Source organism: Rattus norvegicus, chromosome 15 (genome assembly GCF_036323735.1).
Source record: "Rattus norvegicus strain BN/NHsdMcwi chromosome 15, GRCr8, whole genome shotgun sequence".
Lineage (NCBI taxonomy): Eukaryota > Metazoa > Chordata > Mammalia > Rodentia > Muridae > Rattus > Rattus norvegicus.
In genome coordinates, this window is record NC_086033.1 from 18,244,394 (window position 1) to 18,316,482 (window position 72,089).

The window sequence follows — 72,089 nt, forward strand, 5'->3', positions numbered from 1 at the left end:
GAAGACTGACAGAGCTCTCTAGCCTCTGCTTACTCTTACCTGTGTAGTCCTATTGGACAGTTTTCTTGATACAGACATGACTGTTTTAGCTTACTTCTCCATTAGAATCAACAACAAAAGGAGGGAGTTTTTATTTTGATGCATATGGAATGGTGTGGTTGAAGTCTTGAGCTATGCCATGATTCTTACATCTAACTCCAATCTCTACAGTGTATTACTTTTCTGACTTAAGGAGTGCTCATTACCTTATCTTTAGCCTTAGCTTCTAGAATAAGAATCAATGATCGCACTCTAATGATTGAACAGGCTAGTTATTAAACCTTAGTTCTGTTTTTGTTGTTTCTTATGTTTTAATTGGAGCATCTTTCCCATGGCATTCTGAATTTAGAGAGTATTAAAATTGCAGATATCATCAGTACAATATGCCCTAAGAGACAAGAAGACACACATCCTCTTATGAAGCAAACTAGAGAGCCTGGGTGAGTCATCAGGGACAGATGACTTAGGCTGTCATCTTATGCCATCTCACGGAAATGACATGTTAGATTGCTGTTTAGTTAGATTGCTTTCAGTAGGTGGGAGTCAGAATCTGCCCTCACTCCACCCCCCACCCCAGATAATCGAGATAACACATCTACTAAAGCTGGTGAAGCATGAACCAGCCCAGCATACCTCTTGTGCTGGTTAAGGCAGGGGTGAATATCTGATAAAATCAGACAATTCTTTAAGAAGAAATGAATATTGAGATGGCAGTGTCTTCTACCCTCACTACTCTCTGGGCTCAGTCACCTTAACTCATCTGTGGAAGCTATTAAAGCCCTTCAGGTCCCCTGACTGCTATCTTTATAGCAAAGCATCACAGACTCGATTCTTTAAAAAATAAAAGGCTCCCCCTCTCCCTGCGTATGTGACTTGTCATGACAGTGATAGAACAAGAATAACCTTGGCTGTCTGTCCTTGCCTTCCTTCTTTGAGACAAGATATCTTGTTGACCAAGTTGGCTGGCAAGATTATAGGAATTCTTCTGTCTCCGTCTCCTACCTTGCTGTGGAAGCACTGGAATTACAGATATGTGCTATTACACCCATCTTTATGTAGGCTCTGGGGCTGTAAACTCAAAGACTCTCAGATTTGCCCAGCAAGCACTTTATGGAGCCATTGTCACATCCCCACAGTGAAGGTTCTGGAAAGAAAGTTTTCTCTTTTCTGCAGGGCAAACAACTGAAACCAAGGCGCTCCCAGTTGTGATTCACACGGAGCACCTCTTTCTAGACAACAGTCTTCTCGGAGCTCTCACTAAGAGACCTGCTGGCCATCTTCTTATGAGACTATATCCCATCAGATAAAGATTGGGTTCGCATAGCCGCATTTGACAACAAGGTTCTCTACATGACTGTTTCTGATATGGAGCCGCACTGAGTAGTGTGGGTGTTAACATAGGAGGTGCAATTCAGTCTGTAGTGTGAACTTTGTAGAAATGTCATATCGGAATGCCAGCATAGGAATTCAGATGCTGAAAAGTTGCTGAGATGTTCTGTTGTTTTACCTTGAGTCCTCAAAGGACCACTCTCCCACAGACTATTTTTCTCTGGTCCCAGTCTTGATATCACAGTTTGAAGCTCTATTTTCCCATGTCATACTTCTAGCCAACTCCTGAGTAACCTTGTCAGTAAGTTCCACATATGAATTCTTGTAAACAAGAATCAGTTCGTTCTCATTTAGACCACCATCTGCTCCAACACAGTGCCAATCTAGAAGCCTCTGAAAAATCGATGCCCTTCCATGGGAGGGAGACAATTTTAAGCTGTGTTTCAATATTGTCTTAGTGAATTCATATGTTCTATTTAAGAACAGAACTCTTGCCCACGTTCTATGCTACCTCTGCCATGTTAATGCAGAGAGCCCAAAGAGTGATGTGCAATTTGGTGGGTTGAGGAAGGTCTCAGATGACTCTAATGATTAACAAGTTTCTTCAGGAAGCTTTGTCTTAAGCCTCTCACACACACACTAGACAGAGGAATAATGCTCATGAAAATAAATTACGAAGGCTAGAGTTTTCAGTCCAGAGAAAATAACAAGAATGTGTACGTATACCAGAGACTCACTGATGATACCCAGCTTTTTCTCTGCATCGTCCACAAACAATACAGAGCATGAGGTCACATACACAGAAGCAGTCCCTAATAGGGAAAGAAGTTTTAAAAGAGAGCAGTGTTCAGAACCTTTGAAAGAGTCCCAATATGTTTGCGGCTGTGTAAACAGACCTACTGACCTTTCAGAATGTTATGTAGTCCAAGGGCTAGAAGTAGAAAACCAGCTTTTCAGATGATATTTGAGTTTCTCTGGGTAAGACAGAAATGGCTCTTGTAGTCATTTATGACCTATTTACTGATCAAATTGCCCAGCTGGCTCCCTTAAGAAAAAAAAAAGGCATGGATGTGGGTTCTTCAATAAGCCAAGGAAACAATGGCCCTCACCCCATCTCCTTTACTCACCAACCTTGGGTGCAAGCAGATGCTTTAATGGTCAAATAGCCCTTCACCAGACAGAAGGGACCTAGTAGTTATTACTATACTGCGGTTCCTATGGGGATGTGGCCAGGCACTTACTGGAGCTTCACATGACCACAAGAAGAGGGGAAGTGAAAGATCGGGTCAGCGCATTCTTGTCAATCTCTCTAGGACATGCCAGGTCTCAGTACATCTCTGCTGGAGACTGAGACAAGGACTCATCATTAGAGTTGTAGCCGCCTCCCTCACTGTAGCCCAGAGCTTTGCCATGGTTCATTTACTATTGGATCTGATGCTTGCAGCCTATCTTGGTGCCTTCTGTCATCTCCATCATCCTCTAGCCTGGCAGGATACATGTATATTAGAGCCAGGGCTTATTATCCAGCACCCTTGTGCCTCTCCTATCTCATCTTTCTTTGTGGACAAGGCAGAATGCTGCCATTTAAGTCTCTGAGAAGAAAAGGAAGCAGAAGGCCTGGATGAGATTTGGGGGTTTCTGGCTATCTAGTAGCTGTAAATCAAGTTGAAACCTCGTGGGTATTCCTACTGGGTGAATAGTGTTCTCTGGGACCTCCAGGCAGAAAGGCATTGAGATGTTGATCCACAAAGCAGAGCTCAGGCAATCCCAGTCCTAGGAGAGTGTATCAGCTCCTTCTGACTGCAGCAGAGCTGAAGCATGTGGACAAACAACCTCTCACCCTGCATTTTCTCCTTAAAGGGAAGAAACACACTTGGCACTTCTTCCCTTATCCTCACCTTTCAAGGGAAGATAAAACTTCAGAGCTCTACAAACAATTTTACAAGTTATTTTGAGCCATGGTCTGATTCTTCCCGTCTAGTCTGAACCTCACCAAGAAACCATGTGAGAAAGGGGCTGGGGATTTAGCTCAGTGGTAGAGCGCTTACCTAGGAAGCGCAAGGCCCTGGGTTCGGTCCCCAGCTCCGAAAAAAAGAACCAAAAAAAAAAAAAAAAAAAAAAAAAAAAAAAAAAAGAAACCATGTGAGAAGAGGAGGAAAATAAGCGAGGTTGTTCCTTAGCATGAACTCAGACAATTCTGGGGTCCTGGACTGCTGAATGCTTCTGTGAATTCATTGGATCATGCTGGGGATCCTCTTTTGCTGTTGTAACATCCATGTCCCTCCTAGGAGTCAAGATGGGACTTCCTCAGTGAGTTCGGAAACTTAGTTCCCTGAATTACTCCCCAGAGTATCTAGATAATGCAGGCCTTTTGTGTGGCCTTGCCCTGCCTCTCACTAAGGCTTGAACTGAGAGCACAGAGAATCTCCCTTTGACCGTTGTTACCTCTGAGAGCTTCTCATGTTTCCTACTTGGCATTTAGTTTCTTTTTTTTTTTTTTTATTAACTTGAGTATTTCTTATATACATTTCGAATGTTATTCCCTTTCCCGGTTTCCAGGGCAAACATCCCCCTCCCCCCTCCCCTTCCTTATGGGTGTTCCCCTCCCAACCCTCCCCCCATTGCCGCCCTCCCCCCATAGACTAGTTCACTGGGGGTTCAGTCTTAGCAGGACCCAGGGCTTCCCTTCCACTGGTGCTCTTACTAGGATATTCATTGCTACATATGGGGTCAGAGTCCAGGTTCAGTCCATGTATAGTCTTTAGGTAGTGGCTTAGTCCCTGGAAGCTCTGGTTGCTTGACATTGTTGTACTTTTGGGGTCTCGAGCCCCTTCAAGCTCTTCCAGTTCTTTCTCTGATTCCTTCAACAGGGGACCTATTCTCAGTTCAGTGGTTTGCTGCTGGCATTCGCCTCTGTATTTGCTGTATTCTGGCTGTGTCTCTCAGGAGCGATCTACATCCGGCTCCTGTCGGTCTGCACTTCTTTGCTTCATCCATCTTGTCTAATTGGGTGGCTGTATATGTATGGGCCACATGTGGGGCAGGCTCTGAATGGGTGTTCCTTCAGTCTCTGTTTTAATCTTTGCCTCTCCCTTCCCTGCCAAGGGTATTCTTTTTCCTCATTTAAAGAAGGAGTGAAGCATTCACATTTTGATCATCTGTCTTGAGTTTCGTTTGTTCTAGGGATCTAGGGTAATTCAAGCATTTGGGCTAATAGCCACTTATCAATGAGTGCATACCATGTATGTCTTTCAGTGATTGGGTTAGCTCACTCAGGATGATATTTTCCAGTTCCAACCATTTGCCTACGAATTTCATAAACTCGTTGTTTTTGATAGCTGAGTAATATTCCATTGTGTAGATGTACCACATTTTCTGTATCCATTCCTCTGTTGAAGGGCATCTGGGTTCTTTCCACTTTCTGGCTATTATAAATAAGGCTGCGATGAACATAGTGGAGCACGTGTCTCTTTTATATGTTGAGGCATCTTTTGGGTATATGCCCAAGAGAGGTATAGCTGGATCCTCAGGCAGTTCAATGTCCAATTTTCTGAGGAACCTCCAGACTGATTTCCAGAATGGTTTTACCAGTCTGCAATCCCACCAACAATGGAGGAGTGTTCCTCTTTCTCCACATCCTCGCCAGCATCTGCTGTCACCTGAGTTTTTGATCTTAGCCATTCTCACTGGTGTGAGGTGAAATCTCAGGGTTGTTTTGATTTGCATTTCCCTTATGACTAAAGATGTTGAACATTTCTTTAGGTGTTTCTCAGCCATTCGGCATTCCTCAGCTGTGAATTCTTTGTTTAGCTCTGAACCCCATTTTTAATAGGGTTATTTGTTTCCCTGCGGTCTAACTTCTTGAGTTCTTTGTATATTTTGGATATAAGGCCTCTATCTGTTGTAGGATTGGTAAAGATCTTTTCCCAATCTGTTGGTTGCCGTTTTGTCCTAACCACAGTGTCCTTTGCCTTACAGAAGCTTTGCAGTTTTATGAGATCCCATTTGTCGATTCTTGATCTTAGAGCATAAGCCATTGGTGTTTTGTTCAGGAAATTTTTTCCAGTGCCTATGTGTTCCAGATGCTTCCCTAGTTTTTCTTCTATTAGTTTGAGTGTGTCTGGTTTGATGTGGAGGTCCTTGATCCACTTGGACTTAAGCTTTGTACAGGGTGATAAGCATGGATCGATCTGCATTCTTCTACATGTTGACCTCCAGTTGAACCAGCACCATTTGCTGAAAATGCTATCTTTTTTCCATTGGATGGTTTTGGCTCCTTTGTCAAAAATCAAGTGACCATAGGTGTGTGGGTTCATTTCTGGGTCTTCAATTCTATTCCATTGGTCTATCTGTCTGTCTCTGTACCAATACCATGCACTTTTTATCACTATTGCTCTGTAATACTACTTGAGTTCAGGGATAGTGATTCCCCCTGAAGTCCTTTTATTGTTGAGGATAGCTTTAGCTATCCTGGGTTTTTTGTTATTCCAGATGAATTTGCAAATTGTTCTGTCTAACTCTTTGAAGAATTGGATTGGTATTTTGATGGGGATTGCATTGAATCTGTAGATTGCTTTTGGTAAAATGGCCATTTTTACTATATTAATCCTGCCAATCCATGAGCATGGGAGATCTTTCCATCTTCTGAGGTCTTCTTCAATTTCTTTCCTCAGTGTCTTGAAGTTCTTATTGTACAGATCTTTTACTTGCTTGGTTAAAGTCACACCGAGGTACTTTATATTATTTGGGTCTATTATGAAGGGTGTCGTTTCCCTAATTTCTTTCTCGGCTTGTTTCTCTTTTGTATAGAGGAAGGCAACTGATTTATTTGAGTTAATTTTATACCCAGCCACTTTGCTGAAGTTGTTTATCAGCTTTAGTAGTTCTCTGGTGGAACTTTTGGGATCACTTAAATATACTATCATGTCATCTGCAAATAGTGATATTTTGACTTCTTCTTTTCCGATCTGTATCCCCTTGATCTCCTTTTGTTGTCTGATTGCTCTGGCTAGAACTTCAAGAACTATATTGAATAAGTAGGGAGAGAGTGGGCAGCCTTGTCTAGTCCCTGATTTTAGTGGGATTGCTTCAAGTTTCTCTCCATTTAGTTTAATGTTAGCAACTGGTTTGCTGTATATGGCTTTTACTATGTTTAGGTATGGGCCTTGAATTCCTATTCTTTCAAGGACTTTTATCATGAAGGGGTGTTGAATTTTGTCAAATGCTTTCTCAGCATCTAATGAAATGATCATGTGGTTCTGTTCTTTCAGTTTGTTTATATAATGGATCACGTTGATGGTTTTCCGCATATTAAACCATCCCTGCATGCCTGGGATGAAGCCTACTTGATCATGGTGGATGATTGTTTTGATGTGCTCTTGAATTCGGTTTGCCAGAATTTTATTGAGTATTTTTGCATCGATATTCATAAGGGAAATTGGTCTGAAGTTCTCTTTCTTTGTTGTGTCTTTGTGTGGTTTAGGTATAAGAGTAATTGTAGATTCGTAGAAGGAATTCGGTAGGGCTCCATCTGTTTCAATTTTGTGGAATAGTTTGGATAATATTGGTATGAGGTCTTCTATGAAGGTTTGATAGAATTCTGCACTAAACCCGTCTGGACCTGGGCTCTTTTTGTTTGGGAGACCTTTAATGACTGCTTCTATTTCCTTAGGAGTTATGGGGTTGTTTAACTGGTTTATCTGTTCCTGATTTAACTTTGATACCTGGTATCTGTCTAGGAAATTGTCCATTTCCTGAAAATTTTCAAATTTTGTTGAATATAGGTTTTTATAGTAAGATCTGATGATTTTTTGAATTTCCTCTGAATCTGTAGTTATGTCTCCCTTTTCATTTCTGATTTTGTTAATTTGGACGCACTCTCTGTGTCCTCTCGTTAGTCTGGCTAAGGGTTTATCTATTTGTTGATTTTCTCAAAGAACCAACTTTTGGTTCTGTTGATTCTTTCTATGGTCCTTTTTGTTTCTACTTGGTTGATTTCAGCTCTGAGTTTGATTATTTCCTGCCTTCTACTCCTCCTGGGTGTATTTGCTTCTTTTTGTTCTAGAGCTTTTAGGTGTGCTGTCAAGCTGCTGACATATGCTCTTTCCTGTTTCTTTCTGCAGGCTCTCAGCGCTATGAGTTTTCCTCTTAGCACAGCTTTCATTGTGTCCCATAAGTTTGGGTATGTTGTATCTTCATTTTCATTAAATTCTAAAAAGTTTTTAATTTCTTTCTTTATTTCTTCCTTGACCAGGTTATCATTGAGTAGAGCATTGTTCAATTTCCACGTATATGTGGGCATTCTTCCCTTACTGTTATTGAAGACCAGTTTTAGGCCGTGGTGGTCCGATAGCACGCATGGGATTATTTCTATCTTTCTGTACCTGTTGAGGCCCGTTTTTTGACCAATTATATGGTCAATTTTGGAGAAAGTACCATGAGGAGCTGAGAAGAAGGTATATCCTTTTGCTTTAGGATAGAATGTTCTATAAATATCCGTTAAGTCCATTTGGCTCATGACTTCTCTTAGTCTGTCGACATCACTGTTTAATTTCTGTTTCCATGATCTGTCCATTGATGAGAGTGGGGTGTTGAAATCTCCCACTATTATTGTGTGAGGTGCAATGTGTGTTTTGAGCTTTAGTAAGGTTTCTTTTACGTATGTAGGTGCCCTTGTATTTGGGGCATAGATATTTAGGATTGAGAGTTCATCTTGGTGGATTTTTCCTTTGATGAATATGAAGTGTCCTTCCTTATCTTTTTTGATTACTTTTAGTTGGAAATTGATTTTATTTGATATTAGAATGGCTACTCCAGCTTGCTTCTTCTGACCATTTGCTTGGAAAGTTGTTTTCCAGCCTTTCACTCTGAGGTAGTGTCTGTCTTTGTCTCTGAGGTGTGTTTCCTGTAGGCAGCAGAATGCAGGGTCCTCGTTGCGTATCCAGTTTGTTTTTCTATGTCTTTTTATTGGGGAGTTGAGGCCATTGATATTGAGAGATATTAAGGAATAGTGATTATTGTTTCCCTTTATATTCATATTTGGATGTGAGGTTATGTTTGTGTGCTTTCATTCTCTTTGTTTTGTTGCCAAGACGATTAGTTTCTTGCTTCTTCGAGGGTATAGCTTGCCTCCTTATGTTGGGCTTTACCATTTATTATCCTTTGTAGTGCTGGATTTGTAGAAAGATATTGTGTAAATTTGGTTTTGTCATGGAATATCTTGGTTTCTCCATCAATGTTAATTGAGAGTTTTGCTGGATACAGTAATCTGGGCTGGCATTTGTGTTCTCTTAGGGTCTGTATGACATCAGTCCAGGATCTTCTGGCCTTCATAGTTTCTGGCAAGAAGTCTGGTGTGATTCTGATAGGTCTCCCTTTATATGTTACTTGACCTTTTTCCCTTACTGCTTTTAATATTCTTTCTTTATTTTGTGCGTTTGGTGTTTTGACAATTATGTGACGGGAGGTGTTTCTTTTCTGGTCCAATCTATTTGGAGTTCTGTAGGCTTCTTGTATGCCTATGGGTATCTCTTTTTTTAGGTTAGGGAAGTTTTCTTCTATGATTTTGTTGAAGATATTTACTGGTCCTTTGAGCTGGGAGTCTTCACTCTCTTCTATGCCTATTATCCTTAGGTTTGATCTTCTCATTGAGTCCTGGATTTCCTGTATGTTTTGGACCAGTAGCTTTTTCTGCTTTACATTATCTTTGACAGTTGAGTCAATGATTTCTATGGAATCTTCTGCTCCTGAGATTCTCTCTTCCATCTCTTGTATTCTGTTGGTGAAGCTTGTATCTACAGCTCCTTGTCTCTTCTTTTGGTTTTCTATATCCAGGGTTGTTTCCATGTGTTCTTTCTTGATTGCTTCTATTTCCATTTTTAATTCCTTCAACTGTTTGATTGTGATTCTTTCAGGGATTTTTGTGTCTCCTCTCTATGGGCTTCTACTTGTTTATTTATGTTTTCCTGGAATTCTTTCAGGGATTTTTGCGATTCCTCTCTGTAGGCTTCTACTTGTTTATTAATGTTTTCCTGTGTTTCCCTAAGTGTGTTCATGTCTTTCTTGAAGTCCTCCAGCATCATGATCAAAAATGATTTTGGAACTAGATCTTGCTTTTCTGGTGTGTTTGGATATTCCATGTTTGTTTTGATGGGAGAATTGGGCTCCGATGGTGCCATGTAGTCTTGGTTTCTGTTGCTTGGGTTCCTGCGCTTGCCTCTCCCCGTCAGATTATCTCTAGTGTTACTTTGTTCTGCTATTTCTGACAGTGGCTAGACTGTCCTATAAGCCTTTGTGTCAGGAGTGCTGTAGACCTGTTTTCCTCTCTTTCAGTCAGTTATGGGGACAGAGTGTTCTGCTTTTGGGCGTGTAGTTTTTCCTCTCTACAGGTCTTCAGCCGTTCCTGTGGGCCTGTGTCTTGAGTTCACCAGGCAGCTTTCTTGCAGCAGAAAATTTGGTCTTACCTGTGGTCCTGAGGCTCAAGTTCGCTCGTGGGGTGCTGCCACGGGCTCTCTGCAGCGGCAGCAACCAGGAAGACCTGTGCCGCCCCTTCCGGGAGCTTCAGTGCACCAGGGTTCCAGATGGTCTTTGGCTTTTTCCTCTGGCGTCCGAGATGTGTGTGCAGGGAGCAGTCTCTTCTGGTTTCCCAGGCTTGTCTGCCTCTCTGAAGGTTTAGCTCTCCCTCCCACGGGATTTGGGTGCAGAGAACTGTTTATCCGGTCTGTTTCTATCAGGTTCTGGCGGTGTCTCAGGCAGGGGTCCTGCCGCTCCTGGGCCCTCCCCCACAGGAGCCCAGAGGCCTTATACAGTTTCCTCTTGGGCCAGGGATGTGGGCAGGGGTGGGCAGTGTTGGTGGTCTCTTCTGCTCTGCAGCCTCAGGAGTGCCCACCTGACCAGGCGGTTGGGTCTCTCTCTCACCGGGTCTGGGAGCAGAGAGCTGCTGCGGGCCGGGATCCGCGGGTGTGGGACTTCCGGTAAACACAGAACGTGCCCGGTCCTAGAGAAATTCTGCTTCCGTGTGTCCCAAGCTCACCAGGCAGCTTTCTTGCAGCAGAAAATTTGGTCTTACCTGTGGTCCTGAGGCTCAGGTTCGCTCGTGGGGTGCTCCCCAGGGGCTCTCTGCAGTGGCAGCAACCAGGAAGGCATTTAGTTTCTACTTGACTGGATTAAGAGTCACCTAGGAGGGGCTCCAGGTCTGACTCAGCAGTTAAGAGTTACCATTGCTATTACAGAGAACCCATGTTTGGTTCCTAACCTCCACATAGTGGTCAACAGTCATTCATAACTCCAAAGCCCAAGTTCTGGGGGAATCTGAAACATTGTTCTGACCCCTGTGAACACCAGTCACATGTATAGTGCACATACAAACACTCGAACAAAACACCAAGACACATAAAATAAAATAATCTTAACACAAAGAATCAACACAAAGACTGACAAGGCATACATGAGGGTGCAGTGAAAGGCATTTCTACAGAGGTTACTTGAGGAAGAGAGCAACCCCGAGTATGGGTAGATACATCCCATGGAACAAACAAAAGTATGGGCAGAGAAAGCAACACATATTCTAACATACCCTTTCTCCACTACCTGGTCCACTATAACTTAAGCTGTTCTGTCCCACCACACCTTCCCAACCATGATGGTGTCATACCTCTGCAACTGTGAGATCAAATTAAGCTGGTGTTTCTATGCTTGAAATGATGATCAGAGTATGATATCTGGAAAAATATCTATGAACGATAAGTAAAAAGAGACCAGTGGTAAGGTTATCACTGCATGCCACTGTGCCCAACTGGCATAATGTACTTAAAAGAGAAAAGACTTATTCAGTAAGATTCAGCTGCCTTTCATGGGCTTCTTGTGTCCACAACTTAATTTGACATCGATGACTTTCACAACAAGAGTAGAGATTTGTAACTGTTTTATGAAGCAATAGTGATTCTCAGTTCTCCAAAGTGCCACATTGACCCCCTTTGCTAGGGTTTGGACAGCAGTTCAGGCAAGCCAGTTGCACAGCTCTAGGGTTGGGGCATTTCTAACAAGTCACCACGAAACTTTCATATACACAGAGAGCTCCAGGAAGTTAAGATGACCCCACTTTGAAATGCGCATTGAGCTACTTGATGCCTTATTTCACTATTTAGTTAAAATAGCATGTCTGGAGAAAATATCTGTAATTTGCAATGTCAGTATAAAAAAATGACTGTAATTGTAACTTCCCCGAGTGGAACAACCTGTCACAAAAGAGATGTCAATATTCTTAAAAGCTTCAGTCCTTCACTGAGTGGGAAATAACTTAGAATATTTCTTGGGTTTGAATACTTTCCTCTATACTGTGTCTGCTTTACTTTTGTATGTCATGTGTATGTATGATATGTGTGCATGTATATGTGCATACATTCCTGCCTGAGTATGATATGTATGTGTGTATGTGTGTGTGTGTGTGTGTAAATCAAAGGACAATGTTAGGTGCCCTTCTATTGTGTCTAAGAGGCTAGCTGGTCAGAGAACTTCTAGCAATTCTACTATCTCTACCATCTAGAGTACCCAGACGTGTGCCATCTCGCTTTATTTGAGTTCTAGGGATTTAATCTCAGGACCGTACATTGTATAGCAATTGTTTTACCTATTAAGACATCCCCATGGCTTGAGTATTTATAGGTCTACTCACAGCTCTAGATGCTCCTTTTTGAATGTGTCTTCTGGAATGAATATTTGCTATTGCTTATTGACAAGGCAGAAGGAAGGTATGGGGTAATCATTTCTGACCAGTGATCAATAGGACAATCCTCTGATCTATTGCAGACTCCTTACAAGCAGAGGGAGGCTAGGGTGATTTTTCTCGGCTTCAATTCAATATAGCTATTGCAAATATGTAGGTACTAAATTAGAGGCGAATGGATGCCCTACGATGTACATCATGTATCACTCTTTGTGGAGTAAGCTCCATGGAGAAGATAGAGAAGTGGCTGCAAATCACTCCTCAACACTGTTGGCCAGATAAACTGCTGGCCCTGTGACAGCCAGAGACAGGCAATCACATTTGAGCTTGGCGGGTTGGTAAGTGGGGAGGAGAACTAGGAACTGGTATTTATGGCTGAGATCACCCCCAAAGTATAACTGACAAAGAGTATATAAAATTGCCCATTTATTCTTTCTGTCTGCCTTTTTTTTTTTTAAAGTATGCCCATGTCCTTGTAACAGCCAGGCCTGCAAAACACCTTCCTCTCAGTCCCACACTCTCCATGTTGGTTCTCCAATAGTAAGTGGACAGACATACTCTGTTTCATGCTTTAATCCTTGCCCCCCTCTTCACCAGGCCCTCAGGGGCACAAAGAACACACCACCTCTAGCTCTCCTTATAATAGACACACAGGGTGATCTGAAACACTTGTGTAGCATAACAGTACTTTATTTTACTTATTACTGTTTGCCTGTTTCTGACAGCAATCACTAGTCTTCAGGTGTTAGATGCTATTTATCACCCACAACATGCAGCTGCCTGTTCAGCTCCATTCATGATCCAAGAATGTCTAACCTAACAGACAGTAGTGAGGCTAATCAAGAACACACCTACAGTAGTCCTCTCTGCCAGATCACATGCCGGGCCCACCTTTCCTATACATTAGCTCTTTCCTTTCTGTCTTCATAGCCATGTGACATACATTTAGTCTTCTCTGCAGGAGCAGATGGAAAACTAGAGTCCCCGCTCATATGCCTGCCATCTTACTCTCTAAGCTAAGGTTCTGGATCTCTCATCAATGGATAAGTCCATTGTTAGGCACAGGAGAGCTATGAAGATGAACATATATATTTCATGGATGCATAATCTAAAACACAAAGAACTTACCAGCAGTAGTCAGAGAAAACTCTGTAAAATTATTAGTACTCTTTATCCTTCAGCATCTAGACATTTAAGTAGCAATTTCTGAGCATCCACTTAACTTTGAGGGTGAATCATGATCAAGTGCAATCTATCTTTGGGTTTTCTTTAGGCCTGGCATGACACCAAGAGCTGGTCAACAAATAGGTATCCCGTTAATTGAACAGGCTAAATGATATCCAAATATTCTATATAAGGACCTGGGTTTACACAGACACATTTTGAAAGCCAGAAAAGAGTCCTAAACCTCCACAATCCCAGTCTGAGCTTTCCTGGCATTCATTTGTAGTGAGGGATCTAAGTTAGGTCTTCGAAATTCCCCTTCATCCAATGATGGATATTAAATGAGCTTCCTTTAAACTACCAGAACTGCTATATGGTGAAGGTGTGGGGCTCTGTCTCACCTTTCTGAGGTACTTTCATAATTTCTAGAAGCATAGAGGTCAGTCTGTAGTACAGAAGGGTCCCTCCCTTCTCAGCTCAGGGTTCACACAATGGTATTTCAGTCTCTGAAGCTTAGTTTATAAACTGGAATGAACTTAGTTGAGCAATCATTGTTCATCAGCCAAGGTGCCCTGCACAGCACAGACTGCCTCATCTCTTCTTCTGAAGAGTCACTCGAGGGGAGGACAACACTGCTCTCAACAGCAGATGCCTGGACTCAAGTTCTCTTTCCATTCACCTACTGCCCCCATTCTCTGTCACAGTCCAATTCACAAAGCAAGCTCCAATTCAGGTGCTAGGCTCTCACACACATTCCTACAACATGAAACAACACTCATTTTGATCAGCAACCCACATATACATAAACACACTGTCCAAATACCAAAAACTAACGTTCAGCACAGTTAAATGGCTCCAAGGACTTCATTCTCAGGTCTTGTGAAGCTGGGGCTCTCGCTCCAAACATTTCAGGCTGTATTTCAATATATTGTTATGATTTTCTTTTTGATTTGATGATCTCATTTTAGAACCCCAAGTGGTCAAACTCAGTAGAGACACAGCAATATACACCAATGGTCTCTATGCCTAAGCAGAAAAACAGAAATGAGGGGCTCAGCTCAAGGTTGCATGGGTACCACAAGAGCAGGGTAGAAAAGGAAAACAGGCCCAGACTTGGCAATCTAAGTATTAATCTGGTAACAGTACCCTAACCTTTTTGTAAGTTACAAAAGACATCAAGGACTCCTGGAGTTATTTGAAACACACCCTGTGGGAAGCTGCATCTGCTAGAGTATATTCAGTCATGACAAGTTTTCTTTGGCTTTGGCTGGTTGAAATTTGGAAAATGTTGGAGCAGATCATCCCAGGAGTTTGCTGAACTATAAAATATTGGCCATGCAAGTATGAAGACCTAAGTTTAATCCCCAGAACCAACATTACAAATCCAGGCTGGGTGTTCCATGTTTGTAATCTCAGAGCTAGTCGGGCAGAGACAAGTGGATTCCCAGAAGCTTCTGGCTAGATAGTTTAGTTCAGTCATCAACCCCTGGGTCCTAGGGACAGATTCCTGTTTAAAAATGAAGGTAGATGACTCCTGAGGAAAACACTTGAGGTAGACCTCTGGCCTCCAAATGTACATCCACGTCCACATGAATGTATACCCATACGTACCTGACACAGAACACACACATTCACGAAGGAGACACACACACACACACTGGCATGGAGGTAGGAAAAATGAAATTTCTTTTATCTGGACAGATCTCTCAGGTCAAGATTGTAGGATGGTTTGTGTTAACTTAGGGCATCAAATTGGGCATGTGTTTCTTACAAACTGAGGTGGAGTGCAGTCCCCTAACACAGTCCCTCCCTATCCTATCTTGTCGTTTCTGTCTCTGTCTCTGTGACTGCCGCCACACCCGCTCCCCACATCTCCCCCTTCTTTATGTTTTTGGCAGAGAGAATGCCTGTCTTAGGTTGCCCCCTGCACCAATACCCCATCGGGAGACAAACAGCTTAGGTTTGATCCCTGTCCTAGGTTGGTGACACGCCCAGGGAATCTTACCCATAATTGACTACTTCTCTCGCATGCCAAGCCACACTTGAGAAGACTGTCCTGTCTCCACCGCTGCAAAAGCCTGTGTCATTAAGGCTTGAGTTCTGCACTGACGAAACTGTATATGGCACATACACCAAAAGCCCAGGACGCCAATAAGAATCAGGCATGGGGCAAGTCCGGCAAGTCCAGCCCATTCTTTCAGCCATGAGGCAACAGCGGTAATCTAATTGGCCAGTCCTCCAGCTAAGGACATGCTCTGTGTCGGCTTGAATCATCCTTTGTGGTGTGCTGCTATGGTTCTGGTCCACTGCCTTGCCGCCTGTAAGTCTGGAGCTTCAGCTGTTAGGAACCAGAGGCTGGTTAGCTTTGAGGCTGTGGAGGGCTCTTCGTGCTGCAGCAGACTTTGCAATCCAGTAGCTCTGGCTGACACCTTTAAACTTCCCCTTTCCCACCACTTCCACGGTGACCGTCCACTCGAGTGGAGTTGATATGAACGATGGATTGTCTCAATTCCTGAACTAGTCCATCAAAGTGTTGAGACCAAATCCCTGTAAGATACTGAGATATATTATGGGATATCTGAGCAGCACGACTGACATTCACAAATGGTATGGAGGTGACACACAGTCCTGATTATTTCCACTCACAACCCAATTGCATTAACTCCATCATAATATCTGCTTGTTCCTGGAGGAAATTGACCCTTTGATACAGCAGCAAAATTCCCGCTTTCAACTGACTATTAATATTACCCTGAACATCTAAAGCTTCTGCAACACCTGCGGATAAATTACTTACAGCTGTGGATAAATTACTTACGGCTGCCACAGTCTGTACTACAGAGGTAAGGGAAATGGCCGCAGCAATGGTTGCGGTGGCAGAAACTGCTATAGCAGTAACAATGGCTGCAGTAATGCCAAAATCTCTCCAGATTTCCGGGTGTAATCTACGTCCCTCTGCCCCGCCCGGAGCATACGGGGGTGGATGAGGCAGCCCCGGAGCCTATGGTTCTACCTTTAGTTTCACTTTCTCTAAGCTGTTGGCGATGCTTTCCAGGTCCTTCTCCGACATTTCCCCCTCGCTAGAATTTCCTTTGATCTCTAATTTTTGAGAACGTTCCTTCCTAACCTGATTTCCCTTTTGGAGCTCTGCACCGCACCTTTCCTCATCCCCTATGCAATTCTTCACTAATTTCCACACTGGCACCACTCCTTTTGGTAAAACCCCCTGCTCCTTGGCAAACCTCAAATCTTTCCCTAATTTCTTCCAACTGGGCATTGTAAGATGTCCTGTCACCGGAAACCTTGGAGCAACCTGGTCCACTGCTTTTAAAAAATTCTCTACTATTTCTTTCTTTAGCCCGATTCCTTTCGCTTTTAACAAATCCTTGAGGGCTTGGCAAACTGTCTGAGCTGATGTTGAGTTCCCCATTGTGCTTGGTGCGACTTGTCCCAAAACTGGGAACCTTATAGTCTCAATCCAAGAGCTTTTCGACTTGTCCCAAAACCGGGAACCTTATAGTCTCAATCCGAGAGCTTTTCTCGTCCCACTTACCTGGGAACTTACTGGCTAGCTGCCCTTAAAGTGATGAGTTCTGAACCCAGGAGGAGGATCCCTGTAAGGGCCACCACTTGTCGCTCTGTCTCTGTCCCGCAGAAAGGAGTGACACCATGACGTTCTTCTCAAAGCGGTTTATTCAGGAACCTTACAACATGCAAACAGGAATCTTTCTATTCTTTTCTTCTCTCCCTCCCCAGCCCCCGAGCATACTCCCTTATATCCTCCCTCAACTCCGCCTCCTCCGTCCAGACTGCGTAATCTCAGTTCATAGGTCCACGTCACATGGCCTGATCTTGCGTCATGGTGCCCCTGCGCGGCTCTCACAATGGCTGTGGCTAGTTTCAGGTGTATGAGGAAGTCAGGTGCTAGTCATGAGACTTAGCTGCAGTCCCGGGCGCCATCTTGGGACCGCTGCCACAGCCGCTCCCCACACTATCTGCAGGAGGAGCACTTACAGAAGAGTTATTTGAACAACTGGCTTAGCACACACTTTCTTAAGATCCCAGGTGAGACTCTTGCACAAGCAGATAGACACAAAAACAATGAGCCTGGAGATGAAGTCCCCCCCGCCCCGCACTTCCCCACCGTTGTCACTTTGTGGGATTCCTAGAATATTGCTCACTGCTGAGAGAACCAGAGGGTTACCCAAAAGCCCTTGTCCAGGAAGGCATCAGTGCCTTGGAAACATCTTTATTTGTTAGGAAGACATTGATCCCAATATTTGTTCACATTCTCCTATTCTTTCCTCTTCCTTCCTCTTCTCTCTCTCCCTCTTTTTTCCTCTTTTTCTCCCTCCCTTTTCTTTAAAAGTCCCATTATTTTGCTCCTGTTCACCTTGTCCAACCCGAGTATGATAGGTTTTGTTTCATACTATTATATTTTATTTTGTGTTATGTTTATCATTATTCCTTAGAAGCTACTTTGTATTCTAATAAGAGACAGAAAGAGAACAGCTATGTATGGGAGGGGCAGGAAAGAACTGGGAGGGATATTGAAAGGAAAACCTTGAGGACATTTTATAAAGATGACCTATTTTCAATAAAAGGAAAAATGTAAAATAAAGTTAAATTAATAGAAAGAAGAAAGAAAAAAGAAAATCCGATCTCTGATAGACTGTGTCCCAGGGAGACTACTCAGTTCCTCTACTTAGCTTGTTCCCATGAGGTCTTTCTACACCTCAAGTTTGCTTCTCAGGAAAAGCCAAGGCTGTTCCAGGTGGCCCGGAATCAAAACCAAGCTCGGAGACATGTTTCAACTTCTTCTGCAGATAATTAAGTGCTCTGGACTCTTCTTGAAGGATGTCTGACAGCATCCCAAAGAACAATCAAGGGAGAGCAGGAGGAATCTTTATAAGACCCCCTGGCTAGTTATTCCTCTCTTACAGGAAGTGAATAGAACATTTGTATTTATTTGTAAAAATAGCCTATTTTGTATGCTCAACCTGATGACCGAGAAAGGTTAGTGTCAGTTGTTAGAGAAGGGAAGTGAAAGAGAGTGTGTAAATTGGGCAGAAGAAAGAAGCTTCAAAAAAGGTATTTTTTTAAGAAATGGAAACTGAGTCTGACTACATCTGATATGGATCCAGCTTATTATATTATATACAAATTAACAAAGCATTAGAAGACAATAATGTATGACTATTTAAGAATATGTCCTACACACATTTACACACACACACACACACACACACACACACACACTTGTGTTTGGTCAGCCTCTCTCTCTCTTTTGGAGTTCAGATAACTTACTTTCCCTAGAGGAGACCATATATGCACTTTTAAAGAGGATCAATTCCCCCTATGCTCCCATAAACTCTCATCGAAGTAATAATATTTAGTTCCTGTCATAGTACAAGCTTGGAAGCATGTGTTCAATTATTTAAACATTGTTTCACTCTCTCTGTTGAGAAAACAGTCTCCACAATGATGGGGACAGTCACTCTATTCCTGTTGCCATGGAGATCTTTGTGCCTTGTATTGTGCCTGACATTCCAAGCATCTAGGTTCAGTGAATGAAGAGCTAAAATACATGGATGAATGCTTTCATTTCGCCTGATTTCTGAGCACCTTCTGGCTGATAATGGCAATAATACCTTAGGAAAAAGGGTTCAGGTGTAAGTCATAATATCTCTCTCTCTCTCTCTCTCTCTCTCTCTCTCTCTCTCTCTCTCTCCCTCTCTCCCCTCCTCCTCCCTCCCTTCTTCCCTCTCTCCTTCCCTTTCAGTCCTCTCCTCCCCTCCCCCTCTCTTTCCTTCCCTTCCCTAAGTGACTTCTTTTTAACATTGTTAGTGCTACATAAGGCTAAAAGTTCCATATTCTGAGTGATTATCAATCAATAAAGTTAGCAACTCTAGTGACCTCAACTGAACAAATTCTTTAAAACCCTCAGGTCAATGGTTCTTTAGAGATAAAGATTAAAATGGATTTTTATTAGAAGAGATGCTGAGTCATTACTTTGAAAACTAGCCAATGTAAGGGCTACCCATCTCTGGACCTGAGTGTTATAGACATGGTTTACCTCTGATGAGAGGAAGTTTTACTTTGTGGAAATGTTCCAACAAGTGTACTAGGACACAATATTTCTGACTACCACTTTGAAATTTAATCAACTATCTTGCGGTTGTGGAGTATTTTTTTCTACCAAACTCACTCAAATATAACAATATTTTAGTCTTAGAGCCATGGTATAAGATAAGAGGGTTTTGCTCCCCTTTCCTTGGGTTTTTTGCTTATTTGTTTCTTGGGTGTTTGTTTGTTTAGTTTTTTTTGTTTTGTTTTTGATGGTTTATGAGAATAGGAATGTGCAAGCCATGTCAAACCAAGTTTGTTTGTTTGTTTGTTTGTTTTTGTTTTTGACTTTGTTTTTCCAGAATTCTCTGTCCTAAGTCAGAGAAAGATGAAATTCAGAAATGGCTCTCAGGTATTGAGAGCACTTAGTCTCTTCCTGTGCCCACCCTCTTGTGGCAGTCTCAAACCTAGCATGAATGTTGAGAAACGAGATTCCTCAGAGGTAGAGATTGTTGGATAGGAAAACCTTCCAGTACTTTTTGCTCTTCTAGAGCTCTGCTCATGGACATATACCTATGACAATCCAGCCACAGCTGAGGACGTGGCAAGTGCTTCTCAAGCTAAAGGAGCAACGGTCTCTAGGAGTGGCAAGCATGCTCAGATGATTCCTGTTTGCAAGAATTGTTCTCCCTTTCCCTCTCCCTCTCCTTCTCCCTCTCCTCCTACCCTCCTCTCCTTCATGGCTGGATAAGGAATCAGACACAACAAATATGGAAATGTGAAGCAAAAGGGAATAAATACAACTGTCATCCCGGAAGGACAATAAAAATGGAGAATGCTTGGAAATCCGAGGTAACTGGGGATGTGCTGGGTAAAGGAGAGACTATAAACTCATGACTTCTGGGACCTGACCTCAAGTTGATAATACACAGATCTGAACAACACTGATTATCAACCCCACCCCCCCACCCAAACCAGGTTCTTTGGTGGCTGCTGGCTACTAAGCAGGATCCTGGTAGTTATGATAAAAGCCCTTGAAACTACAATCCCTAGACACCACTGGAAACTTTTGATTGAACCTCATCAGGTTACTTGCCTGCTAATCATAATGATTGTCATTCTCCCTACGAGTATATAAGACTCAGAGTCTTATGATATAACATTAAAATCTCCATACCCTACATTAACATTATTCGGTGTATAAAGAATGAGAAATCTCTCCTTGACTCATGTCTCTTTCTCAAAATCAATCCTACTACATAAATGTGACCAGTTGATGTTTCTGGCAAGTTCACAAGCAATTTGGTGGAACCAAGTATGCTAAAACCATTAGACAGCCATAGGTTATATAAATGCATAAACCTAAATCTATCCCCCACTTGTTAAAATTAATTAGTACCGCATTTATATCAAAGGTATAAAACTTGTAGGGGAGAGTATAGAATAAAATAGGACAAATCATGTGGTTCAGTGAGTAAAGGGCTGTCTTCAAGCCTGATAACCTGTGCCTGTCCTCCGGACCCACATCATAGAAGATCTGTTGCCCAGGAGTGGCCCTTTGACCATCACAGGAACACTGTGGCACATGCATATACATATGCATAAGTGCTCTCCCCACCTCACCTCTCTCCCTCTCCCTCCCTCCCCCACCGCCCCACACACATAATTAAATGAATGAAATAAAGGAAAGTTATTCATAAATCTAATTAAAAGAAAATAATTGTAGTCTAGATTTAGGCAACATACATGTCAAAAGGACAAAACTTATAAAGAACTTGCCAAAATTAACAGCAAGAAAAATTCTATTTGATGCTGAAAACCAGGGGTAGGGATACAGTTCAGTGTTAGAATGCTTACCTAGCATGCAACCTTGGGCTTAATTCCCAGCACTGTGATGATGATGACAATAGTGGTGGTGGTGATAATGATGATGACGACGATGACGACGACGATGATAACAATGGTGATGGTAATGGTGATGATGATGATGATGATGATGGCGATATAAACATCATCATGATAATGACAGACCTGAACAGCTACTTCGTCAAAGAGAGTATACAGAGGACAAATAAATACGAACATGTGTGCCAAATCACCACCTTTGCAAAGATTGAATTAAGACCACAGTGAGATCTGATGGATTAACTAAATTTAGCATCTTAATTCCAATCGTTGGTGTTCTCATTTTTACATTGTAGCGATGTAAAATGTTATGGTCATTCTATGAAACCTTGTGACAGTTTCTTCTAATATTATACATTACTTACAATGTGCCTCACAAATGACACTTTTATATTTTTAATGTAGAGGAATAAAAATTTATGTTCAACAAACATTTGCAGAAGACTACTGTTGGTGGCTGCAAACTGAAGAGTACTCAAATAAACCTAGCAAGGGAGTGTATAAACAGATTGTAAGACATCCACGGGGCAGAAATTCAACCAGAAAATAAAAGGAAATGACTACTCATCTTCATAACACCATGGATGATTACAAAAGCACTGTGCTAAATGAAAAGTCCTGAACTCATCGACTGAAAAGGCACAACCATGGTGATAGTAGGGCAAAGGCCAGAGGCTGGATGAATTAAAGATTGTTAGAGAGGGTGGCTATGGAAATATAGTCAAAGAGGGAGTCTCTGGCCATGATAGTACTTTTAAGATTTTTAATATTCTTTCTTTATTTTGTGCGTTTGGTGTTTTGACAATTATGTGACGGGAGGTGTTTCTTTTCTGGTCCAATCTATTTGGAGTTCTGTAGGCTTCTTGTATGCCTATGGGTATCTCTTTTTTTAGGTTAGGGAAGTTTTCTTCTATGATTTTGTTGAAGATATTTACTGGTCCTTTGAGCTGGGAGTCTTCACTCTCTTCTATACCTATTATCCTTAGGTTTGATCTTCTCATTGAGTCCTGGATTTCCTGTATGTTTTGGACCAGTAGCTTTTTCCGCTTTACATTATCTTTGACAGTTGAGTCAATGATTTCTATGGAATCTTCTGCTCCTGAGATTCTCTCTTCCATCTCTTGTATTCTGTTGGTGAAGCTTGTATCTACAGCTCCTTGTCTCTTCTTTTGGTTTTCTATATCCAGGGTTGTTTCCATGTGTTCTTTCTTGATTGCTTCTATTTCCATTTTTAATTCCTTCAACTGTTTGATTGTGTTTTCCTGGAATTCTTTCAGGGATTTTTGTGTCTCCTCTCTATGGGCTTCTACTTGTTTATTTATGTTTTCCTGGAATTCTTTCAGGGATTTTTGTGTCTCCTCTCTATGGGCTTCTACTTGTTTATTTATGTTTTCCTGGAATTCTTTCAGGGATTTTTGCGATTCTTTCAGGCATTTTTGCGATTCCTCTCTGTAGGCTTCTACTTGTTCTCTAAGGGAGCTCTTCATGTCTTTCTTGAAGTCCTCCAGCATCATGATCAAATATGATTTTGAAAATAGATGTTGCTTTTCTGGTGTGTTTGGATATTCCATGTTTGTTTTGATGGGAGAATTGGGCTCCGATGGTGCCATGTAGTCTTGGTTTCTGTTGCTTGGGTTCCTGCGCTTGCCTCTCGCCATCAGATTATCTCTAGTGTTACTTATTCTGCTATTTCTGACAGTGGCTAGACTGTCCTATAAGCCTGTGTGTCAGGAGTGCTGTAGACCTGTTTTCCTCTCTTTCAGTCAGTTATGGGGACAGAGTGTTCTGCTTTCGGGCGTGTAGTTTTTCCTCTCTACAGGTCTTCAGCTGTTCCTGTGGGCCTGTGTCTTGAGTTCACCAGGCAGCTTTCTTGCAGCAGAAAATTTGGTCTTACCTGTGGTCCTGAGGCTCAAGTTCGCTCGTGGGGTGCTGCCCACGGGCTCTCTGCAGCGGCAGCAACCAGGAAGACCTGTGCCGCCCCTTCCGGGAGCTTCAGTGCACCAGGGTTCCAGATGGTCTTTGGCTTTTTCCTCTGGCGTCCGAGATGTGTGTGCAGGGAGCAGTCTCTTCTGGTTTCCCAGGCTTGTCTGCCTCTCTAAAGGTTTAGCTCTCCCTCCCACGGGATTTGGGTGCAGAGAACTGTTTATCCGGTCTGTTTCTTTCAGGTTCCGGCGGTGTCTCAGGCAGGGGTCCTGCCGCTCCTGGGCCCTCCCCCACGGGAGCCCAGAGGCCTTATACAGTTTCCTCTTGGGCCAGGGATGTGGGCAGGGGTGAGCAGAGTTGGTGGTCTCTTCCGCTCTGCAGCCTCAGGAGTGCCCACCTGACCAGGCGGTTGGGTCTCTCTCTCACCGGGTCTGGGAGCAGAGAGCTGCTGCGGGCCGGGATCCGAGGATGTGGGACTTCCGGTAAACACAGAATGTGCCCGGTCCTAGAGAAATTCTGCTTCCGTGTGTCCCAAGCTCACCAGGCAGCTTTCTTGCAGCAGAAAATTTGGTCTTACCTGTGGTCCCGAGGCTCAGGTTCGCTCGTGGGGTGCTGCCCACGGGCTCTCTGCAGCGGCAGCCTACTTTTAAGATTTTAATTGTGGCAGTGGCTAAAATAGAGTATCATAGATATGCATAAAATTTTTTTACTTTTTTGTGCAGAAGTCTAAAAGAGTAAGAAAATAGTGATCTCCATAAGATTTCTTCAGGACTTAGGAACACCTAGACTTATTAAACAGTAAATATAACCCACAAGTCATATTCCTAAGCTCACTCCTACTCTGATACACAGTCTTCCTAGTCCTCCACATGCTCACAACATGTGTTTTGTTTAAATTTCCCTTTCCATGGAGAATCAGAAATGTAAGAGAGGAACTCTTTTTTTGGTTTTTACCAATGTTTAAAAAAATCAGTGTCAGTTCCTTTATAAGATCATCCTAAAGACAATGTAAAGTTGATGATGGAGTATTGATAGGGACAAAACATATGTCCATGTATGTTATACTGACTAAGAAAAAAGTCTTTCCAGACTGTAAATGGTAGCAGTTGGAAGCATGAACTTACATGAAAGGCTAGCCATACACTGTGTGTATTAATATTGTCAACTTGACAGGATCAAGAACCACCTAAGGGACAAATTTTTATATATGCCTGGGACACATTATCTTGATTAGCTTAACTGAGGTAGGAAGAACCATTTTAGTTTTAGTAGCACTATCCTATTGTCTGAGGTCCAACACTGAATAGAAAAGAGAAAGCCAGCAGTATAAAAATTCTCATACTATCTATCTATCTATCTATCTATCTATCTATCTATCTACCTACCTACCTATCTACCTACCTATCCATTTATCGATCAATCATTTGTCTATGTTCTATTATTTATCTATCATTATCTATTTATCTATCTACCTATCTATCAATCTATTATTTATCTATGTATGATCTATTATTTATATATAATTTAACTACTATCTATCTTTCTAAACTATGTTTCATTCTTTTCTCATGCTGTAAAATAACCAAGGAAGCCATGTGTCTAGGCTCACAAAGAGAAGATGAAGCCCCTATGTACACCCCTGTGAGTGAAACTGGAGGCCACCTTCTTATTTACATCCCAAGCATTGCCTCCAGAGAGACTGAGGCAGGATTGTTTAGATGCTCACCTCCTGTATTCCTGGCCCCCAGACACTATGATGATATTAAAAAATGTTAGTTATTCCTGGTGGGGAAGGGTATTTGAACATGTCCTCCATGTCTGCATACATGGAGGCAAGAGGATGATACCACTTATCCTATTCTATGACTCTCCAAATTGTTCTTTGAAAAATGGCCGCTCAGTGAATGGGAAAGCAGTAAGCCCTTCTGTCTCCTGTCCCCCAGTCCAGTGTCGGGGTTACAGTCAGCACACCCCTTTGTAACATGGGTTCACGTGAATTGAACTCAAGTCTTCATGCTTATACAGCAAGTTCTCCTACCTTCTGAGCCATATTCTCAGCCTCCCACAATGTTGTTTATTTTAAGCTGAGTTTTGAGAAAACTTGTTACACATCCTTAGATCACTCATAGGGGAATCATGTTAAATTGTCCTTTGGTATAAAATGAAGTTAAACGGGAAAAGAGAAAGGGGCTGAGATCATGATTCACTTTAACACATTTACCAAGCCAAGAAATGTTCAAGTTATTTGAATTTATGCCCCTGGTGGCTGACAATTTATACAAAGATCCAGAGCATTCCCTAAAAGGGATTTAGAAAAAACTAATCATCTTCTCACATTGACATTCTCAAGCTGATGTAAGGGAATATTGGGGAAGTGACATTGAATATCTCCACAACCTCTTACCAGGGATACTCAGGCTTCTACTTTGTTAATGACTTTAAATAGAATGCATCCTATGGCTTCTTTGAGAACAGAACCAAGGGGAGGGCATTGCATGAGGAGGATATTGGCAATGGGTACAGTTTGTTCTTTTAATTAGCAAACACCGCACTCATGTCTAAGTCACAAAGAACAAACAAAAGCAAACACCTAGCCCCAAGATTAAAGCTGTGGCTGTGTGCAGAGCCTCCTTTCCATTCAGCATATCCTATGAGGCAGGTTCATGAGAAGTTACTCTGGGAGAAGAGTATTTGATGTTCACATCTTCCAACACTGAAGAGAGGAAATGTGCCCAGCAACTCACAAATTGGGGAACACTTGACAGAAAAATATGCTTGGGCAGCATTGCTTGTTGCTTTCCTCAAGAGGAAAATTGAAAACAGGATCACCAGGGTCAGGCAGTTATTACTGGAACCTGGCTCTTACAGAACGTAATACATACCATTTCCCCCAACTAAATTGCATTTCTTTGTCCAAGTCACTCAATGGGGCCCGGGATAAGGTGTTTTTCAGATGTAGATAACCACCTAGGTTTCCAAAGGCACATCCATTTAAAAGTAGGGCCCAGAAGAACACCAATGGTGACAGAAAAATGATATTTTTCAGTAACCTCAGCATCACAGAGAATAGTTCCACAAGAAAAAGTTGACAGAAAAGGAAAAACTTTATTATTAAACATAGAGTGCTGTTCAGCAAAATCTGTTGCAGTTGTGACTCTCAAAACAAGGCCTTTCGGAGTCTTGTTTGAACTAGGTCTTAAGCAAGCCCAAGGCAGCCTACAGATCAAGGTATGTTGCTGATAATTTGAGTTCCAATAAGAAAACAATTAAACATCATATAAATAGCAATTATTAAGACATATGAGGTGAGGTATATAACAGAGACCTACACGAAGAGTCAAAATGGTGTCTTCTGTCTATAATCTAAGAACTCAGGAGTCTGAGATAGGAGAACTAGTATAATTTTGAGGCCAGCCTAGGCTACAGAGTGATTATCTTGAGTCAAGAAAGAAAGAGAAAAGGGAAAGAAAGAAGGAAAGAAGGCAGCTAGGCAGATTCCATCGAACCATAATTTACTATGAATTTTTAAGCTTAACAAGTAGTTGAATAGGGTTTCTCGAATCAGCTAATTATAAAACTCTGGGTCTAATAATTGGATCACATCAGCTTTAAATGAAATATCATCCAGATGCTCTCACTGACTAAACAAACAAACAAACAGCATAGGTCATCTCAATGGAAGTAGCCAACTGCTAAAAAGGGAAGCTGAGTCTAGACTTTGCAATATGGTGTGGCACTATCATTTTGAAATCTTGGAGAAAAGAAAATTGTTCGATGTCAATGCCTGACCCAAATAACATTCCTCATGCAAGTCTCTAGGGTAACAATGGAGAATCAAAAGAGGATCTCTCATATACATTCATGGTAATTATAAATTTCAAGAGCTAAGAAAGGATACATATGTGGCCCAGGGGAAAATGAGCTGGGTAACTCACTTTATTTCAAGAAGACACCCAGAATTTTAAAACTTCAAGGAGAAAGTTTGAGAAACATAAGCTGACTTGTTAGAAATGATCATTTCACTTAATGAATCTGTTAAGCACTAATGTAAAAAAAAAAAACTTTCTCCTCAAAACATAACCAGATTATCCCTGACCTCACCCATACTGGGCAATGCCCCTTCTCATTGCCTACTGTCTGCCCACAGACCTGCTCTCCTTCTCCTGCTGGACACAAAGCCCACTTCTATTTTCTAGCAGTATTGTCTGAAATGCTATCACCCACATTGGGTTTGCAGAGTACTTTGTAACTTAAATGAAGCGCTAGGGGCCTTCAATGGGTACCAGAAACCTGTGAGATACCTAAGCCTGTAGATGACCAACTACAGTAACGTCAATTAAGTGGCACAGGGATGGGAACGTGTTTTTACTTCATCTGTATAAAATTCCCAGTAGCCAGTTCAACAAGCTAAGCTACACTACCCTTGTAGACAACACACTTGACCTTATTCTTAGAGAGTACTTCCCTATATGAACTGGAACTTGCTTTCTACACTTGCTAACAGTTGGGCTCTCTTTTCAATCCCAACACTCTAAAACAGTGGTTCTCAGCCTTCCTAATGCTACGACCTGTTAATGCAGCTCCTCATGTTGTTGTGCCACCCAACCAATCACTTATTTCATTGCTATTTCATAGCTATAATTTCGCTACTGTTATGAATCATAATATAATTATCTTATATGCATGATATCTGATATGTAACCCCAAAAGGGTTAAGACTCACAGGCTGAGAACCACTGTTCTAGAAGAAAATGCATTTCTTGTCTGTATCTTAGACTTTTGACCACTGGAAAGCTGAAGTGTGATTTCCAAAGCATTAATACTGTAGTCAATTTCTGGTCCCTCCAGACCTACTGAGTTAGAACATAAGAGACAGGCCCTTAGAATCTGCATTTCTTGAGAAAAAGCCTCCTGATCTGGATGGGATCCTTTAAACTCAGCACGTTTTAATACTCTACTGTGGTCTAGGTATTATTTTAGAACTTTATGGGTACCACAAATAGCTTCAATATAAACGTTGGGAACTTTCCAGACACTCAACCATAATTAACTATGAATAGCAAGTGTGTGTGTTGTGGTAGAAAGTATAATAGCAAACTGCCTTGGTGAGTTACCACTAGGTACCAGGCACTAGGCTAGGTACCTTTATTAATCTGCTGTCTAATCCACTCTTGGATGCATAACTTTTCATGCCTTCATTTGTTTCTCTCTCTCTTTTTTGGGGGAGTCTTTTTATATTGGATATTTTTTATTTACATTTAAAATGTTATTCTCTCTCACGGTTTCCCATCTATATGCTCTGAATCCCATCTCCCTTATTCTATAAGGGTGTTCACCCTATACAAAAACTCCCCCTCTGTGCCTCCCCACCATGACATTCCCCTACACTGGGGGGGTCAAGCCTTGGCAGGACCAAGGGCTTCTCCACCCATTGGTGCCCAACAAGGCCATCCTCTGCTACATATGCAGCTGGAGCCATGGGGTCTGTCCATGTGCATTCTTTGGGTAGTGCTTTAGTCACTGGGAGCTCTGGATGGTTGGTATTGTTGTTCTTCTAGAGTTGTAAGCCCCTTCAGCTCCTTCAATTCTTTCTCTAACTCCTCGAATGGGGACCCTGTTCTTAGTTCAATGGTTTGCTGCTAGCATTCACCTCTATATTTGTTACACTCTGAATGAGCCTCTTAGGACACAGTTATATAAGACTCCCATCAGCATGCGCTTCTTGGCTTCAGCAATATTGTTTAGCTTTAGTGGCTGCATGTATAGGGATGGATCCCAAGATGGGGCAGGCTCTGAGTGGCCATTACTTCGATCTCTGCTCCAAACTTTGTCTCCATATCTCCTCCTATGAATACTTTTGTTGCTCCTTTTAAAAAGGACTAAAAGTATGTGCACTTTGGTCATCCTTCTTCTTGAGCTTCATGTGGTTTGTGGATTGTATCTTGGGTAATTCAAGCTTTTGGGCTAATATCCACATATCAGTGAATGCATACCAAATGTGTGGGTTTTGTGTGTGTGTGTGTGTGTGTGTGTGTGTGTGTGTGTGTGTGTGTGTGTGTGTGTGTGTAATTGGGTTACCTCATTAAAGATGATATTTTCTGGTTCCATCCATTTGCCTATGAATTTCATGAAGTCATTGTCTTTGATAGCTAAATAGTACTCCACTGTGCAGATGAACCACATTTTCTATATCCATTCCTCTGTTGAAGGGCATCTGGGTCCTTTCCAGCTTCTGGCTATTATAAATAAGACTGCTATGAACATAGTGGAGCATGTGTCTTTGTTTTATGTTAGAACATCCTTTGGGTACATGCCCAGGAGTAGTATAGCTGGGTCCTCGGGTAGTACAATGTCCAATTTTCTGAGGAAACTCCAGACTGATTTCCAGACTGGTTGTACCAGTTTGCAATCCCACCAACAGTGGAAGAGTGTTCCTCTTTCTCCACACCCTTGCCAGCATCTGTTGTCACCTAAGTTTTTGATCTTAGTCATTTTGAGTGGTGTGAGGTAGAATCTCAGAGATATTTTGATTTGCATTTCCCTGATGAGTAAGGATGTTGAATATTTCTTTTTTTTTTACTAACTTGAGTATTTCTTATATACATTTCGAGTGTTGTTCCCTTTCCCAGTTTCCAGGCAAACATCCCCCTAATCCCTCCCCCTCCCCTTCTTTATGGGTTTTCCCCTCCCAATCCTCCCCCCATTGCCGCCCTCCCCCCAACAATCTAGTTCACTGGGGGTTCAGTCTTAGCAGGACCCAGGGCTTCCCCTTCCACTGGTGCTCTTACTAGGATATTCATTGCTACCTATGAGGTCAGAGTCCAGGGTCAGTCCATGTATAGTCTTTAGGTAGTGGCTTAGTCCCTGGAAGCTCTGGTTGCTTGGCATTGTTGTACATATGGGGTCTCGAGCCCCTTCAAGCTCTTCCAGTTCTTTCTCTGATTCCTTCAACAGGGGTCCTATTCTCAGTTCAGTGGTTTGCTGCTGGCATTCGCCTCTGTATTTGCTGTATTCTGGCTGTGTCTCTCAGGAGCGATCTACATCCGGCTCCTGTCGGCCTGCACTTCTTTGCTTCATCCATCTTGTCTAATTGGATGGATGTTGAATATTTCTTTAGGTATTTCTCAGCCATTTGATATTCCTCAGCTGAGAATTCTTTGTTTGGCTCTGTACCCCATTTTTAATGTAGGTATTTGACTCTCTGGAGTCTAACTTTTTTTTTATTTTAAAAATTCTATTTTTTAATTTTTTGGATTTTTTTATTTACATTTCAAATGTTATTCCCTTTCCTGATTCCTGTCCATAAGGCTCCTATCCTATCCCCCTTACCCTTCATCTATAATGGTGTTCCCCCTCCCCAAATATCCTCTCGTGGTGCCTACCTGCTCTGACATTCCCCTACACTGAGGGGTCCAGCCTTGGTAGAACTAAGGCTTCTCCTCCCATTTGTACCCAACAAGGGCATCCTCTGCTACATATACAGTTGGAGCCATGGGTCTCTCCATGTGTACTATTTGGGTAGTAGTTTAGTCCCTGGGAGCTCTGGTCTTGTTGTTCTTATGGGGTTACAAGCCCCTTCAGCTCCTTCAATTCTTTCTCTAATTCATCTGAAGGGGACGCCATTATCAGTTCAATGGTTTGCTGCTAACATTTGCATCTGTATTTTTCACACACTGGCTGAGCCTCTCATGAGAGAGCTGTATAAGGTTCCTCTCAACATGCACTTCTTGGCTTCAACAATATTGTCTAGTTTTGGTGGCTGTATGTATATAGGCTGGATCCCCAGGGGCAGGCTCTGAGTGGCCATTACTTCAGTCTCTGCTCCAAGAGACTGTCTCAACAAATAATTTTCTTCCCCTTTTAAGAAGGACTGAAGGATCCACATCTTGGTCATCCTTCTTCTTGAGCTTCATGTGGTCTGTAGATTGTATCTTGGGCAATTCGAGCTTTTAGGCTAATATCCATATATCAGTGACTGCACACCATGTGTATTTTATTGTGATTGGGTTACCTCACTCAGGATGTTACTTTCTAATTCCATCCATTTGCCAATGAATTTTATGAAGTCATTGTTTTTGATAGCTGAATAGTACTCTATTGTGTAGATGTACCACATTTCCTGTATCCATTCCTCTGTTGAAGGACATCTGGGTTCTATCCACCTTCAGGCTATTATAAATAAGGCTGCTATGAACATAGTGGAGCATGTGTCTTTGTTGTATGTTAGAGCATCCTTTGGGTATATGTCCAGGAGTGGTAGAGCTGGGTCCTCAGGTAGTATAATGTCCATTTTTCTGAGGAAACTCCAGACTGATTTCCAGACTGGTTGTACCAGTTTGCAATTCCACCAACAATGGAGGAGTGTTCCTCTTTCTCCACATCCTCGCCAGCATCTGTTTTCACCTGAGTATTTGATCTTAGTCATTCTGACTGGTGTGAGGTAAAATCTCAGGGTTGTTTTGATATGCATTTTCCTGATGAGTAAGGATGTTGAATATTTCCTTAGGTGTTTCTCAGCCATTCAGCATTCCTCAGCTGTGAATTCTTTGTTTAGCTCTGTATCCCATTTTTAATAGGGCTATTTGGCTCTCTGAAGTCTAACTTCTTGAATTATTTGTATATGTTGGATATTAGCCCCCTATAGGATGTAGGATTGGTAAAGATCTTTTCCCAATCTGTTGGTTGCCGTTTTGTCCTAACCACAGTGTCCTTTGTCTTACAGAAGCTTTGCAGTTTTATGAGGTCCCATTTGTCTATTCTTGATCTTAGAGCATAAACCACTAATGTTTTGTTCAGGAAATTTTTCCAGTGCCCATGTGGTCCAGGCTCTTCCCCACTTTTCCTTCTATTAGCTTGAGTATATCTGGTTATATGTAGAGGTCATAGATCCACTTGGACTTAAGTCTTGTACAGGACGACAAGAATGGATCAATTTGTATTCTTCTGCATGCTGACCTCCAGTTGAACCAGCACCATTTGTTTACAATGCTATCTTTTTTCCCACTGGATGGTTTTAGCTCCTTCCTAAAAGATCAAGTGACCATAGGTGGGTTCATTTCTGTGGGTCTTCAGTTCTATTCCACTGATCTACCTGCCTGTCTCTATACCAATATCATACAGTTTTTATCACTATTGCTCTGTAATAGTGTAATATTGATCTCATCTTGAGATCAAAGATGGTGATTCCCCCAGTTCTTTCATTGTTGAGGCTACTTTTTCTTGCTATTTTTGGTTTTTTGTTTTTCCAAATGAATTTGCAAATTGCTTTTTCTACCTCTACAAAGAAGTGAGTTGGAATTTTGTTGGGGATTGCATTGAATGTGTAGTTTGCCTTTGGCAAAATGGCCATTTTTACTATATTAATCCTGCCAATCCATGAACATGGGAGGTCTTTCCATGCTCTGAGATCTTCAATGTCTTTCTTCAGAGACTTGAAATTCTGGTCATACATATCTTTCAGCTGCTTGTTTAGAGTCACGCTGAGGTATTCTATGTTGTTTATGACTATTGTGAAGGGTGTTATGTCCCTAAGTTTTTTCTCAACCTGTTTATCCTTTGAGTAGTGAAAAGCTGCTGATTTGTATAAGTTAATTTTATACCCAGCTCCATTGCTGAATTCGTTTATCAGGCTTAATAGTTCTCTGGTGTATCTTTTGCGGTCACTTAAATATACTATCATATCATGTGAGTAATGGTATTTTAGCTTCTTCCTTTACAATTTGTATCCCTTTGACCTTGTTTTGTTGTCTGAGTACTCTGGCTAGGACTTCGAGTACTATATTGAATAGGTAGGAAGAGAGTGGGCAGACTTGTCTGGTCCCTGATTTTAGTGGGATTGCTTCAAGATTCTCTCCACTTAGTTTGATGTTGGCTACTGGTTTGCTGCATATTGCTTTTACTATGTTTATATATGGGCCTTGAATTCCTGCTATTTCCAAGACTTTTAATATGAATGGGTGTTGAAGTTTGTCAAATGCTTCCTCAGCAACTAATGAGATGATCATGTGGTTTTTTATCTTTGAGTTTGTTTACATAGTCGATTACATTGATGGATTTCTATATATTGAACCATCCCTGCAACCCTGGGATGAAGCCTACTTGATCATGATGGATAATCATTTTGATGTATTCTTGGATTTGGTTTGCAAGAATTTTATTGAGTATTTTTGCGTCAGTATTAATAAGGGAAATTGTCTGAAGTTCTCTTTCTTTGTTGGGTCTTTGTGTGGTTTAGATATAAGCCTAATTGTGGCTTCATAGAAGGAATTGGGTAGTGTTCTTTCTGTTTCTATTTTGTGAAATAGTTTGGAAAATATTGGTATGAGGTCTTCTATGAAATTCTGATAGAATTCTGCACTAAACCCATCTGGTTCTGGGCTTTTTTTATGGTTGGGAGACTTTTAATAAGTGCTTCTATTTCTTTAGAAGTTATGGAATTGTTTAGATGGTTTATCTCATCCTGATTTAACTTTGGTACCTGGTATCTGTCTAGAAAATTATCCATTTCATCCAGATTTTTCAGCTTTGTTGAATATAGACTTTGGTAGTAGGATCTGATGATTTTCTGAATTCCCTCAAATTCTGTTGTTATGACTCCCTTTTCATTTTTGATTTTGTCAATTTGATATTGTCTCTGTGACCTCTGGTTAGTCTAGTTAAAGGTTTATCTATCTTCTTGATTTTCGCAAAAAACCAGCTCCTTTTGTATAGCTCCTTTTGTTTCTACTTGGTCAGTTTCAGCCCTGAGTTTGATTATTTCCTGCTGCCTACTCCTCTTGGACGTATTTGCTTCTTTTTTTCTAGAGCTTTTAGGTGTGCTGTCAAGATGCTAAAGTATACTCTCTCCTGTTTCTTTTTGGAGGCACTCAGAACTATGAGATTTCCTCTTAGCACTGCTTTCATTGTGTCCCATAAGTTTGGGTATGTTGTGCCTTCATTGTCATTAAATTCTAAAAAGTCTTTAATTTCTTTATTTCTTCTTTGACCAAGTTATCACTGAGTAGAGCATTGTTCAACTCCCATGTGTATGTGGGCTTTCTGACATTTCTATTCTTATTGAAGACGATCCTTAGTCTGTGGTAATCTGATAGAATGCATGGGATTATTTCTATTTACATGTATCTGTTGAGTCCTATTTTGTGATCGATTATATGGTCAATTTTGGAGAAGGTACCATGAGGTGCTGAGAAGAAGGTATATTATTTTGTTTAGGATGAAATGTTCTATAAATACCTGTTAATTGCTCTTGGGTTATAACTTCTGTTAGTTTCTCTATGTCTCTGTTTAATTTCTGTTTCCATGGTCTGTCCATTGATGAGAGTGGAGTGCTGAAATCTTTCACTAATATTGTGTGAGGTGCAATGTTTTATTTGAGTTTTAGTAAGATTTCTTTTATGAGTGTAGATGCCTTTGCATTTGGAGGATTGAATATCTTGGTGGATTTTTCATTTGCTGAACATGAAGTGTCCTTCCTTATCTTTTTTGATAACTTTTGGTTGAAAGTTGATTTTACTCAATATTAGAATGGCTACTCCAGCTTGTTTCTTGGGACCATTGCTTGGAAAAAAATTTTCCAGCCTTCTACTCTGAGGTAGTGTCTATCTTTTCACTGAAGGTTCTTTTATGTATAAAGCAAAACCCTGGGTCCTCTTTAAATATCCATTCTGTTAGTCAATGTCTTTTTATTGGGGAATCGAGTCCTTTGATGTTTAGAGATATTAAGGAAGAGTGATTGTTGTTTACTGCTATTTTTGTTGTTAGAGGTGGAATTATGTTTGTGTGGCTCGCTTCTTTTGGGTTTGTTGCAAGTAGATTACTTTCTTGCTTTTTCTAGGGTGTAGTTTCCCTCATTCTGTTAGAGTTTTCAATATATTATCCTTTGTATGACTGGATTTGTGGAAAGATATTGTGTAAATTTGGTCTTGTCATGAAATATCTTGGTTTCTCCCTCAATGGTAATTGATAGTTTTGCTGTATATAGTAGCCTGGGCTGGCATTTGTGTTCTCTTAGGGTCTGTATGACATCTGCCAGGATCTTCTGGCTTTCATAGTCTCTGGTGAGAAGTCTGGTGTAATTCTGATAGGTCTGCCTTTATATGTTACTTGACCTTTTTTCCTTACTGCTTTTAATATTCTTTCTATGTTTTGTGCATTTGGTGTTTTGACTATTATGTGATGAGAGGAATTTCTTTTCTGGTCCAATCTATTTGGAGTTCTGTAGGCTTCTTGTATGTTTATGGGCAGTTCTTTCTTTAGGTTAGGGAAGTTTTCTTCTATGATTTTGTTGAAAATATTTACTGGCCCTTTGAGCTGGGAGTCTTCACTCTCTTCTATACCTAGTATCCTTAGGTTTGATCTCATTGAGTCCTGGATTTCCTGTATGTTTTGGACCAGTAGCTTTTTCCACTTTACATTATCTTTGACAGTTGAGTCAATGATTTCTATGGAATCTTCTGCTCCTGAGATTCTCTCTTCTATCTCTTGTATTCTGTTCATGATGCTCACATTTGTGACTCCTGATCTCCTCCCTAGGTTTTCTATCTCCAGGGTTGCCTCCCTTTGAGCTTCCTTTATTGTTTCTATTTCCATTTTTAACTCACAGATGGTTTTATTAATTTCCTTTTGTTTGGTTGTGGTTTCCTATAGTTCTTTAAGGGATTTTTGTGTTTCCTTTTTAAGGGCTTCTACTTGGTTACTTGTGTTGTCTTGTATTTCCTTAAAGGAGTTATTTATGACCTTCTTAAAGTCCTCCATCATCATGATAAAATGTGGTTTTTTAAATCTAAATCTTGCTTTTCCAGTGTGTTTGGATATCTTGTCTTTGCTTTTGTAGGAGAACTGGGCTCTGATGATACCAAGTAGTCATGGTTTCTGTTGCTTGGGTTCCTGCACTTGCCTCTCACCATCAGGTTGTCTCTGGTATTAGCTTGTCCTGCTGTCTCTGACAGTGGTTTAACCCTCCTGTAAGCATGTGTTTCAGCACTCCAGTAGACCTACCGGTTTTCTTACAGCCATATCTGGGTACAGAATGCTGTGGGACCGGGTTACCTCTGGGTACAGGCAGAAACCAGAAGTGTCCTGTCCTAGACACTGGGTTTGTGTGTCCTAAGGCCTCCAGACAGGTAGCTTGGAGCAGAAGATTTGGTCTTACCTTTGCTCTCATGTGTGTCAGCTCTCCTTGCACCTGGCTTTCAGCTCTGGGTGCAGGCAGAAACTGGAAGGGTCCTGCCCCTGACTGCTCCTCGGTTCCTGTGCCCAGAGGCACAGAGGGCACTAGGCAGGTTTCTCTTGGGCCATGAATGTGAGCAGAAGTGGTGGTCTCCTTTGAGCTCTCCGGATTGTTCACACTTATGAGAATTCAGCTCTCTCCCTCATGCAATTTGGGTACAAAGAGCTGTGGGACTGGATCAGCTCTGGGCACAAACAGAAACCAGAAGTATCCTGTCCCAGACTGCTCCTGTTTCTATGTCCTGAGGTTACCAGGTGTGTTGCTAAGAACAGATTTGGTCTTACCTCTGCCCCATTTGGTTCTTCACAGGGCCATGTGTTTGAAAACATTGTCTTCATCTGGTGGTGGAGGCTATGGAGAAGCAGGTCCTACCTAGTGAAAAATACATTGCTGGAGGACAGGCTGTAGGGGCAACCTTCTTGCCTGCTTTGAGACCAGTTTCTATTCCCTGGTCACCCAGACATGAGGAAACTCTTCCATCTATGCCTTCCCTGCCATGGTGGGTTGTAACTCCTCAAGCCACGAACCAAAATAAATCCTTCCTCCTTTAAAGTTGTTTCTCAGGATTTTACCACAGTGACAAGCAACTGAGTTTGAAGGGGAAAAAAGGCTTATTTGTTCAATATCATAGAGTTTTGGACACAGGACCTGATCCCAAAGCCTATATCTTCTATCCTGTTGATCTTCCATTTTCTGTCTAAATATCAAAAGACAGCTGAGACAGGAGGATCACTGAAAATTTTAAAACAGTGCAGGGTACTGAGACCCTGTCTCAACAACAACAAAAAAATCTAGGTACCAATAGAAGCACCCCTAATCTATAGTGTTATCTGTTCATAAGAGACGCCTCTTGAAATGTGTTTGGGGAGGACATACAGTAGGAATTTTTTATGTTATACATTTGTCTCAGGTCTATTCATCAGACTCATGAGTGATATGTTTAAGATGCCACTGGCACTTTTAGGGTGTGATTGGCAATTGCCTGCTGTTCCCTGCTCTGAACTCTTAACTCACTCAGGTGAATAGAATGTGATGAAGTGACACATAGAATGGAGTCTGAGGAATTCGGTATGAGCTTCAAGGACAGAGCCCACAATAGGGCACAAGATTGGAAATTTCTCCCCTAACACCAATCTGTCTCCAGTGCTATTTTTAATCTCTTTACACTGCAACAAGAAAGACAAGAATGATGCTACATACTTCAGAAAGCGAGAGGTAAGAGGGAAAACTGCCATGTTCCAGAATGCCAGCGTGGGAGATGGGGCTGTTTAACTGGCCCCTTACTCCAGACTCAAGACCAGCGTGTCAGCCAATGGGGAAATTAAAGGCTCTATCTTCAAAGACATTCCCACCCATCCTTCCACCCTTGATGGAAGGATGCATTCTATTTCTTGATGGAAAACTTCACATAAACCACAACACTATTGGAGCACCTGCTATTTTTATTTAGAAAGTTTCCAATCAAGAAAATCAGTAGTTCAGTGGAAGAGAAAGCACACTATTCAGATTGATTCAGATTCCACTTACTGGGGTCTTTATTGCATCAGTGGTCATGTGAGTCCTATCCCCTCCCCAGTATACTTTCCTTATCCGACCCCCACAATACAGCCATCTCAGTCCAGCCCACAAGCCCATGAATGCCACATAAAGGCAACGGGGAACCCAAGAACCTCCACATTTCCTGATAATGTTGATGATAGGAACACCATTGAGAAAAGTAGGCAGCCACAATAATGTCTGGAGCTGTGACACCCTGGACCAAAGCAGAAAACAAAACAAATAATTCCTAACTCCCCATTTATCTGAAGTCATAGCATGTCGCATTATAGCAAATGTACTTTACTAGACTCCATTTCTGGCATGGCTAAATTGGAACTAAGGAGTAACAGGTGAGGAATCTGTGCAGCTATTTCTTGGGACAAAAGCAGTGCCAATGGCAACAGAAGCAGAATGGTTTCTCTTAAGATGAATTGTCTGCTCTTGTTGGCGTACCATAATGTCTGCACAATTAGATAGATTAGAGGTTGCACTCCCCATATATAGCACCAGGATACCCACTGATAATCACACATTTTGTTCTGCAGACAGTTCCAACAGCACACAGATGAGATGAAGTTCCTCTGTCTATTCACACAACATGAAATCAATACTTAATTTAGCAGGTCTGCACAGAGCTGGTGGTAGGCTCTAGAATGGAGGCTGTATGAAGCCTTTGGTGATTTAGTAAGACTCAAGAGTGTTGCTGTGGAACAGCAGTGTGGCTGTTGCCACTGACCATACTCTACCAGGCAGGGGTTGAGAAAAACTGCGAGACAGAAATAATGACGCAGGACCAGATGCTGCCCCAATGGCAGTTGTTAGAAAGCTCTTCGGATCGTATTCCTCTGTGGGCATGCAAAACCTAGGGAGACAGACCTGGGTATAAGTAGGAAGCCTCTAGAAAGAAACTGTGTGGCAAAGGGAAAGAGTAAGGAACACAGAACTCAGAGACCTGGTGTGGACTCCACAATTCAGAACTCCATATTTCAGCTATACCATGTTTGTGAGTGAACCAAAATACCCTATTCACAAGAAGCTCCTCCAAGAATTCTTTTTACCTTTGTTAAAAGTTTCAGTGAATTTAATAGAGACACTCCCACGTGCAATGTTGCCTTTATCTTGTACAAAAATACCTTATCTCTCCTTGACAAAAAAAAGAATAGACCTCAGGGGTAGATGTGTGTTCAGAAACTATACTGAAAGGCATTGTAGTGGAAAAGAACTAGAGAAAATAGAGATGTTACAGGCCCCTTTACAAAACACCTGAAGGGTCTAGCCTTGAAGAAAACACAGTTGCTTGTGGATAGTGGTGCTTGTGACCAGATCACCTTACTACTTACCAGCTGTGTGATTGGACATCTCTGGCCTCGGGTGTTGCTAAAACGGAATACAGGTGTGTTAGGGATACTGCTAGGTGGAGTGCTTGCCTACCGCATAGAAGACCTTTGCATCAATACTCAATGGCAGCAAATACGAAAAAATGAAAGGCTGTTTCAAAATCCCTAGCTTGGCCTGTTCTTGCAGGCTAGAAGCTCCCATTCTCACATGTACTTGTAATTTTTTTTTCCCAGCAGCACATTGATAATACCAATTTTAGTGGAAAGTTGCTTCACGTCTCAGCCAGGCTTGGTTCCTGGACCTCGATCATTCAACACCTCAGCAAATATAGAGAAATTCATTTCACAACACAGAAAACCAGCCTACCCTGGAAATGAAAACTCAGCCATTAACTGACAAGGGTCAACTCCTGGGAAAGCAAAACATGACTGCCAAACTTGAGTATTTTGTTTTACTGGGACTGGATTTTTCCACTAATGGGTTAAGATACAGTGCACAGGAAAGCACCCAATCCTTAATTGCTTCCTCTGAACTCATTTTCTTCCCAGGATACATTTGCCACTGGCTGACAATGCATTCCCAAGAGTCATAGAATATTTAACAAAAACACCGGACATGAGAAGTACTCTTTTAGGTCATTTATCAGGTTGTCCAAGAGACTCCCAAAACACTGTGTGCTATTGCTATTGTCCTTGGTTGTCACTCTCTCTAATATGTGGAATGTAAATCCTTATTGCTGAAGATACCATGTACAGCAGACATAGAGTCTAGAAACCCCTGAACTTGAACTGATCTGAAACCTCCCTGAGAACTATCATTGTACCAGAAGGTACCATGCATGCAGGTTTCCAAAGGAGAGAAACAACAAGCAGACTGACCTAGCTATCACACATATAAATCACAGCAACCACCAGCATAGCTCAATGATCCTAGGGTGCAGTAGAGGTATACATAAATTTGCAGTAACCAACAGCTCTCTAACTGGACTGAAGAGCTGCTCAACAGGAGAGAATCATGCCTGGTGATGGAAACCAAGTTAAGTGCCTGAGGCTTAATGAAATTATTGATCTTGGAGGAGAACCTACAACTACAACTTTACTAAACCAGCATAATTCTAAATATTTGTCCATATACCTACAGATGAGTATAGTCTTCATCCATTGTCAAATAAACTTATGTTTGTAACAGAGACCATTACAAAAAATACAATCAATTAAGATGCAGAGTTGCAGAGGGCAGTCATAACAGATAAATTACAACACAAGTCATATACCTAAGTTATACATATCGCTATGGAAGTGTGAATAGAAAAATCAGAAAACACAAAGAAACCGGACATTTGCTGTGTGGTGTGTGTGTGTGTGTGTGTGTGTGTGTGTGTGTGTGTGTGTGGTGTGTATGCAATCAATGAAAAAAGAGGCCATGAATTTTAAAGACAGCAATAGGAATATAGGGGAAGGGAAGAAGTGAATGAGAAGGGGGAACTGATATAATTTTATTATAATCTCAAAAAGATTAAAAAAATAATGGATAAAATAGGTCTGGACAGATAACTAAGGCCTAAGGAGTATTGTGAACCAGAAACATGAAGTTCCTAAAATGATAGAGACTTTGCTTTTCAGTGTGAGAAATAAATATGGTGGATTCTTAGGCACACCGCCCAACTAATCTCTCAAGAACAGATATCCATGAGGTGACATTGATCTCAATATCTAGCAGGGCATATGAGGTTGTCATCTATCAATGCATTTGGGCCACATTATAGCTATTTGGGAAGGTATATGGCATGGCTGTGGGTTGTCACCTGAAGGCTGAACATGCTTAGAATATCTGAGCTATAAATAGGGCTTCCAAACCCTCTCTGGGCTTTTATGCTTAGCAAAAATTCTAAAATTCAAAGGAACATTCTATGACCCCTTAGAAGACTTCAAGGGCATTCACACAGTCAACAATTGTATCCAGAACAACTTAGTGAGATAGGTAAGAGGAAAACCCAAGCTGCAAAGAGTAGGTCAGTGAGTTACAGAAACAATTAAACCAACCATCCTGAGATCCAAGTCTTCTGAGGCCAAGGTCATCAAGCATACCAGGGACTCATGACACCATGTCAGGCTGTGCTTCTGCAGTGAATGGGCACCATATGGGAGTATTGGATGCTATTAGGGTCAGAGGGAGGAACACAGCATGGGACATTTGCCTGCTGTTTGGCCAATGTGCCTCATTTTAATGTCTGTTCTTAATCCATCATTGGGTATTGATGAGCAGAGCAGTGATGGAGACCTCTCCTTCCAAGTATGAGCATGGGGACAAACAAATCATTAAGATGTTCCTTCTAGCAAACTCGCCTTTAACCAACGAAAGACCAGGGATATATTAGTAAAGCACTACATTCTAATAGTTAGTTATATATAGTTATATATATTCTAATAGTTTTATATATATAAATATATATAAAATAAGTCCTGAGTAGGACCACCTTGATCCTCAGCTTTTTCCAAGCCCACTCTTCCAAACTCCCACCAACTCTGAAGCCATCTTATTCTTTGCAACACGTTTCTGCTCTGTTAAGTTAGCCAAAGCCAATTCTGTCCACTTGCAAAAGAATAAAAATCTGGTTTGGAGCTGAAGGAACTTTCACTTTTGTTATCTACACAGGAAACTAGGTCATCCTTTGAACCCAAAGAATCAGAGAAATGAAATTTCTATGGGACTCTATGTGTACACACTTGCATACATATATATGTGTGCATATTTTTTTCTCTAAACAGGACTGCCTTTACAACCAAGATAAAATGCCTTGTGAATTTTATTTGTAATACGTGGCATATATAGTTTTTAAAAATATTTTGTTCATTTTATTATGAGCTAAATGGGGAATTAAAAGCATTCTTTTCAAACAAAATGAAAGTAGCATTTGACACAATCTGGTATTTGTTTAGTAGTTTATACTTTTAATTGTTCTACTTTATCTCTTGATTATTATATAATCAAAAAGACGTTATGCTCAGTAGTTATTGGCCTGTATATTTTTTAAGATGAAAGTTTATTCCAAATAACTGCCAAGCTTCTACTAAAGCAACAGATTTCTCTTCTTTTGTGTGTTGAACAACACCAACCCAAAGGATGAAAAGATGCTCTTGACTTTGCAAAGAGTGAAACTGTTACCGTGAAATTAAGGATCAAAAAACTCCAAGATTGTCCAACTTTAATGACATTTATCATGTGTCCCCACTGACTAGATTACCGTCTTGATGACAGGTCTTTCTGTGTGATCCGAGTACTTCCAAAGCAATTGCATTTCCAAGCAGAGAAAGGCAATAAGCAGAGTAAATTCACAAAGCAGAGCTCTGGATGCATTTCTATCTCCTTTGCGTTGATGTCTGATCTGAGAAGGTATACTTTAAGAAGCAGGGAGATCATTTCTAATCCATATCATAATAATAACAACAAACACTGTGACCGTTTGCTCACGATGGAGACACTTGCTGGATTCTTTGTCATTCCCAACAAATAGATGTGCGCTATCAACATATGCACAGCATGAACTGTCTCCTTGAGGTAATGATCATGGGCCTGGAGGATTTTAGGCTAGAGATGGGAGAAACACCTAAGTCCTTGGAGGTGACTTTAGAGATAAGATACCACCACAAGTTATTGTTGTGGCTTTACCTGGATTTGAATGGATTTGTGTGTTCTTGTTGACACTAAAAAATTCTGGGAATATAATAAATAAATTGGTATTGCAGATAAGGGAGGGGAACGATAAGAATCACCATCTTCTGTTTCAACTTGCAACCTAAAAGTTATCCGTGTGCCAGTTGTCATTGAAAAGTAACAATCTTCCACAGCAGTCACCCTCAACTGTTGGCAATAAGATAATAATGAATGCAAGAGTCCAGGAAAAGTAAGACAGTCCTTAATATGCAATTCTATGGAAAGTGACATCAGCACAGAAAAAAGCAAAAATGGCTGCCGCACTGATCTGGCAGCAGACAATGTTTTTCCTTGAAGAAGAGAAGCTTTTATCACCTTTTCCTATAAGCCATTTCCAATTCCCTATCTCAGTTCCCTAAGATTCAAGGTCTCAGCTAACGAACAATACAGGGCCTGAGGCTGCCTCTGTCCCCTTTCTGATCCTGGGCTTAGTCACAGAATCTCTATAACTCCAAGAGTCCCGAGACAGGTAAGTCCAGCCTTCAACCAGAAAAGGGAGGGGCCTGGTGCCTCTTCTAACTCTGCTAAACTCCAAGATCTTCATACATGGAAAATGGACCACAACAATGTGTTTCTTACACCATCCTTTTCCTTCTTCTGATTCATAAGCAATGTTCTTCTATGGGGGGGCATGCAAACTACGCAATAACATAACCCAAGAGCGTCAGCAGGAAAGCAAACATCAGACACTGCATAGGGTAGACGTCATCAGACGGCCCAGTGTAGATGAATTCAAAACTGTTTTCAGGGAAGTGCCTATGTCCCTCTTATTAATACAAATATTTTTAAAATAATTCTGTCTATAAAATGTATTACTGTAAAACAAGCATGAAGACTTAATTAAGGATTTAGCTGCACGGGTAACTGTGAAAGAACTGCAATTGCACAGTCTGAAAGATTTTAATTTTCTCCTGTCTAGTTTACTTATGATTGAAGCAAAATTATGATAAGCAGGTATTATATGGCAGATTATACAAATGAATTCCATAAACCTAGCACTTTTAAAATGATTATATACCTAACTCTCCACTCTACTGAATTCAGGAGAAGCTTACATTATACATATTAATGAGGCCTTATCACCATTCAAATTTGCCAAGTAAGCATCATTCTAAAATTATAGTTCCATATCAGTGCTACCTAGATACTGCCAGTGAGCTTACCAGCAGAGTGTTATGTCCTTAGAAATGTCATTAGTCTCGAAATAGAAACAAAGAAGGATATAGGTGGGTGCCTCTATGTCCCCATCTTCTGTTGTCCTAGATTTGGGAACCAAATTCAAACTGTTCTCATACAAAGCTGTCATTCATCTGAAAAGAACTTCCATACCGCCATGATTGTCTCTTTCTCGTGGTAGACTGTGAATTCAGAACGTAATGGCCCTGTTGCGACACCAGCAGTGATATTCATTTGACAAAGGAGGTGGTGAATGGAGTGGGTAAGTGGATAGAGTAAGTATAGTACAGGTAGAAGGTCTTTGACCTCTGTGAGTACAGCCACAAATAAAATATGATCCCAGTCCTATGAAGCTTGCATTCCATTGACAAGGCATCCCCATCTCTTAGAATAAGACCCCAAGATGTAATATACCCTATTAGAGTGGAGTCCCCACCCTCTTTCTGTCCATGCCTCCTCATGTGGCATGTGCATGTGTGCTTTTCACATTTTACTCTTTTTATGTGTGTGCACATGATATAGGTATAGTCACAAGTATAAGGAGACAGAGGAGGTGTGGGTGTGTGCCACAGTGTGTGTAAATCAGAGGGCAACCTCAGGCATCAGTCCTCGCTTCCACATTGTTTGATGCAAGATTTCTTGTTGTACAGCCCAGCACATGCTGTGTTATGTGGCCCACATGTTTCTAGAGAATCTCATGTCTCCAATCACACCATAGGAGTCCCAGGGTTACAAGGGGATGTTTATGTGTATAGTACTGCACCCAGCTTTGTGTAGATTGAGGGGATCTGAACTCAGGTCCTTGGGGAAATCTCACTGAGCCATCTCCCAGCTCATGTTTTGCTATTGTTGTTATTTGACAGTGTTATTCTTACTGCTATTTTAACCTGGTATATCTAGAAGGAATTTGAGGGAAAAGGTCAAGGTCACAGTGATACTCTTACTTTCAACTTTATTTTTTATTAACTCAGTCTTTCTTGAGACCTTCCAAAGAAAGGAAGAGAAATGGCTAGGCTAAGGCAAGATCTGGCTTTTCATGAGTTTCTGGTAAAATTCTTCCCTCATGTCAGTTACCCATAGTCATCCTACCCTAGTTTTGACGCTTTATTCTATCCTGAGTCCCCAGGCTTATTAGTTCATTTCACAGAATTCAGTTGTGTGATGTGAAAAACACTCTCCAATTATCAACATATGCCTTAGAACATGAGCCAGCACTCTCAGCTCATTGTATTTAGACTTATTCTTCATAGCTCTCCACACAATAATGAGCTTCATGCCTCATTCATTTCTGGTCTATTTTCTACACTGAAGATAGAATTATCTTTTGAAGCATGTCTATTAGAGCACCCTGCTCCCTGACTCAAAGTCTATGAAAACTCTCTGGAGCTGGAGAGATGGCTCAGTGGGCAAGACTGCTTGATGACTAAGCCTGGGAACCTGAGCTCAGAACCCCCTACCTATATTTTTAAGAAGTGCTAGGTACCATCACACATATATCACTATATCGCTAGCACAGGTGGGGAAAGTAAAAACAGAAGGACCACATGGGCATGACAAACATCACCCTAGCTCTAGGTTCAGTGAGAGACTGTGTCTTAAAGGTGTAAGGGAAAAAGTAGTATAGACACCTAACTCCTTCCTGTGGTCAGCGTGTGTACAACGACACATGTACCCATGTATATGCAATACATACACGAGGAGGAGGAGGAGAAGGAGGAGGAGGAGGAGAAGGAGGAAGAGAGAGATGGAGAGAGAGAGAGAGAGAGAGAGAGAGAGAGAGAATCAATGAATTTTTGCAGAAGAAAATTATGTGTTCAGCTAGTACTAAACTTGCCAGTCAAGCGCTTCTTCAGAATCTTAACTCCTCTAAAGTTATACAAACTGAATTCTCTGGCTGAGGCAGTGACTTAGGTAGTTAAATGCCTGCCACATCAGTGTGAAGAACTGAGTTCGAATTCACACATCCAGGTGCAGGTTAGACATAATAAGGTATGCCTAAAATCCAGCACTGAAAATCAGATCCCTGGAGCTTGCTGGTCAACCAGTAGATGAAGCTGTAAGCTAAGAAGACCCTGTCCCAAAATAATATGGTGGAGAGTGACTGAAGAGTGCGCCTGCTTTTGACCTCTGGTCTCCACATGCGTACTCTCACACCACATCTTTCCACTGTCCACTGTTCACCCTCCAACCAAAGCTACCTTAATTCTCCCACTGCTCATTTTGGCAGTGAGCCCCGACTGAGGAACGATGTGTTGTACACACTGGGTTTCAAAAAATTTGTACAAATAATAATAATTTTACAAACAGAAATGTCAAAGACTCTGGTGAAATTCTAGTTGAAACATAGCAATTTGGATACATTAAGTAAAATGAAAATATTATTGAAAGAGGTTCCATCTATCTGTCTTTTTTGAACTTGGTTATTGGAAAACTTTCGGTTGAATGTACATGTGCCAGTATAGTTGTAATCATGGAGGGTGATGGCTTCTATGTCAATATTGGCTTTTTATTTAGGAATATGCATTGGTAGTTCTCCCATGCCTTCAGACGTCCTGGGAAGCCATTCCTCTTTGCACTGGACACCGCTGGGTTGCCTGCATGTAGTATAGATTATTTTTCCATGCACCTAACCGAAAGACATCTTTGCTGTTTTTAAGCTTTGCCAATTAAGGATAACGCTGATATAAACATGCATGTGCTGGTTTTTGTGGGGACATCTGTTTTCCGCTCTAAGATGACAATTGTTGAATCATATGGTAAGAGCAGGTTTAATTTTTATAAGAAACTGCCACACTGTCTTCCCTAGTGGCCATGGTGTTTTCATTCCTACCAGTAATTGATGCAAGTTCCCATCCCTCTACATCTTCAGCAGCATTCCGTGCTCTCGGTGCCCCGGACTCTGGGCATACCAGTAAGTATCGAGGCGAAATGCTTTCTTAGTGTTTTGATTTTACTTCCCTAACTATATATGATGTATTTCTTGCATATATTGAATTTTAATTTCTTAAATTATATTTTTATTTGTGAGTGTGTGTGTGTGTGTGTGTGTGTGTGTGTGTGTGTGTGTGTGTACAGTTGTCACAGTGTGCACTGGAAGGTCAGAAGACAGCTTGACAGAGTCAATTCTCTCCTGCTGCCATGTGGGTCCCAGGGCTAAAACTCAGTTCAACAGGCTTTGTGGCAATCACCTTTACCTACTGAGTCATTTGCTGACCCTTTAGATGTTTATTTGCCATCTGTTTATCTCCTGTGATGACAGTCACTTCTACCCTGACCAATTTTTTGCAGGGTATGCTTTTCACAATCCTCAAATATATGTATATAAATAGGATATGTTTTCTTTTCTTTTTAAAAGATTTATGTGCTTATTATATAAAGGAACACTGTAGCTGTCTTCAGACACACCAGAAGAGGGCATCAGATCTCATTACAGATGGCTGTGAGCCACCATGTGGTTGCTGGGATTTGAACTCAGGACTCTGGAAGAGCAGTCAGTGCTCTTAACTACTGAGCCATCTCTCCGAAGCCTAGGTTGAGCTGTCTATAACATGTCTATCTGGACTTCTTGTGTTGATGCGGCAGTGCAATTACTACTGAAAAACAAATGAAAATGTCATTGTTTTTAAAATTAGGAATAATGAAGTCATGTCCTCTGTGAACAATGGTGCTCTCATTTTCAGACTGTGGTGAATATCAACTTCCTGTGCAAAATGTCTTCCCTGCACAACAGTTCCTTGAACTTCCTAACATTGACTAAATTAGGTCTAATCACCCCAAAATGATTAATTTAAGGGATAATTTGTTGTTGTTCACCAAGGAGACAGCAGCCCTGAGGGATTTTGCTCCTTTTGTTGTTTTGTTTTATTTGTTTGTTTTGTTTTGTTTCTACTTCCTTGGATATTTCACACAGTAACTAGAATACATTTTATCTTCCAGAAAGCCATGGCCTCGCAGCTCCTGATGCTGGAGCTTGGCCAGGAAATCAATCAAACTGAAGGGACATGATTTATAAAATCACAAAATATTTCTGTGATCTGCACACAAGTCCTTCTGGCTCTCAGAAAAGTCAACGGAATTCCTGGGAAAATCAGTATCTACAGTCATGAAGAAGAACAAGAGTAAACCACTACTACAGTTACTAACACAGTCAACCAATGTTTCTGGACTATCAAAAATATCCAATTACCTGACAGTGACAAGAGCCTCTGGGATGCTGATAGGGATATTCCAGAACTCTGTGAGGCAACCTGGCAGCATATTACCACAAGAACACTGTTACTAGCTTGGTGTCAAGTAAAATGGGGCAATCGTTTCCCCTTAGTTTCCCCTCATATCTGCAGCTTCATTTCTCCAGGCAAATCCTCTTGACTTGATGCCTCTATATTACTGGTTCACACTAGCATTTCTGCCATTTCCTGAAATTCTTTCTTCCTGCAGTTGTGGTGAGGTAGAATACAATACTGATTGACTTGATGTCGCTGAATGGAAGCAGCTCATTTTTTACAGTCACTCAGAGCAGAGTCACCCAGCAAGATTCTAGTTAATATGAACTTGATACATACAGACCCACTCATTGGGCCGTCAAGGGCAATCATAATGGATTTTAAATGTTGGGTCCACTCTTAGTTCTCTGACTTTCATTTTAAGTTAAGCAGCTGGCAGTGGTTCAATAAAAGGAGTTTAATATTTAAAAGAGTCAATACACGGAGTTATTTCTTAGGCCTTAAAGGCAAATGTGACATAAAAGTAATGAACTAACTTAGACATACTTCGTTTTGTTTCTAAATTAGCTTCTTCAGTGAACTATCAGTGTTGGGAACGTTGTCGGGGAAAAAACGGTTCATGCTCTAAGAGATACCTGCTAATCTCTGTTCCTCACTGCTCTCTTCCCAACAGCTAGCAAATGGTGTCAGTCTAGACAGCCAACAACTGATGGACTAATAATGAAAATGTGGTACATAGGCACAGTAGAGTTTCATTCTGCTATAATGAAAGTGGAATTATAATATTTGTAGATATGGGGAAAACAATTATATTGAGTTATTGATTATATATATATACACAGGCCCAGATTGGGAAGCAATACATGTTCCCTCTCATGTATAGATCTCAGCTTTGAGTCTTTAGATATGTGTGGATCTTGAAGGGACAACAGATGCCAGAAAGGGACCATTAGTGAGAGATGCCTGAAATGAGGTTGGACAGTAGCTAGATATGAATATATATAGGAGCATATTAGGAATAGGTGTTTTAAACAAGGATGTGAGGATGAGGAAGGGTTAACTAAAGTGAATATATGAGAAAGCTGTATAGAAACCTACCATTGTAAAGTAATCTAGAAACATACTTTAAAGCAAAAGAAGAAAGAGAACCTGCTTAATTGGATAGTGCTGTTTCTAAAAGCAATAGATCGTAAAACAAAATCCTCAGTGGTAGAAGATATATACTGCCTTAAAAGTCATTGGTTAGAGAACTCTTCCTGGCCCCCACAACATTACATGTTTGCTCTGTTTCTCCTGAATATCCACAAGACCTACATAATTGGTGAAAATATATATATATATATTCCTTGGGTGCAAGACATAAAAAATGGATCTGTCACTTAACTGGAAGTTTCCTATATGCTGGCTAGTTTTCATGGTGTCTAAAGATACTATGTGGACAAATGGGAGTAAAAGATATCAACAGTATCACCTGTCTGTGACCCTTTTGAACTACATAATAACAGCATACTAAGTATAATGTGTCCACTGATACAATAGTGCCACAACTATTAAATGTGTAACCAACCATACTCCACATGAATTTGAGGCCCACTCCACAGGAGGAAATTCATGTCTAGTATTGTAAAATTTGTCAAAAACTCATGACTGGAGATATTACAAACTGCACTGGGGAATTGATGGCCCTTATTTAGTCACGTTGACACAGCATCAAACTCCCTTCAAAATATTTATGTTTATACCTCTAGAGAAATGTTAATCTCAGCCTAGGTCAGAGAAACTGCCCTTTGCAGTGAACCATGGTAAATACAGAGATTCATGACTACTCAAAGTTATGAGAATAAGTTGAGTGCTGGTGAATGCTCATCCCTAAGCAAGATATTTAAGCCATCTACCTGGAGGTTCAGAGAATATCCAATAAGAGGGGCCTACAAAGAATGTTAAAAGCTAGAAGGTAGGAAGAAGGACTGAGAAGAGCCACATTCTTGGCATGATGTCATCATAGCAACTACAATCTCACAGAAACTGGGGTAGCCTGCAGTTTGTACACAACACTAGGTTTATGACTACACAATACTAGGTCTATGACTGCACTAGATTAGGCCTATGACTACACAAGGCTAGGTTTTCTGACTACACAAGACTAGGAATATGACCGCGCAAGATTAAGCCTATTGTCAGTTAAGCATCAATGAGGGAAGGGCACCGAGGTCCCATCTCTCCATGATGATTATTGTATACTCATAGATAATAAGGGGGCAGACATTACCTTCAGATGTAAACCCATTGCCAAGAGCACCAGGATAGGTAGCACCAAACCCATAGTCAAGCAGACAGCCTTAGTCAAACTTAGAAGGTCACAAAATAATACTAAAAAACATTAATGTGAGATAGGGGTTGTTGGAAGGGGAGAAGAGTGGAAGTGAGATAAGGGGGGTGAGGAGTGAGTGAGTGACATAATGCATGACATGTGCATGTTTGACAAAGAACAAACTTAATTGCTGTAGATATCTTACATGGCTCAAGACACAGGGATTACTTATAGGGAAGGTTGTCTTTAGGTGTTTTGTTTTCTTGAAAATAAGTTGAAGAATAAACACAAGAAAGGAATGATAGAGAAGTGAGATAGTCTGACTTGATGAGCTACCTCCTCTTTGATTAAAAATAAAAAGTCAAAGTGGGCTGTGAATTAAACCAAGATTGTACAAAATACAGAAAACAAACAGTGTCCACATGATCCAAGAGAGTGAAGGACAATGTTGTCCAGACAGAAAATGTTTGTTTCAGATGGAGAATTACCACCAGGTTGAATGCCAAGGACAGAGACACACGCTGGATATGGACAATCAAAGTGACTGAAACTAAGACATAGTAAACTGATCAATTAAACTGAGTCTCGTTTTGTTCTTGTAATCAGGAGACATACTTTCTTCTTTGGCATAATGAGTGTTAGTAATTCCTTTTACATGTGGACAGATATAAATTCTGCGATTCCAGTAGGCATTATCTCTTGTGTACTGTACAGAAGTATCACCTATTAATAACAAAACCTCTGGCCAGAGGAAAGAGTAGAACAGAAGATGGGACATCTGGCAGGGAGACAGGACCTCTAGGAGATAGTGAGGCATGGGAAAGGATTCCTCACCACCCTTCCCCCTCCCTGCTGGACTCAGGAGAGTTAAACAGATGAAACTGAGGAGAGGTAACTAGTCATGTGGCAGACACAGAATAGTATAAACAGACTAGTATAAGTTACAAGCTAGTTGGGGAACAAGCCAAAGCTCATGGCCTAGACATTTATTAAACAATAAGGCCCTGAGTCGTTATTCAGGAACTGGGACACAGGTGGAAAAGTCTATGGTTATACAATGTCTCTGACTCTGTGCTAGTTCCATGAAAATGTCAGAAGAGCAACTTTCCATTGTAAGTTCTTTTATCCTATTCATCAAGATTTTCTTTGTAGCAATATGGAAACACCATGTCTGATAGGAATAACATGCTTTAATGCTTGACCTGTTGGTCAATTCTGGTGTAATATCATGGGAAACATTAGAAATCAATCACAGGACTGTATCCTTCTATTACAAGATGTAACCTTAGAATCCTTTTCAAACCATGTCTCCAGACAGCCACTCCTGACTGGGCCTGTTCTTGGGGTTGCTCCAGGCAGCAGAGGATCCAGGGGGACCATGCATGGTGGAATTTTCCATCCTCAAGTTACCACACCATACATCATCAGCAATTATAATATGTACAACAGCTCAATTACTGCCTCCAAACTCATCCATCACATGCCCTAATGTGTATTAGCTACTGTGGGGGAAAGGATATGGAGGTCAGACATAAAGTATTATCTTCAAGGGGTCTGTATTGGGGTAAAACTGAACTTTAGAGTAGCACAACCTTTGTAGAGAATTCCAAGCACCAGTATTCTGTTCATAGAAAGCTAAAAGACAATAGAAGAAAGCAAGACTGCGCCAACCAAAAGTCATGTGAGGAAAGCTTCATGGAGAGGACAGTCCCTGAGATGGCTTTTTGGAGAAAGTATAACCATGGGAGGGAAGGAGGAGAAAAGAACATTCCAGACATGAGATGCAACAGTTTTTAAGAAAGCACAAAGGCAGGGAATTCCTGAGAGAGCATTAGGGAAACACTGAATGACCCAGGATTGGATGGTCACACGCTTTGGTGTGGCGGGACTGAAATGGAGGTGGTCTGCTGATAGGGACTGAAGACCAAGAAAAGAGTTTGAAATTTTATTGTTTGAGCAATTGGGGGAATAATGACAGCCTTGAGTTGGCACCTTAATTGCTATACAGTAGACTGAGGTGAGCAAATTCATAGAGAATCAGTCCATGGAAACAGGCCTGAGACTCAAAGACATTTCTAGAGACAGAACTGAAGTTCCCAGTCTTAGTTGGGAAGATTTCTGTGTTTCTTTCAGGAGCTACAGCTGGAAGAGAAAGGGGGTGGGGAGTCTCTCACTAGTTTTACTGCCTGCTTCTTCAACCTGTATTCAGTATTTGTTAGCCTGACCTAGCTGTCCCTTAGGGGAAGATAAAATAAGACCAGCTTGGAGACAGAGAATAGGAACCCTGATTCACTCTGTTTCATCAGCGGTAAGAAAACTCAAGGATTCTGTTTATCCTGTGTCCCCGTTTCCCTTGCCAACCTGGGATTTCAGCAGCATCATAGAACAGTGAGGGGAGACAGAGAAAAGGAAAAGCAGGTGGAGGGGAAAAGTTAGAGAAAGCACACATATGACCCGGTGAGCTTAGCAGTGGGTCTCAGCCTTCCTAATGCTGCAACCCTGTAATTCAGATCCTTGTATTGTGGTGACCCCAACCACAAAATCATTTCCATTGCTGTAACTGGAATTTTGCTTCTTTTATGAATCATAATGGAAATATTGTTTTTTTAGGAGATAGAGGTTTGCCACAAGAGTCATGAATCACAGGTTGAGAATCCCTGGCTTACAGGCAGAACACTGATTTTAAAGAACTAGCAATTGGCCTGTACTGAACAATTTCTGTGGACACGTTGCAGGTATGATCACTGTGTCTTCATTTTCCTGTGTTATGACAGACAACTGAGAAAAGCAGCATCAGGAGAGAGTCATGTTGGCCCATGGCTTAAGAGATATCAGGTAATTATGGCAGGTGACACATGAAGGGACAGAGAAGTTCACACACGACGGCCAAGAATCAGAGAGGGTGGGGGAAAAGGAAAAATGGGAGCACAGAGAGAACACACATACAGAGAGAGCATGCACATACAGCCTGCATTTTCTAGCTTCTCTTTCCTTCTGAATCCATCCTACCTCTCCACTTCCGGGATAGCTCTTTCCTCTTCAGATGATCCTGTCTAGACATCTCAGAACTGTACTTACTAATATCTTAAGATGCTCTAATCCAATCTTGTAAACAGTCAAGATGAACACAGAGAGCCTATTATCCTCTCTACACCTTAAAGAACTCAGTGAATTGGTAAAGCTGAGAAAAGCTTTCTCTGTAGGAAGCAGGAGGCCAAGTGCTATGTCTGATGCTGGAAACTGACCCTTCAAGCTGGTTTCCCTTGGCACGATGCATCCTCAATCTTGGTTACTCACCCTACCTGCATCCAAGTTAGGAACAGGATGGGGCAGTGACACTCATTGACATCTTCTTTCCTTTTTCTGGGGCTCTTGGTACTGGTTATGATGTAGGGCCTTTGTACCATGGGTTACTTTCCGAGGACTTTTTCAGTTCAGCATCAAAATGACTTGTCAAGCTCAGCTCCTCTATCAGCTGCCTGACGCCCCACAGCTTCCTAGAATATCTCTTCAATCCCCTGGTGCTTACTTGCCATCTAGATTTCTGACATGAGTATGACAGCTGTGTATACCACTCTATGTTTTCCTGTGTCTTTCATTCTACCCCAGCACACTGAGCTTCATAAACTCTTGACATGTTCAGAGGATCGTTCTGTGTACACCTTGGCTTATTGCTCTTTGCCACTTGTGACCTCCATTTTGGACACAGTTAAAAAAATTGACCCTACTAATAAAATTAACATTCCAGGACCTCAGAGAAGGCAAAGGGAGGTGGGCAGGGAATGATCCTGCCACTTATCTAAATACACAGGGTAAGGGAATTGGATAATAGAACCTATAAGTCTAAAAGTATTACAGTCAAAATGGAGTCTTCGTAAAGTCCCATGCACATGACCACCTGAGCATGAGCTGAGGAAAGCAGATGGGGGAAAACACATGAGGCCTCAACCCTGCACAAAGAACTACTGGCAGCTAAGGGATGCTGAGAGCTGGAAAGAAATAGTCCTAACCCAGAGGAAAGAACACTAATGGGTTATCCAATACCAAATGGTCATTCCCGAAATCATATGGACAAGTAGCATTATGCAGACTAAGCAGGTTATATTAAGGAATGTGTATGTGTATAATATATGTATGTAACAACAATTAATGAAAAAAGAAGCCATGAATTTGAAAGAGAGGAAGGAGGGGTGTCTGGGAGGCTTTGGAGAGGGGAAATGGAAGGGGGAAATGATATGATATGTTTTAATATCAAAACTAAAATAAATGATAAAAAATTCAAAGAGGAGTGCGTGTACCAACAACATAGGATGCCTTGTTGATAGTATAAATCCTTACCACCATCATACAATAGCAACAACAAAGGCCTCAATCTTGCTGGTTTTCTACACAGTGGAATTATTTTGACTGATTTCTAAGTTAGAACAGTAGTTCATGCTAACTGCAAAAAGATGTCAGAATCATACATTGCATAAACTCTTTCCATCTCATAAAATAATCCCAATGACCATGGAGATAATGACTCTTCGTAATATATGATGAACATAAAGTGTGTGTTTTAACACAAAGGAAAGGGATATATACTATACTAATGGACCATATATCAATGGGTCATAATCTATTCTTCTGTTGGATTCGCTATTGTGGATGTACCCCCACATCAAAATGAGGTCTTCCAGTTAAAAATAACATTGTATGGACATGTTTTACTCCACTTCTGTCTGTCTCTGTGTCTCATGTATATATGTATATACAAAGACCCACACATATACATATGTGTGTATATGTGTTTGTGTGTACATATATAGAGATTGAAAATAATTTTATAAAATGAAAATGGAAGGCAGACATTACCCCATAACCATTAAGAGGTAAATAAAATCCAGAATGACAGGTTATAAAGTACAAACCACAAAGCCATGTATTTTAAAACCTGGTACAAAATAAGTATACTCCAGGGTAGTACAAAAAAAGTACTAAATAGGACATGTAACCACTGCAGAAGTAATTTAAGACATAAAATTCTCTTAATGAATAACAATCTTGCCTAAAATGTTCATATAACATTTCCCTAGTGGAGATAATTGTTAAGGGCAGTTCACCAGGGGTAACCAGTCAGACATGGTTTGTAGCCAATTGTAAGTCTCTATATCTGCCAGCTGGGACTACAGCCAAGGATGCAGAGATGTGGGTGTCACTCTAAGTGTCCAGAGCATGAGATCTTTGAAGCCAGAAACCATGTGCTGGCATCAAGCTCAGCAGCTGCAGCAGGGATTTAGAGAAGCAAGCAGTGTAACAGAAGCTAAGTTATCTGTCTCATCTGGACTTCAGGTTCCTAGAACCGAGTTTGGTCATTTTCATTGGACTCTCCATCAAGAAGGTCAAATTCTAGTTAAACCTGATATGACCTCAACATACAAAATGGAAGAAACTTTCCACTGTCTTGCCCTGTCATACAATGAGATATAAGATTAAACCATGGCCAAGAGACGGCAGGGCGTCCATCCATGCTGTTGTAATGCAGTATCATAGACTGGGTAATGTCTAAGGAACAGAACTTGCTTTCAAAGTTCTGGGTGCCAGAAGTCAAGGCAGACAGAAGCTTAGAGTCAGGTGAAGACCAGGTTTCTGGTTCCAAGATGGGCCCTCATCCTTGCATCTTCGCATGGCCAAAGATGGGATAGTAAAAAGGGATTTAGCCTGTTCTCTCCTGCCTCCTTACACCAGTCCTAATATATTCCTTAATGTCTTTTTAGTCTAAAGCCTTCCTAAAGACTCCTTTTTATCTTTATCTTTATGGGTGTTTTGCCCGTGCACCAGAAGAGTCCCTGCTACCCATGGATAACTGGTGTTAAGAGTTACAGATGATTGAGATCTGCCGTGTGGGTGCTTGAAACTGAAACTGGATTCTCTAAAAGAGCAGTATGTGCTCTTAACCACTAAGCCAACCCTCTAGTCCATATCTCTTAATGCTACTGCACCGAATATTGTTTTAGTAAACACTGTAGAGTAATACCAATGTTCAAGCCATACCAAGAGGAGCTTCTTCACTGTCCTTTTTTTTATCAGGAAATCTCTCAGACATAAGAACCCAGGAAGGTGCATGCCTCTGTTATCACCTAAAATCCAAGTTATAGTATGATTGAACAGTTTTACAGTTCTTACTGTTCTAGTGCAAATAGAAATGACACCTTCTTCAGCACAGAGTTAACGGTCATCTGAACAGTAACACACATGGTCTGTTTATTACCAATAAGAGAGACGCATGGAGATAAAAGGGGGTGAGCAGGACAGTAGCAGCCATTACATTGCAATCAGAAGATTTTATAACTTCTTTTCTAATTGTAAAGTTTCTTTTTGATTTTATAATTTTTCCTATTTGTTCTTAGATAATTTGTTATATGTATAATACCCATTCAGATTTCCCTCTCCATACAGCCTTTCTCATCTGCCTCCCACCACTATCAACCCTCTCTCCTCCATGGTAGTCTTTTTCCAAAATGTATGACTTTTGCTTTTGATTTCTGATGCATTTAGGTTACCTGTGTGACCATTGGATTGAAACTATCATGGCCTAGTGGAGTCATCAATTGGTAAGCAATGATCTGTCTTCTTCCAGACTCTATTAGTAGCTGATTCATCAGCATGAATAAATACAGGCTCTGCTCCCCTCCTCTGTCTATGTTTATTTTATTTCTTGTGTGTTTTATTTCAACGTGTGTGTGTACCGTGTGTGTGTGTGTGTGTGTGTGTGTGTGTGTGTGTGTGTGTGTGTGTGTGTATGTGTGTGTGTGCTTGGTGCCCACTCAGGTCAGATGAGGGCAGAGAATCTGGGTCTTATGGATGGTTGTGAATGTCCATGTGGATGTTGGGAACCTGAGTCCTCTGGCAAGAACGACATGTTAAGCTATCTCTGGTGTTGGAGTTACAGATGGTTGAGATCTGCCATGTGAGTGCTTGGGTAGCTTAACTGTTAAGCTATCTCTTCAGCTGCTATTGTTGACCGTTGGTGGACCGACTCTGTTCGCAATGGCTAGCTGTTACAAGATATATGGGCATTCACAGCCCTTCTCACCATCTCCTGTCTCTTACATTCTTTCTTCTGCCTTTTATAATGTTCTTTGAGCCGTGGAGGTGGAATAAGTGTTTAGGGACAAGCATTCATCTGTCATTTATCCCCAGTATCCTATGCAGTCCCTTAGCCAAACTGAACATAAGATTTTCTAACTTATAAGAGCCTCTTCTGAGTTACAAAGCTGCTGAGACCCGCAGACATCAACCCCATGCTGAGAATACAGCAACGACATTTAAATTCACCAAATTCACCTATCTGTTCACTATTGCAAAGTGTGTTATTTATAAGCAAGAAATTGGTTTCAGTTGAATTACCGTTATGCTATTACTTGGTTATACCACTGAGGGTCATTAATAACTGTAAGATACCCAACATAGAACATGTTGATTTACTGGAGAGTATAGAGAAATACAAGAATAAGCCAAAAGCTGATGAAAAATATAAATATTCATACATATAAGAGGAATTATCTCATCTCAAACATATTCCCAAGCCCTGGTTACCTGCACTAATAATAACTCAAGAAAATTGTTTAAGATGTGTCAATTAACTAATATGTCAACAAAAAGTACTCTAAAGTGTAGGAGCTCAAAATTTTTCTTTCTGTAAGGATGTCATGTGAGTGGTATTATTATTTCTATCATCTCCACCATCATTATTATTTGTGCATAGACCCTATATCATTAGCAGAGATGGGTCAACTAATGCTGGTGATCCATTGGTAAAATGAGAATCACCCCCATGGCAGCTATCTGGTACTGAATGCGAACTCAGAAGTCACCTGAGATGGTGGCCTGCATTCCTTGATTCTCTGTCCACATGGTAGTTAGAACTTTCTCACAGTGTAGTATGTTGTCTTTGGCAGTAGAACACAAGTAGTAGCTTATTATGAAGAGTCCAGAAGCAAAGACTCCCTGCACCTGACCCAATATTGCATCCAGCATACATTTAATCTCTTAAAGGGGTGAACAGGTGAGCCTAAATACAAGAACAGGCTAAACTAAAGCATAAATATTGGAAGGAGTGGCTGAATAAAAGTCCTAAAGAGTAAGCTCCTGTTGTAGCATCCCCTCCTAGTTCTAGCTACACAGTACCTTCTCACATGTAAAAATGGAATCTTGTGACTTCATTTTAAGTGTATTTATTTACTCACTTTATCAGCCTTTCCTCTCCACCTATTATACCCCCTCACATTAGTCCTTTCTCCCACTCCATCTTCCCCTTGTCTAGAAAGGGAAGCCCCTTTCTGGGTGTCACACCCACCCACCCCCACTAACCCTCCCATTTGCCTGCCCCTACCCCCGTCTAACTTCTAAGAGCCACAGAAATCTCAGATCAACTAGTGTAGCCAGGATATCATTGATTAAATCAGTCACGATGTAAATAATTCTTCTCAGTCAAAACCCTAGATCTAAAGAACAACCACATTGTGGGTCAATTTTCTAATATTTCTAACTTCCTTACACCTCCAATATATATTATATAGAAAGTCTCATCTAAGAAGATGGCAAGGAAGAGCATCTGTCAATCAGCAGTCCAAAAGAGCTACAGTAAGATACATAATATGGTCCATTATGGAATGTGATGACCAGACTTTAATTCCTATGATAATCAGGAATGTATATTAAATAACCATTTTCAGTATTCAGATATAAGCCACACAAACTAATCCTGGCATGATAAGCCAAAGTAATTTCTGTAATTGTTCTAGTTTTCTGCCAATAAAAAGATTATAAACAGAGATGAGACCCCAAATATAAATGGTATGAAACAAAAATCAGATCTCAAGGAGGATGAGATGACTAGGAATCATGGGTAAGAGTTCCCAAAAAGATTTAGTTGTATCAAAGACTTACAGATCAGTTAGTGGCTCTCTTGAGCTTCAGAGACATAAGAATTTTTGTGTGTGACATAAAACTCTAAAGGCTGGTATAGAAAGAAAGACTGAATTAAAAGAACTGAACAATATACAGAGCTCAATGGACTGAAAGATGCTGAAGTTTCTATGAACCAGAATAAAGTGTGACCCAAGATGACCTGTGCCGTACAGTCGGAAGTGTGGAGTCATGGTTTAAAACTAGTGTCAGGCCCGTGGACAAACCTGCTCCAGATAATCACTGCCAAGTATGGAAAAGTGGAGTCCAAAAACCATAAAGAGAAGACAAGAAAATCCAGACAAGCCAGTGTGAAATAGTCACGACGAATAGTGGTCAATCAGTACAAGACAGGGTAAGAATCAGCAGAACATGGTCCATACTCAGGAAAAAGCTCAATGACGAGAAACAAACACAGAAGAGACAGAGAGTCTGACGTCACAGACAAAGGAAGGGTGAGTTAAACAGTTGATAAGCACTGCATTCAGCATGCACAGAGAACAAGTGTCTACTGAGGAGAGAAATGGGGTCATGCAAACAGTAAAGTGTAACACTTACACCTAACAATATAGGCACATGTAAGACTCCACTGGATGGGTTGTAAGAGTCAATTCAATCCTACAGAAGAAACCCAAGCACTACTAAAAACAGCATTAGATTATAAAGTGGTTGAAGCAATGGGGTAAGGTGGGATTTAAATACAAATTAATAATCTTTAGAATTTGGAGTAACAGGATCTTTTCTAAAACATTCTTTTTAGAAGCCTTAGGATGGGGCTAGAGGGAAAACAGTCTGCATACTAAAAGCCTATGGACCCTGAACACAGTGGAAAGATATTTTGAAAAATGTGAGGGAAAATACAAAGTCCTCCTACCTGCAATGTATAGTCAGCGATATCTTTTAAAAGAAAAGCAAAACAATGTTTTCAGACAAAATCTGAATGTATAATCAACGGATTCACACTTCAGAAAGGGGTAAGGAAAAATTTTAGGTAGAGGAATAGAGATGTCACACCGAAGCATAGATCTGCGAAAAGGAGGGAAAATTTGAAATAACATGTCTACGTAAATTTAGCAGTTTGCCCTCTAAGCTCTTTAAAAGCAAATTAATGACAATATTATTATGAAAATAAATCTTATATAAAAATAACACAAGGCATGGGGGAAAACAAATAATCTTGTTAAAGTGCTGTTAAACCCTATACACCATATGTACAATAAAAGCTTAAAATGTATCAGGCTCCAGAGAAACTGGTAAAATAGAACAAGCTAAGATAAGAAATAAAGTTAAATATTGACTTCTGCTTGGTGGAAGATATAAACGTTCAGTCTGACATAATCTAAGAATTATAAAAAAAATAGGAAAAATGATGGATGAAGCAGAGCAAACACACATTAAGACAGCAGTAGACTTAAGCCAAAATGTGATGGTTATGTAATATTTAAATGGATTAAAGTATCCAATTGTCAAAGATTGATAGGCTAGATGGAAAAGCAAGAACATATATTATGAAAACAAGCTTTGCAGGAGATTCAAAGATAGAAGAGGGTTATTGTTCAAGTACTCGGGAACCAAGTTAATGGGAGATGAGTATCTCTGAACGAGGAACACAACCTAGAATGAAGGATATTTCAAAGAACTAAGAGACTGGTGCCCTGAAAGTCTGGGTGTTCACATACACTGATGATGTGGCCTGGAACAAGAACAAAACAGAAGATAAGTCTAAGAAGAGGTAAATCCATGCTTAGACTTGGTGCCTTCCATCCAATGGTGTTTTCTGTCAGCCACAGGGGAAATAATAAAAACTCCTGAGAGACATTAGAAATTAAAGGCTCACTATCAACCAACTTGATCTAATTAATATACACAGACACACAAACCATAGATAACAGAATGCACCTGAAATTTTTACTGGATTCTAGGTCATAAAATGAATCTTACTCATTGGAATAGGATCCAAGCAATAAAATACACAATTTCTGACAAAAAATTAGATTAGAAATCACCAACAAAGCTACCTGGAAAGCCTAAATATATTGTAAAGTAAACAACACAATTCTAATAGCTTAGAAGTAATCATACTCTTTTTTTTTTTAAAACAATAATAACAGCAAAAATAGCTTGCCTCCAGCAAATAATCCATGGCTCAATTGGAAATCTTAAGGAGAATTTTATTAATTTATTCTCTCATATATTACATCCTGACCATAGTTTTTCCTCCCTCCACCCCCCATCTCCCCCACCTCCACCCCACCCCCGTCTCAAACCTATTCCCTTTCCATCCACTTCTCCTCCATTTCCCTACAGAAAAATCTCCCAGTGATGTCAACCAAATATGGCATATCAGGTTGCAATAAGATTAAGCACATGTTCTCATTTATTAAAGCTGAAAAAAAACAGTCCAATAAAACAACAAGGGTCCCCCCAAAGCAGGGAAAAGCATCAGAAACCGTTCTTGCTTCCTCCGTTAGGAATCCCACAAAAACACCAGGTTACACAACTGTAACATATCCAGAGGCCCTCGCTTAGACATCTGCAGGCTCCTTGATTGTCAGTCTCAGTGAGTCCCTTTATCCAAGTTAGTTGATTAATTCTGTGAGGTTTATGTTTGACCCTTCTGGCTTCTAAAGTCCTTCCTCCCTTTCTTCAGCAGGATTCACCGAGCTCTACCTAACGTGGAGTCTCGGCCTCTGTTTCCATCAGCTGCTGGATGAAGTCTCTCTGATAACAATTGGGTCGGGCACCAATCTGTGAGTAGAGCAGAATACCATTAGGCATCATTTCATTGGCACTTTTGTCAGTCATGTTTGGTTCTATCCTAGGTCTCTGAGCCATCCAGCCTCTTTTCTGGTCCATTGAGAGTGTCCGAGATGGGCCCCCTCTCGTGGCATTGGTCTCAAGTTGGACCAGTCATTGGTTAACCACTTCCGTAATCTCTGTGCGGTCTTTACCCCAGCACGTCATGCTGGCAAGAGAATGTTTAAGTATTTTGAAATGTATTAAAACATACCTACAGCACATCAAAATAAGGGGGCAGTTAATTATGGTTTAATTATTGCTAAACAGGCATTTCAAGATCAATTTATGGCTTTAGACGGCTATAAGGAGAATGATGGAGTAACCGCAGTGATTCGAGCATCTAGAAGTACCTAGGAGGAGAATGAGAAACCAACCCAAAATAAAAAAAAAAGGGAAAGAAATAATGAAAGAGCAATGGTATCACAATATTTATTTTTAATTAAAGAAAAATGAATAACCCATGTAGAACTGAGATCAGGGATCCACTAGGACAGGACCTGCAAACATTGACATGATGGAAGAGAGGCTTAACCAACTGCGTGCCAGCCAATCCACAACTCAGGTGAATAGAGGGAATCTTCAGCTGACCCAATCTAACACCGAGTTAGAAAATAAAACTCTGAATTGCCTCAACACTTTCAAAGGAGTTGACATCATAATATAGCAACTGCCAGGTCATGTGACTCCAGAAAAATGTAATAAACATTTAAAAAAGTGAAAAATCAACTTAGTGGAATCATTTTCAAAAAGTATATGAAACAGTTCCCTAGTCATTTGCTGACAACAAGCAACTTTCTAAAGATGTTATAAAAAATTGTAGACAAATAATCCCCATGCGCATAGACACAGAAAGCATTCATTAGGGGAATGTACATGATCTATGCATATGTATAATGTGTATGTGTACATGTATGATGACGAATATATCATAACTAAAGAAAAGGAGGCTAGGAATTTGAGAACGAGAGGGCAGATAGGAGGGTTTGGAGGAAGGAAAGGGAAGATAAAATGATATAATTTAATTGTGATTTTTAAAATTTTACATACTTATACATACATACATAAATATGTATATGTATGTTTCCCAGTATCTGATACTAGATGCAACGAGGCTCTGGGGAAACAGATGAGTAGTGGGTAGGAATGCTGAAGGAAGGAGAATCTACCAAACACTTCCTTTGAAGATATAATGATATCTAATAACCTGTATGCTAATGATTGGAGTATTATCAAATAAAACACAATACTATATAAAAGAAATGAAACGTTGTTATCAAGGTGAATTTATACCAGAAGTGAAGTTTCCTCAATACTTTAAAAGCAGTTAATATAATTCATAATTCATGTAATTAATATCAACAAACCACAGAAGAAAACTATATACATATATATAATATATATATAATATCAGCTATGTGTGTAACTGTAGTTGATATGTGTACATGGGTGTAGCTTCTGAAATTTCTAGAAGACACATTTCCACAGCAAACTTCCTGATCTTCTGGCTTTTAACCATCTGTCCGCGCACAATGGTCACTGAGCTTCAGATATGTCAGTTAGGACTGGATACCACATGATCTCTTGTTCTCTATATTTTGATGTATTTTAGTTTTGTGCAATGGTGTCTGTGTATAACAGAGTATTGTACTGCAAGAAATGGATGAAAATTACAGTCTTAAGGAAAAAAAACCTGGATTACAGATGTGCTAACACAGAAGGAAAACTCAGATCTTAACCCTAGACAGAAAACTTTGGGCAACTAGAGAATGCTAAGAGGAGGAGAAATACTTTTCCCTAGGAAGAGCCCCCGAATTGGTTACCCAATTCCAAATAATCAGTTCTAAGATGGTATAGACAAAGGTAACATTATACAGACTGAGTAGATTGTATTTAGAAATATCTTTATCTGTAAATATAATTATATAGATATAAAATATATATCTATATATGTGCTATACATAGTGCAACAATTAAAGAAAAGGAGGTCATATATTTCAGAGAAAACAAAGTGGTTTTGCATGGGAAGAGTTGGAGGGAAGAAAGGAAAAGGGGAAATGATAAAATTACTATAATTTCAAAAATAAGAAATTATTATGAATAAAAATGCCTATTCTGGGGCCTGGGGATTTAGCTCAGTGGTAGAGCGCTTACCTAGGAAGCGCAAGGCCCTGGGTTCGGTCCCCAGCTCCGAAAAAAAGAACCAAAAAAAAATGCCTATTCTGTTGTAAATTGTGCTCACAGCTTACTTATCATGTTTTGAGTGTGTTCACACGTGGTCACTGTGATGCAGCCCTGATACAATCACCTTCATAAAGTGAGGATGTTTATTTTGCTCATGATTTCAGGGCTCATGATTGGCCCAGAGCCTTTTCAAACTTAAGTGAGGCGAAAATGGGAAGCCAGGAGTACCCGGCAGAGTCAAGCCATTTATATCATAGCCAGAAAGTGAAAGAAAGGAAGACAATGAGCTGGAGTCCCACAGTCCCCTTGACTCCACAGTCCCCTTCAAGGGCATGTCCTGCCAGCCAGAAGACCTCTTTCCTGGTCCTGGCACTTAAGTTCCTAGGACCTTCCAGTAGTGTCAAGTTTTCACACATGGCTTTAAAGGGAACATTTGATACACAAATTCTGGCAATGATTATTTAAGTTATTGCTGTTTTCTGACTATTTTGATCATGTTGTATCTCTGTTTGTGTATTTCACTACACACAGCATTTATGCACATAAATCTCTTTAGGGGACATTCCGATGGATGGCTTAATTATAAGCCATTTTCATTGTTTTTTAATGGCAAACTTTTTCCTAAGTAGCCATTGGAATTTGCTCAACTTAATGCCATTGTAGAGTTTCATTATAGTCAATCTAACTAGGGCACTGAGGCACCAACTTATTGTGGTTTCAGTTTTCATTTTCTAAATTAGAATTTCTAGGCTGAGCACTTTTTCTTTCAGGAGTCATGTGTTTATTCTCTTGTGAAGTTGGTTTAAAGTTTCCACACCAGTATTTGCATGCCTGTCTTTTTCCTGGCCATCTCTTAGTGGTAAAATATTGAGTTAGCTGTTTCTGCTTTCCTTTCTTATATTTTGCTAACTAGGTCAATAGTCAAATAAGAGAATTGCACTCAAGATTGTTTTAACCTACATCACATTTTATGATATCCTATTTATTCACTGTTATGGTAGAAATGATAATTTCCAAGTTAAGGGTCTTATAAACAGTCGTGAACAGTCCTTTATAAAGGCATAGATGTCAGAAGAGAGGCTGCTGGGCCTCAAATAGCTGACATCTATATCTTTGCAGAAAGACTCATGACTTCATCCTTGGTATTCACTTTTCTGACATTCAGACTTGTAGTGCAGTGAAAGCAAGAAGAAAAACAAACCAAAAATGGAAATCAAAATGAAGGGAGGCTTGCTATTGAAGACCTGTGCCTGTCTGAATATCTTTGGGATTGTCCTATCTGGAGCAATAGAGAAAAAAAGAAATAACATAAAAAGCAAGGATTGGGCAAGTGTGGAGAGCTGCAATAACATTCGCCACCACAAGATGGCGCTGGCTTCCACTGCGCCCCACGTGGAAAGCCGGGATAGCTTTCACCATTACAAGATGGCGCTGGCCTCCGCCACGCCAGCCGACTTCCTTTCAGGAAGTTAACTGTGTGTGCAAGTGCAAGAGTGCCTTCGTGCCAGGTCTTTGCCCACTCCGGGGCGTGCCTAATGAGATCATGGGTAAGCGACCAATCAGGTGTGGATGCACCGCGCTAGGGTGTATATAAGCTGCGCCATGCCGGCGCCCCGGGCCCCCTCTTTAAGATACAATAAACATTTTAGCTGCAGAAGAATTCGTGTGTCCCCACGTGTTCTTGCTGGCGAGATAGCGCGGGGCAGGCAAGCCAGATGCTCTGATGCAAAATGCAGGGTGTTTGCCATACCCAACTGAAGGAGAGGAATGTCTATTGTATACAGATGAACAAAATAATAGGTTAGCTAACCACTGCAGGGGCACAGTCCCAGAGTGCATCCCTCCAGGAGTAGGGGGCTATGGTTGATACTTTCCATACACCTTGACAACATTCTTTTTTAATATTTATTTTTATTCGGTATTTTATGTATTTACATTTCAAATGTTATCCCCCTTTCCCCCTCTCATATTCCGCTCCCCTTCCCCTGCTTCTATGAAGATCCACCCACTCCCACCCACCCACTCCCAACTTAATACTCTGGCATTCCCCTAAACTGGAGAATTTCCCTACTACAGAGCCTTCACAGGACCAAGGACTTCTCCTATTGATGCCAGACAATGTCATTCTCTGCTACATATGTGGCTGAAGCCATGGGGTTCCTCCATGTGTACTCTTTGGTTGGTGGTTTAGACCTTGGGAGCTCTGGGATATCTGGTTGGTTGATATTGTTGTTCTTCCTATGGGGTTGCAAGCCCTGTCAACTCTTTCAGTCCTTTCTCTACCTCCTCCATTGGGATCCGCATGCTTAGTCTGATGTTAGCATCCTCATCTGTATCAGTTAGGCTCTGGCAGAGCCTGTCAGGAGATTATTCTGACAAGCACTTCTTGGCATCAACAATAGTGACTGGGTTTGGTGGCTGCATATGGGGATGGATGCCCAGGTGAGGCAGTCTCTGGGTGACTTTCCTGCTCCACTCTTTGTCCCTGTATTTCATCCCATGAGTATTTTGTCCCCCTTCTAAGGACTGAAGCATCCACATTTTGGTCTTCCTTCTTCCTGAGCTTCATGTGGTTTGTGGACTGTATCTTGGGTAATCTGAGCTTTTGAGCTAATATCCACTTATCAGTGAGTGCATACCACGTGTTCCTTTGTGACTGGGTTACCTCACGCAGGATGATATTCTAGTCCCACCCATTTGCCTAAGAATTTCATGTAGTCATTGTTTTAATAGCTGAGTAGTACTCCATTGTGTAAATGTACCACATTTTCTGTGTTCATTTTTCTGTTGAAGGACATCTGGGTTCTTTCCAGGTTCTGGCTATTATAATTAAGGCTGCTATAAATAAATTCACAACTAAGGGGTAGCAGACATAACTGGCTCTCTGAGGTTTAATTGAAGGCCCAGTGTCTTTGCTGCAGGGTGACTTTGTGCACTCTCTATAAATCAAAGCAAGATATGCAACTTCCTCATTACATTAGGTTCTGGAGAAGAGCAAAATCATACACATGTATGTACCTCACTTCTGAACTATACTACCCTCACAGGGTCTTTTATTTTCTAAACTTCCTCCGTTTAAAAAAACTATAGGTTTTGATTTTAGATTGATTTTCCTCATGAGAAACTACATATCAAAAAAACTATTGTGTAGCAGGGAATATATATATATATATATATATATATATATATATATATATATATATATATATATATATATGCCATGGCATGTCTGCATTAATTTGATTATGACTTGTGAATATATATGGAACTATATAGCATTAGTATTGTCATACAGATTAGAAAGTTATCACTTCAAGTCCAGCTACCAGTTATGATAAAGGGAATTGCATTGGTTCAACTGTACCCCCACAGATATTGTGTTTTATATGATAGTCTTCCTAGCACAAAGGAAGAATTGATTAGCTGTTGCAAAATAACTTATCTAGTAAAACTTTAAATATTTACTGTGTAGCCTTTAAGAAATGAAATGCTGGGACCATTGAGGTTATTCAATTGGTAAATGTATCTATTCCCAAGCCTATGACCTGAATTCAATCCCTAGGAAATTACATGGTAGAAGAAAAAATCTCTTCCAACAATTTGTCTTCTGACTTCCACATTTGCTTTCTGACATTTATTTAGTTAAGGGCCTTGAATTCCTGATCTTTCCAAGACTTTTATGAAGGAGTGTTGAATTTGGTCAAATGCTTTCTCACATCTAGTGAGATGATCATGTGTCTTTTTTTTTCTTTGAGTTTGTTTATATAGGGGATTACATTGATGAATTTCCGTATATGGAACCATCCCTGCATCTATGGGATGAAGCCTACTTGATTATGATAGATGATTATTTTGATGTGTTCTTGGATTGAGTTAGCAAGAATTTTATTATTTTTCCATCAATATTCATGAAGGAAATTAGTCTGAAGTTCTCTTTCTTTGTAGAGTCTTTGTGTGGTTTAGGCATAAGCATAATTATGGCTTCAAAGAACGAATTTCATAGTATTCCTTCTGTTTATATATTGTGGAATGGTTTGAAAAGTATTGGTATTAGGTCTTCATTGAAGGTCTGATAGAATTCTGCATCTGCTCTTGAGCTCTTTTATTGGTTGGGAGATTTTAATGGCTTTTTAATAACTACTTCTATTTCTTTAGAGGTTATGAGACTACTTAGATGGCTTATCTGATCCTAATTTAACCTTGGTACCTGGTATCTGTCTAAAAAATTGTTCATTTCCTCCTGATTTTCCAGTTTTCTTGAGCATAGGCTTTTGTATTAGGATCTAATGGTTTTTTTTTTATTTCCTCAGTTGTTAATGTTCCTCTGTTGCTATGTCTCATTTTTCATTTCTGATTTTGTTAATTTGGATACCCTATCTGTGCCCTCTAATTACTCTGGCTAAGGCTTTATTTATCTTGTTGATTTTCTCAAAGAACCAGCTCCTGGTTTTGTTGATTCTTTGTATAGTTCTTTTTATTTCTACTTGGTTGATTTTAGCTCTGAATTTGACTATTTCCTGCCATCTACTCCTCCTGGGTGTATTTGCTTCTTTTTGTTCTAAAGCTTTTAGTTGTGCTGTCAAACTGCTAGTGTGTGCTCTTTCCAGTTTTATTTTGGAGGTACTCAGAGCTATGAGTTTTCCTCTTAGTACTGTTTTCATTGTGTCCCATAAGTCTGGTTATGTTGTGCCTTAATTTTCATTAAATTCTAAAAAGTCTTCAATTTCTTTATTTCTTCCTTAACCAAGTTATAATTTAGTAGAGCGTTGGTCATCTTCCATATGTATATGGGCTTTCTGTTGTTTTTGTTGCTATTGAAGACCAGTCTTTGTCCATGGTGATCTGATAGGATGCATGGCATTATTTCAATCTTTTCCTGTTTTCTGACAGATCATATATGGTCAATTTTGGAGAAAATACCATGAGGTACCAAGAAGGTATATTGTTTTATTTTAGGAAGAAATGTTCTATTGATACCTGACAATTCTCTTTGGTTCATAAATTCTGTTAGTTTCATTTTGTGTCTGTTTAGTTTCTATTTCCATGATCTGTCCATTGCTAAGAGTGGGGTGTTGAAGTCTCCCACTATTATTGAGTGTAATTCAATGTGTGCTTTGAGCTTTAGTAAAGTTCCTTTTATGAATGTGTGTGCCCTTGCATTTGGAGCACACACATGTACAGAATTGAGAGTTCATCTTGGTGGATTTTTCCTTTGATGAGTATGAAGTGTCCTTCTTTATCTTTTTTGATAACTTTTGGTTGAAAGTCAATTTGATTCGATATTAGAATGGCTACTCCAGCTTGTTTCTTGGTACCATTTGATTGGAAAAGTAGTTTTCTAGCCTTTTATTCTGAGATACTGTCTGTCTTTGACACTGAGGCGTGTTTCCTATATGTAGCATGCTGGGTCCTGTTTATGTATTCAATCTGTTGGCCTATGTCTTTTTATTGGGGAATTGAGTATACTGATGTTAAGAGATATTAAGGAATAGTGATTGTCGTTTCCTGTTATTTTTGTTGTTAGAGGTGAATTTATGTTTGTGTGGCTATCTTCTTTTGGGTTTTTGGGTTTTTTTGTTTTTTTGTTTTTGTTTTTTGTTTTTTTGGTTTTTTTTTTTTTGTTTGTTTTGTTTTTTTTGCAAGAAGATTGCTTTCTTGCTTTTTCTAGGGTGTAGTTTCTCTCCTTGTGTTGAAGTTGTCCATCTTTTGTGGGCTGGATTTCTGGAAAGACATTTTGTAAATTTGGTTTTGTCATGGAATATCTTGGTTTCTCCATCTATGGTAACTGAGAGTTTTGCTGGATGTAGTAGCCTAGGCTGGCATTTGTGTTCTCTTAAGGTCTGTATGACTTTTGCCCAGGATCTTCGAGCTTTCATCGTCTCTAATGAAATGTCTGGTGTGATTCTGACAGGTCTGCCTTTATATATTACTTGACATTTATCCTTTATTGCTTTTAATATTCTTTCTTTCTTTTGTGTATTTGCTGTTTCGACTATTAAGTAGTGAGAGGAATTTCTTTTCTGGTCCAATCTATTTGGAGTTCCATAGACTTCCTGTATGTTCATGGGCATCTCTTTCTTTAGGTTAGGGAAGTTTTCTTCTATGATTTTGTTGAAGATATTTACTGGACCTTTGAGCTGGGAGTCTTCACTCTCTTCTATACCTATTATCCTTAGGTTTGATCTTCTCATTGTGTCCTGGATTTCCTGGATGCTTTGGGTTAGGAGCTTTGTGCATTTTCTTTTCTTTTTTTTTTTTTTTTTGGTTCTTTTTTTTTTTTTTTTTCTGGAGCTGGGGACCGAACCCAGGGCCTTGCGCTTCCTAGGCAAGCGCTCTACCACTGAGCTAAATCCCCAACCAAGTTTGTGCATTTTCTTTGACAGTTGTATCGATGTTTTCTATGGTATCTTCTGTCCCCAAGATTCTCTCTTCTATCTCTTATATTCGGTTCATAATGCATGCATCTATTACTCCTGATCTCTTCTCTGGGTTTTCTATCTCCAGGGTTGCCTCCCTTTGTGATTTCTTTATTGTTTCTATTTCCATGTTTAAATCCTGGATGGTTTTGTTTTATTCCTTCACCTGTTTGGTTGTGTTTTCCTGTTACTCTTTAAGGGATTTTTGTGTTTCCTTTTTAAAGTCTTCTACTTGTTTACCTGTGTTGTCCTGTATTTCTTTAAGGAAGTTATTTATGTCCTTCTTAAAGTCCTCTATCATTATCATGAGATGTGATTTTCAATCCAACTCTTGTTTTTCCAGTGTGTTGGTGTATCCGGTACTTACTTTGGTGGGAGAACTGGGTTCTGTTGATGCCAAGTAGTCTTGGTTTCTGTTGTTTAGGTTCTTGTGCTTGCCTCTCACCATCTGGTTATCTCTGATGTTAGGTGGTCTTGCTTTCTCTGACTGGAGCTTGTCCCTCCTGTGGGTCTGTGAGCCTGTGATCTTAGGAGTGAGAGCACTCCTGTTTGATCAGCTCTCTCCAGGCAGGTTTTTGGTATGAAGGGTTGTGGTACAGCCTTAACTCTGGGTACAGATGGAGATCAGAAGGCCCTTGTCAACATTCTTGATAATACCTAGCAAAGGTCTTGCCATTGCCATGAGTCTGAGCCCTTGGGGTCCTTGAAGCCTTTGTTCTTGTCATAATACTTACTCACTCAGAACTTCATCCAGTCTTTACAGTTTTCAGCATTTTGTTACAAAAAAAATTCAAGAAATAGAAAAGTTGAAAGACGAGTGCCAGAAATACAAATGTGTCAATCATCTGAACAAAATTGACCTAACTCCCTCCCTAAAACTTAACATTGATGGAAAATGTGACAGGAGCAGGGGGATTGATAGAGAAATTCAACATACAAAATGTTTGAAATTGCAATGACTCTAAAAATGAGGCCATTTATCTCATTGCACTTTGTAGACCTGCTTAGACCCTCAGCAGCTCCCTCGCTATCCCTTTCTTGTAGTAAGCTTTCCTGTATCTGTGAC

General features: G+C 40.6%; 2 long non-coding RNA genes across 2 annotated transcripts; both read left to right on the top strand.

Annotated features, from left to right (window-relative positions):
* Positions 1-17,184: 17,184 nt before the first annotated feature.
* On the top strand, positions 17,185-47,055 carry LOC120097127 (uncharacterized). Its single transcript, XR_005494381.2, has 3 exons — positions 17,185-17,320; positions 44,326-44,406; positions 46,951-47,055. It is a non-coding gene; the product is annotated as an uncharacterized LOC120097127 (long non-coding RNA).
* LOC134482183 (uncharacterized) lies at positions 18,697-20,150 on the top strand. The gene is made up of 2 exons (XR_010058252.1): positions 18,697-18,927; positions 19,873-20,150. It is a non-coding gene; the product is annotated as an uncharacterized LOC134482183 (long non-coding RNA).
* Positions 47,056-72,089: the final 25,034 nt, after the last annotated feature.